Raw genomic sequence first — 72,089 nt, 5'->3', positions numbered from 1 at the left:
ACTACTTGCCTGAACGTTTTTCTGCAAACTTTATCAATGGAATTCTGGCCCCACATTCATCTTCAAACATCATGAAGCGTGACCAGACTCAAGTTAACATTTCAGCATTCCCTGTTTTGGATGGTATCGTTTGGGATAAAGTGGGTTTCAAAATTCACGGTCCTGCAGATAGTGCGAGGGGCAGATCAGAACATAATAATAAGGGGTATTGTTCTTTAACCTTGACCATCATGTGCAGACTAAACCTCAGAGCACAGCAAAGAACCTGCAAAGCAGACAGTTCTCATGTGTAAAAGGGGCACACACAAGTATTACAAAACAGATGCTTGCAGTGTCGTGCACAAAAGCAGGTTCATGGCAGCGAGGTTCATGCTAATTTAGCAATTGTCGATAATGGACCTGTAAGCCTTATTACAGACTTTTCCCCAAAATGTCTTATAAGTCCGAAGATAAACTTTCCTTGTACCGGACTAGCAATAGCTTGCAGTAAACCTTAATTTTTAACTTGGATCTGGTCTAGCGCAACCTGATAATCAGGACTAGCACTTTGAGGTGCAATTTTGACTAAAAACTTTAAAAATAATATCCCTGGTCTATTTGTTTGTTAAATTTAGTTTTTATGAAGTGTAGTTGGATTTTTAATGTGTAGTGTTTTCCACATTTTAAATGTTTTGGTGCTGATAAATGCTTCATATATGTCTCATAGGTTAAGCCCATCTGCCCTGTGCTACTGCTACCAAGGTTTGAGCTCAGGTTAAAAAGACTGAGAACTACCTGGGCCTGTGACATCATTTCTTGAGAAGCATTCAGATCTCTTGCAACTAATAATCAACTTTTTATGTTTTATTTTTTTATTTAAATTTTGTTCGGACATGTATATAATATAAGCAGATTAGTATGCGAAAACTGCACCGCATATTACAAAGTTGTGTCATTACATGAATTGCTATAACACCAGTAAGTTATGAAGGTCTAGTACATTGCTCTAGTGCGTCTGGTTCATTTTAAGAATATCTTCTTATATATTACATCACTTTACATGATTATGATGGCTGGATCATTGCAGCAGGAGGTGTGAGCTAAGCAGGCCTAGAGATTTTTGGGCACCTTAATCTGGGGGAAGGGAGGTGGCAGCCCCTAACCATACCACGTGCTACGGAATAGGTGACCTCTATATATGTAAGGGTAGTCTTTGCAATATGGTGGCTATTTAAGCAGCTATTGGGGCGATCTTGGGGAGGTTACAGCTCACACTGGGCTAGGGTCACCTGGGAGAGACTCGCTTTTCCCTCTAAGCCAGGTCATGAAAAGTTCCCATATGTCCTTCGGGTGGGAGGCCATTGGCATAAGATCCCAAAATTCTGCTAACTGCTCCTGACAGTAAGCTATGTCTTGCACCACACTTCACGAGCAGAAGCATCACAGCAGTTAGGCGGTGCTTCCCAGGTCAGATTTCCTCTACGTGGCCCAAGAGTGCTACTAATGGGGTACACTCCTGTGTCAGTCCAGTGACAGCATGTATGGTATCATATACCTCCTCCCAAAATCCAGATATAGATGGGAAGTCCAATGCAATATGTAGAAAGGTAGCGGCTCCTCGTCTGCATTACCTGTAACGCGAATCTGGGCGTAGCCCTAGTTTGTGTAACTGTAAGGGGGTGCAAAAACACCTGTTTATGAATTTAAAATGTATAAGCCTCAGCTTGTGGTTCGGGGATAAAAATCTCAGCTGTGATCAACAGAATGATCATTGTTTGTCTGTAGACAGATCTTCCAAGTCATTCTTCCACTGTGCCAGAGCCCTGGGGGCAGCCCATGGGGTATTTGTTTGCATGCGGTTATTTAACCTAGCGTTTAATCTACGAGGTGATGGTGTGGTTAAAAAGTATTCTAGTGGTTTCATGATAGCTGGAAAAGCTTTGAAAGTTGGGTGAATTGTTTTGCAAGTGGCACAAATGGTAATAAAGAAGTAGTTCCAGGATTGGTATTTGAGTGTCTCCTTGGCTTTGTGGCGGCTCTAGAAATATGTCTTGTGGGTAGTGGGTACAAGTCCCCTAATGTAGAGATGCACATTTTACTGGCACATGTTATTGAGCCCTTGTCATTAAGAAAGGGAAAGTGTGGGTGATACACAACTGGAGTGGAGGGTGAGTAGAGCAGTGGTGTCCCAGTCCACTTCTTCAAACCTTCCCAAGCCCAACAAAGGGTTTCCACTATGTTTATATTGTTAGCAGTTCTATTATAGGGGACAGCCACGTGCGGAGGGGTGGGGTCAGCCACATCTCTCTCAATAGCTGCAGGCGGATGAAACGGGATAGGATGTATCCAGAAATTGAGAAATTGGGCTTGTGCACATAACTCATAAAGTTCAAGATCAAGAGCCCCCGATAGCGGATGTGTCAACAGATCCCAGCTCACCCAAGGCTGTCTACCGGCCCAAACCAGGGTGATCATCATAGAACGCAGGATTTTAAAAAAAGCTTGAGTTAAAGATATAAGCATATTAACAAATAAAAATAGAAATTTAGGGAGAACTATCATTTTAGTTATGGAAATTCTGCCAGCTAGTGACAAAGGTAGAGCCGCCCAGAATTTCAATTTGCACTCCAGCCAGTCCAATAATTTGCCAAAGTTCATATGCCATATGTCTTTTAAGTCTCTACTCAGCCACACACCAAGGTACTTAACAGCCCCATCAGCCCATGTAAGTGGAAATTCTAAGTCAGTTTCTAATGGGGTTTCAGTTAGAGGTAAAATAGATGATTTTGAGCAATGAGTTTTTATGCCAGACATTCCCTCATACCGAAGGACTTCTCTCAGTACTGCGTTTAAGTTTTCATCTGGTTTACGAATATATAATGGTATATCGTCAGCACACATTGAGATTATAAGGCCTCTATCTGTGAATCCTCCTAATCCACGGCTGGAATGATGTTGATGAATTCTGCAGCTATGGTTCCATCGCTACTGCAAGAAATAGCAGCAAAAGCGAGCATCCCTGCCTAGTGCTGCGGGTTATGAAAAACCGTGCCGATATTAGACTATTTGCTCTGAGCCGGGCTGTAGGTTTAGTATAGAGCAAGCTAAGCAATTTAATACAATTAGGACTGAATCCCATCCTAGGTAGAATAGTAAACAAGAATCGCCACTCCAGGGAGTCAAATGCCTTGGTTGTGTCAAGAAACACTGCATTGGCCGCTAGTTGAGGGTCAATTTGGTGGACCTTGGCAAAGAATGCGTGCAAATTGTGAGCTGTTGACCTGCCCAGAATAAATCCAGATTGGTCTGGCCTGGCGATAAGTGGTAGAAGTGTCTGTAATCTGGTGGCAATTATTCTGGCCAGAATATTTGCATCAACATTCATTAAAGAAAGGGGTCTATATGAGTCACAAATATTTATTTTCTTGTATGGTTTTAATAGGGAAATGAACACTGCCTCAGACATAGTTGGCGGTTGGATTCCTTTCCGTCTAGCCCAGGTGCCTTTTTTCCAGGTAAGCTGCTAATGACTTGTGTAATGTCTTTGACTGAGAAGGGTACATCTAGATAAGCTCGGTGGGCTTCGCTGAGCCAGAGTAGTTCGATTGAGTGCAAATATTCACAGAGTTTGAGGTGAGGTGCATTTTGCGTGGCTGTGTATAATGAGGAATAAAATCTGTTTAGATACTCATAAGTGGCCCCTTGCCCTCTAATGAGGGATGAGTTTTCGTCCAGCAGCTCGGCTATAAAGTTAGGGGATGTATGTTGGGAAACATACTTTTCCACGCAACCCTTACAACACGTAATGGTTACATCATGGTTTTAACAACGCAAGTCATTACGTCGACTTGCACTGGAGGGCGCTCTAAACTAAGGAATAGTGTGAATTACTATTCCAATACCTTCCCTACTTTACGTAGACTGGAGTTAGAATAGTAATTCACACTTTTTCCTAAGACCAGCACCCTCCAACGCAAGTCGATGTAACGACTTGCGTTGTCAAAACCGCAATGTAAAATACTGTGATGTGTATGTGTGGTATCATCATACAGGATCACTGAAATAATATCGACTACAAAAATATAGACATTTAAAATATCAACTCCAAAATATCGACTACCACAATATCGAAGTCCTACCTACAAACAGGTACGTACAAAAATATTGAATCAAGAATATCGTTTAAAAATATGTACTTTGTAAAAATATCGAACTTATTAAAATTAGTGTAAATTAAAAAAATATTAACAATAAATAACTAAAATATACTTAAAAATACTTAAATAACCTTAAAATGATTCAATAATTAATTTAAGTTATTAAAAAAAGAATACAATTTTATTTGTTAAAACATATATATATAATAACATAATATTATTAATAAATATACAATATTATTACCGTAGCATAGCAAGAGTGTCAAAATTACTATTCCCACTCCAATGAGTGCAACAGTAGGGAAAGCGTTGGATAGCGTAGGGGTAAAAATTACTATTCCAACTCCAAAGGGTGCAACAGTAGAGAAGAGTTGGATAGCGTAGGGGGAAAAATTACTATTGCCACTCCAGAGGGTGCAACAGTAGGGAAAGCTTTGGCTAGCGTAGGGGTTACAATTACTATTCCGACTCCAAAGAGTTCAACAGTAGGTAAAGCGTTGGATAGCGCAGGGGTAAAAATTACTATTCCAACTCCAAAGAGTGCAACAGTAGGGAAAGCGTTGGATAGCGTAGGGGTAAAAATTCCTATTCCCACTCCAAAGAGTGCAACATTAGGGAAAACTTTGAATAGCGTAGGGGTTACAATTACTATTCCCACTCCAAGGAGTGCAACAGTAGGGAAAGCGTTGGATAGCGTAGGGGTAAAAATTACTATTCCCACTCCAGTGAGTGTAACACTAGGGAAAGCGTTGGATAGCGTAGAGGTAAAAATTACTATTCCCACTCCAGTGGGTGCAACAGTAGGCAAAGAGTTGGATAGCGTAGGGGTAAAAATTACTATTCCAACTCCAAAGAGTGCAACAGTAGGGAAAGCGTTGGATAGCGTAGGGGTAAAAATTACTAATCCCACTCCAAAGAGTGCAACAGTAGGGAAAGCGTTGGATAGCATAGGGGTTACAATTACTATTCCCACTCCAAAGAGTGCAACAGTAGGGAAAGCGTTGGATAGCGTAGGGGTAAAAATTACTATTCCCACTCCAGTGAGTACAACAGTAGGGAAAGCGTTGGATAGCGTAGAGGTAAAAATTACTATTCCCACTCAAGTGGGTGCAACAGTAGGGAAAGCGTTGAATAGGGTAGAGGTAAAAATTACTATTCCCACGCTAGTGAGTGCAACAGTAGGGAAAGCGTTGGATAGCGTAGGGGTAAAAATGACTATTCCCACTCCAAAGAGTGCAACAGTAGGGAAAGCGTTGGATAGCGTAGGGGTTAAAATTACTATTCCCACTCCAAAGAGTGCAACAGTAGGGAAAGCATTGGATAGCGTAGGGGTTAAAATGACTATTCCCACTCCAAAGAGTGCAACAGTAGGGAAAGTGTTGGATAGCGTAGGGGTAAAAATTACTATTCCCACTCCAGAGAGTGCAACAGTAGGGAAAGTAAATACTTCATATATTATTTAAAAAAATAGAAATTAATATCTATAAAAAAATAATTAAAAGTAATTACCAATTTAATATAATATAATAATTAATCAATTAAAATTACAAATTAAAAATTATCATTACAATTAGTTACCTATTAATACAAATTAACAATTAATTAATTAACAATTAACAATTAAATAACAGTCAATTCAAATTAAATACAATTAAATATATTTATTTATTTTATTAATTATAAATAAATTACTTCCCACCCTATTCCCCTATTAACCCACAACCCGGTACCCGGTAAAGAAAATAAATTAGTAAAATTAACATAATTAGCAATTAATCAATTAAATAAAGGTAATTGGCAATTAAAATTTAATTAATTACCCATAGAAAATTAATTAACAATTAATTCTAAATCAATAACTTTTAATTAATTTACATATTTAATTAATTATATTTAAATTACTTCCCACCCTATTTCCCTATAAACGCACAACCCGCTACAGAAAATAAATTAGTAAAATTCACAAAAGTAGTAAATAATCAATTAATTAAAATTAATTGCCAATTAAAATTTTATTAATTACCAAATTAAATTAAATAACTATTAATTAAAAATGAATACCAATAAATACATTTACATATTTAATTAATTAGAATTAAATTAATTCCCACCCTATTCCCCTATAAACCCACAACCCGCTACAGAATTAAATTATGCAAAAATTAAAAAAACAAAATTCATTAATTAAAATAAATTATAACATAAATACACACTTTTCACACATATATTAACATTAAAAAAACGATTAAAAATTCGATAATTTTAACAACCTATATTATATACTTCGATATTTTAACTTTCTATATTTTTAATATTCGATATTACATTACTTACCTTAAAAACGATATTTTTGATGTCTATATTCTGTCCATTCGATATTTTGTCCATTCTGTATTTTAAACTCAATATTATGTCCATTCAATATTTTTTACTCAATATTTTGACTGTTTACCATCATACATTCATGTTGCTTGAGTGAATTAGCAAGGGTTCTGCCTGGCCTGTGATCCATCTTCATAGCTAAGTGCTCTTGCATTTTTCCCCAAGAATCGGGTCTCCCTATCCGCCTCTTCTTCAAATTCCAAGATTTTACCCTGTATAGATGCTCAGTGCTTGGGTTCTCTAGATTGAAAACACAGTAGCTCAATGGACTTGATTTCCTGCTACAGTTTTGCTAGAGTGGAGCGAATAGATCTAAGCACCCCAGATTGCTTAGAGATGCAAGCCAATCTTATTACTGCCTTCAAGGATTCCCACAAGATTGGGGGAGAGACCACAGTCCCTTCATTTGTGGAAAAATACATTCTGATGTCAATTCTAATCTCTTCTCAGAATGCAGCGTCCAAGAGGGCATGTGGTGGAAGAGGCCAACTGGACGCGCGGGTGATGTTTGTGGTATCCTCCAGCACAACATTACCATGGCATGGTCAGACAGCATGCATGATAGATGTAGCACGTCTATGGTCCAAGATGCTACATCACATGTTACAAGCCAGTAGTCCAGTCTGGACAAAGCTCTGTGGTGTGAAGTGATAGAAGTGCCCTCTCTGGTGATTGGATACCTGTTTCGTCAGATATCAATAAGACTGTGCTCCAGAATATTATTATTTAGCTGCTGGGTTGCCTTGAAGTGTGAATTGCAAGGGGCTCCGACTATATCCTAGTCATTGTTAAGAGTACTGTTGAAATCCCCACCCCAGATGACTTTGTATCCACCTGTTGCCATTACCTTAGCCCATACAGTAAGAAAAAATTGTGGGTCATTAATATTTTGACCGTAAATGGCCACCAAGCGGACCTGTGTTGTCATGAGGGTGCCAGTTAAAATGATATAGCGCCTGTCAGGGTCTATCTGCATATGTGTGGTTGACCAGCTGAGGCCACGTCTAATCAGTATCGAGACCCCCTAGCATTGTTGGAGTATGGGGCCGAGTGTATCTCCCCCAGTATCTCTTTTTCAGTTTGGGGCCAGAATCGTGTTTCAAGTGTGTCTCTTGGAGGAAGCGCACGTCTATGTGGTGCCTGCTTAAGAATGCATGTAACAACGTGCTTTTCTAAAGTCATTGGGTCCTCTCATATTCCATGTGAGGAATTTAGTCTGAGTCATGTCTTAGTAGGAGAGTTGTGTAGTATGTTTCTTGCATGGAGAGTGCGCACTGCGGAGCATCGTAAAAAGAATAGGGAGATGGCATTACTGTTCTCTCCATTGTGTATGGATCAAAAATTAGTATGTCTATTGAAAAACCCAAGTTGCTATTTATCCTTTGCAAATACAGTGCAGTTAATTATCATGTGTCTGGATATGCTGTGAACTCCCTGTCCCACCCGCCACCCAGATCAACCTCCCAATTGGGTTGTGACTTATGACCTCCCACCCACCCCTGATGTACCCCTTTAACAAAACAAAAGCATAAGCACATGAGAGATCTCCCTGTGGGGCTTGGGACGCTGGCTATTATCTGCCATGTGGCAGGGAGGCTAGGCTTTGGAACATGAGATGGAATCTGGTAAATAAGAAGATTGTGCCTTTCGAACCCAGGGATTGGTGGGCTGCAGATGACCAGGGCTCAGAGCTCGTCCTCCATCAGCTACCTGCCGCTTCTAACACACTAAGGTACAGTGGCCCTTCATGCGTAGCGTTAGGGTGTTACTGGCCTCGTTGAGTTTGTTACGGGTGCTGTAATGTACTGTGGCCATTTTCTGCAGTCGATATGGCCGCAGCACCGCCCGACAAGTTCGGCTATTTCTAGGGTGGCCTCATAGTTGAGTTTCCACATGGACAGCACAGCCAATGTCAGTCGTGGTTAACATCGTTTTGTGCCGGCAGATTTCGAACCTTTATGGTGATATTGCAGGATTTGGAAGCATGGCCTGCAGAGCCCCTTCAGATTTCGGCCATTCTGGAGCATGACGTAGCCATGCCCCAAGTACTAATAATCAACTTTTTAACAATGGGACATTCATAATGATGGTCTAAGATGTAGTTTTCGACAATACAGCATATCATGTGCACACCTGCTTGAAGCACACCAATAAATTGACAACGCGGATTTCCATGTTCTGCTTTATGTTTTAAAACCTATTCTGTTGGTAGGTAGACATAATATTGAGTTTTTTATTTCAACTAGACATAATATCGAGTTTTTAAATTCGACTAGACATAATATCGACTAGACATAATATAGACTACAAAAATATTGACCAGAAAAATGTAATATCGACTAGAATAGCAATAATATCGATTCAAAAATACATAATGGACATAATATCGACTAGACAGAATATAGACAACAAAAAAATCTAATTTAAGGTAAGTTAATATTAATGTTTAATTTTTGTGTGATATAATTCTGTAGCGGGTTGTGGGTTTATAGGGGAATAGGTTGTGAAGTAATTTAATTATAATTAATTAAACATGTTATTTAATTAATTGGTATTTATTTAAAATTAATTGTTAATTAATTATTAATTGGTAATTATTAAAATATTATTGTGATTAATTTCAATTGATTAATTGATAAATATATTATTTTTAGTAATTTATTTTCTGTAGTGGGTTGTGGGTTTATAGGGGAATAGGGTGGGAAGTAATTTAAATATAATTAATTAAATATGTTATTTAATTAATTGGTATTTATTTAGAATTAATTATTAATTAATTAATAAATGGTAAATAATTAAAATATAATTACAATTAATTTTAATTGATTAACTGATATATATTATATTTTTTGCAATTTATTTTCTGTAGCGGGTTTTGGTGTTATAGGGGAATAGGGTGGGAAGTAATTTAATTATAATTCATAAAATATGTTATTTAAATAATTGTTATTTATTTAAAATTATTTGTTAATTAATTATTAATTGGTAAGTAATCAAAATATAATTGGTAATTAATTTTTATCGATTAATTGATAATTTAGCGGGTTGTGCGTTTATAGGGAAATAGGGTGGGAAGTAATTTAAATATAATTAATTAAATATGTAAATTAATTAAAAGTTATTGATTTAGAATTAATTGTTCAATAATTATTAATTGGTAATTAATTGCAATATAATAGGTAAATACATTTAAATGATTAATTGATAAATATGTTAATTTAATTAATTTAATTTTGTAGTGGGTTTTGTGTTTATAGAGGAATAGTTTTGGAATTAGTTTAATTGTAAGTAATTACATTGTTTTAAAAAATATATTGAGTTTATTTGGTAAAATAATTTTCAAATTTAAATTAATTGATTGTTATTAGGTAAATTATTAGTATTAGTAGGTAATTTATATTATTAAATAATTTGTATTTTGCAATTTAATAGATTATTTAATATAATTTACACAATTCTTAAATATTTAAAATATTTTGTAATAGATTTTACTATTTATGTTATTTATATTTATATAAGAAGTATTTACTTTCCCTACTGTTGCACTCACTGGAGTTGGAATAGTACATTTAACCCCTACGCTATCCAACGCTTACCCTACTGTTACATTCTCTGGAGTTGGAATAGTAAATTTTACCCCTACGCTATCCAATGCTTACCCTACTGTTACACTCACTGGAGTTGGAATAGTAATTTAAACCCTTACGCTATCCAACGCTTTCCCTACTGTTCCTCTCACTGGAGTGGGAATAGTAATTTTTACCCTTACGCTATCCAACTCTTTCACTACTGTTGCACTCTGTGGAGTTGGAATAGTAATTTTTACCCCTACGCTATCCAACGCTTTCCCTACTGTTGCACTTATTGGAGTTGGAATAGTAAATGTAACCCCTACGCTATCCAAAGCTTTCCCTACTGTTACACTCTCTGGAGTTGGAATAGTAATTTTTACCCTTAGGCTATCCAACGCTTACCCTACTTTTACACTCACTGGAGTTGGAATAGTAAATTTTACCCCTACGCTATCCAATGCTTACCCTACTGTTACACTCTTTGGAGTTGGAATAGTAAATTTTACCCCTACGCTACCCAACGCTTACCCTACTGTTACACTCACTGGAGTTGGAATAGTAATTTAAACCCCTACGCTATTCAACGCTTTCCCTACTGTTGCACTCACTGGAGTTGAAATAGTAATTTTAACCCCTACGCCATCCAACGCTTTCCCTACTGTTGCACTCACTGGAGTTGGAATAGTAATTTTAACCCCTACGCTATCCAATGCTTTACCTACTGTTACACTCTCTGGAGTAGGAATAGTATTTTAAACCCCTACGCTATCCAACGCTTTCCCTACTGTTACACTCTCTGGAGTTGGAATAGTAAATTTTACCCCTACGCTATCCAACGCTTACCCTACTATTACACTCTCTGGAGTTGAAATAGTAAATTTTACCCCTACGCTATCCACGCTTATCCTACTGTTACACTCATTGGAGTTGGAATAGTAATTTTTACCCTTACACTATCCAACGCTTTCCCTACTGTTGCACTCACTGGAGTTGTTAGAGTACATTTAAACCTCTCGCTATCCTATGGTAAAAATATTGTATATGTTTTGTTAATAATATGTAGATATATATATATAAGTATCAGAGAGAAAGTATTTCCAACGAAAAGACCAGAGGACACAGCGGGAATATCAGGTAACCATTTATTCATCGCAGTTTAGGCATGATGCATTTCGGCATATTCTTGTGCCTTCCTCAGATGCCTTTCTTGCCTTGGGTTGCCCTCCCTCCCTCTTATGAATGTCTCCCAATACTCCAAGTGGTTGGAGTTTAGCAAGCTCCGCCTTCATTACTAGAAGCTGCGGTCCGATGTCTACAGGACTCAACATCCCAGAATGCATTTCTAAGGAAGTCCAAAATGCGGAGAAATATAGCGCTTCAATGCGCACTGTTGTACCTTTTAAAAGAGGGAGGCTGATTTAACCAAGAGAGTCCCAATCAATAAGATGTCCATGGCTACCTCGTGTCCCCAACGCTTCAACCCCAAGAACAGTTCCAATCCGGACCACGACGATGCGATGCAGTGATCCAGCGTCTCCTTGCAGTCACGGACTGCACAAAGAGTGGCCACTTGTTTGTAATGTTCCCGAGGTGAGCCTGCCAGTTACAAATCCCTTGGTGATTTCTTTTTGCCACGATGCCTTCACTTACATATATATAAGTATTAATACATTTTTTTAAGTTACATTAATTATTTCTTAATTTTACGTTTATTTAAGTATTTTAAATATGTTTATATTAATTTAATTTACTGTTATATTACTTTTAAGTTACTTTTAACATACTTAACAAATTCGATATTTTGACATTCTATATTTTTTACACTCGATATTTTGGAGTCGATATTTTTGTATTTACCTGTTTGAAGATAGGAAGTCGATATTCTGTCAGTCGATATTTTATCGTCGATATTTTGACATCTCGATGTTTTTTCTGTCGATGTTCTGTCAGTGATCCATTCTGTTATATGATCTCACTCTGTATAGTAAATTTACTGTCTATATAGTATAAATGCAAGTTGTCTGTCTGACTAGACTTGTTTTTTTTATTTAGATCAAACACAGAACATCTTGAATCGCACATTTGTATACTTTGGAACCCACAGTTATTCTGTTTTCCACCAACCAAAAGGATGAAAACTATTGTTTTCCATAGGAACTTCATTCCAAAACAAAAAAAGGGGCGAATAGAAAAATAGAAAAACAGTTGCAAAGAAAAATCAGGGATCTAAACAAAACTGCAAGAGTGAAATAGAAACAGAAAGTATAGGGTGAAAGAAGAAAGAGACATAAGGTAGATTTAAAGCCAGACAACTTTTGTATTCACCAACCCCAGCATTTGCCTGTACCAACGGCAGGCTCCTAGTAAAAACATTGGACGTCTGCACATATTTGTTTACAAATTAAGCACTGATTATATGTGTATCTATGGATAGCATTTACTGATATTAGCCAAGGGTAAAGCTAAAGAACATCGCTGTTCTGTTTCAGTAAATGAGCATGATAGAACGATTCCCAAAATGGGACACAACATCTTTGCCAGAATATTTTAGACCCCTTTTACAGTGAAGCAAAATGTGCATCTCCTTCAAACGTGGGGAGTTACCTTAGAACTGCAAAGAATAGAGTCTGTCAAAACAGCAGCATTACTCAGGAAGTCAAAGAAATATTGACTGTTTTACTTTTAAAACTGTAGAAAAGATTGTTTATAGTAAAATGTACGATCTGTTAATATGTTATCATTTTCATGCACCAAGAAACAAAAGGGGGTTTGGGCTCCAATCAGTAAGGCTGATCCCTATTCAACCAAGAAACAACAAAAGCCAATACTGATACACAATTCCCACATTTGAACAGGCTCATTGAATTGAAACAATGTCACCAAAAACCTATTTTTCCGTATTAATTAATCAGTATTTATTCAAAAATCACTATTTAAGTATACCTCAAAAGCTACATGCTGATCAAGCTATTTTTGCATTTCATTGTGCTATTTCCAGTCCTATGTTTAAATTGTTATTTTGCTTAAGTGTGCCCCATCTGCATAACCTGACAGAATGCCCCCATATATCAAAAGGAATCCATGTTCTTCAAAAGGCCATATGGTAAAAGTATTTTCACATAGGAGCTTACATGTTCCGCTGAAAATCCTTTAACAATGTATTTTTCCAGCCTCCTGTGAGGAGACTTACTACTGCCAGAACCATTCTTGAATTTACAGCCTCCCCATGAAATTGGAGGCCCATGTACAAGCCTTTCTTTGTGTTGCTAAGATTAGCAATGAAGTGAATCAAAGTACTCATTGGCTTAACATATGATTAGGGATGGTTTGAGAGCAGCAGTTACGTCTTTATTTCCTGTCAACTCATGCTCTGATACCTGATTTTATTTATTTATTTTATTTATTTATTTCATTTATATAGCGCAACAGCTACCCAACAAAGGGTTTCCCGGGGCTGGTGATCCAGTGCTTTGATTGGTTCAGGTTCTAGATATTAAACAGCCAGGTTTTTAAGGCCTTCCTGAATTTCATATAGTTGGTTTCCTGCCGAAGTGTCACCGGGAGAGTGTTCCAAAGTGAGGGTCCGAGATAAGAGAAGGATTTTCCACCCATTCGTGACAGCCTAATTTTTGGAATCACAAAGTGGTTAGCTGTGGCTGAACGGAGGGTTCGAGATGGGCGGTAGGGATGTATTAGATTTTGAAGGTACTTGGGTGCATTGTTGGTGGAGATCCTATGCATAAAGCATAGAGATTTAAATTTCACCCGATTCTCGATGTTCAGCCAGTGCAGTTCGCGGTTGTACTTGGTGGTAGGTGTGGAGATGGGAATTTTCCACAGTAATCTTGCGGCGGCATTTTGCACTGTCTGTAGTCGACGGGTTGTGGCCTTGTTGGCCCCCAAGTATAGCACGTTGGCATAATCGAGTCTGGAGGTTATTAAAGCGTTGATGACAGTTTTTTGGGTATTTTTGGGCAGCATCCAACAAATTTTTTTCAACCATTTTAAAATAGCAAAACAAGTGGCTGACGTCTTCGCAGCTTGTTGATTGAGATTAAGCGATTCATCAATGATGACCCCGAGGTTGCGGGCTGATTTGACTGGGATCGGGGGGGTACCCATCTCGTCTGGCCAGTGTTGGGGTCCCCAGAGCTCTTTAGTCTTACCAAGTACAAGTAGCTCAGTCTTCTCGCCATTGAGTTTGAGAACATTTTTTCTCATCCACTCCGCGATGTTGGTTAATCCGAGTTTTAATGACGAGATGTTATTAGATTCGGTAGATGATAGAGAGAAGATAAGCTGAGAATCGTCAGCGTAGGAGAATATAAGTAATTCAGTCTCTTCTATCATTTTGGCCAGCGGGCTCATGTAAATATTAAAAAGTAGCGGGCTCAGTATGGAGCCCTGAGGTACTCCATGTTTAAGAGTCATAGTGTCTGAGCAAGCGGACTGGGAGAAGACTTAGAAGGTGCGCTGTCCTAGTAGGGATTTAATCCAATTACAGGCTGCGCCCCTGATACCTATGGAGTAAAGTGTTTGTTCAAGTACAGTATGTGACACAGTATCAAATGCTGCACTGAGGTCGAGTAACAGCAAAGCTACCGTTTCTCCACGGTCTAACATTAGACGGATGTTCTCGGTGACGCCTAACAAGGTCGTCTCTGTGGAAAAGCCTGTGCGGAATCCTGATTGGTGGAGGGGTAATAAATCATGAGTAGTAATAAAATCAGTAAGAACCCTTTGAACATGTTTTTCTAGTATTTTCGCGAAAGTAGGCAGCAGAGAAATTGGTCGGAAGTTGGATGGTAAATTAGGATCTGCTCCTACTTTTTTCAACAACGGATGAATCATCGCGTGTTTCCACTCGTTCGGTACGGTTTCTTCCTGTAAGGATTAATTAAGAAGCTGAGTGATTGTTTCCAACGCTCCGTTATTGAGTTTTTTCAGGACCGAACATGGTAGTGGATTATTGGGTGATCCTGATTTGATAGAATTTAATAGTTTGCGAACCAGGTCAAGTTCAAGCTTCGGCCAGTTGTTAAGAATAGCTGGAGGTGTCACTACATAGGGGGATGGGCAAGAGGACAAAGCTGTTTCCGCAGGGGTGATGGAATCTGAAGTATGAGTTTCAAGGCTGGTATCGGTGGAAGGCAAAATCACATGAGTCTTGGCCATGTCAATTGTGGCTTGTTCTATACCTTGATATATCTTATCCACTTTTTCAACAAAGAAGGCTGCAAGGGAGTCGCATTGTGATTTATTAAGGTCTGGGGGCGATTGTAAAGTGAGGGAACCAGCTAGTTCTCTCACTGTTTTAAAGAGTGTTTTGGACTGGCCCAGGGCTTCAGTAATTTTTGTGCAGGCATGTTCAGCTTTGGCTTTAGCACATAGCCTCTGGTAATTTAAAAGTTTATTTTTATAAGCGAGTTTGGCATCAGGACAGTAGGTTTTTCTCCATTGCCGTTCTGCAGTTTTGCAGCTGCTTTTTTCGTGTTTCAGAGTCTCAGTGAACCAAGGGGCAGGGGGGCGGTGGGAATTTTGTTCTAATTTAGTTTTAGGCAGGGAGGAATCAATAGCTTTTGTAAGCCAAGTTTGGACTGATGTTGAAAACTCTTGTACTGTTGATTTTGTACAGGGAAGATGGCCTTCAAGAAAGGAATTGAGGTTTTCCATGTCAAGCTTTTTCCATTTCCTGACTAGTTGCGTAGGTACTAATGTCTTAACTTTGTTAGAAAGTTTTAAAAGAAGGGAAAATTTAATCAAAAAGTGGTCTGACCAGGGCACCGGAAGGGCAGTGTGTGTGGATATGTCATTTAAGTTGGAAAAAATGGGGTCCAACAAATGACCGGCTCTATGTGTGGGGCCGGAATTCTTTAGGGTCAGATTAAGGGATGCTAAATCAGTTTTAAAATCATTAACTATTGAGCAATATTCTTTCTCCAAATGTAAATTCGTATCCCCCAGAATGGTGAAGCTAGCCATTTTCATAGCTAGAGGACCAATAAGTTCAACTAGGTTAGGTAGCCATTTAGAGGCGGCTCCAGGCGGCCTATAAATAAGTGCTCCAGAAAAAGTAAAATTAGTTGTAAGTGAGAGTTTAAAAATTGCGCCTTCGCAACCCTCACATGAGAGTTTATTGAATTCACAATTGTAACAATTTCGGAAAATAATTGCTATTCCTCCTCCTGGTTGCTTTTCACGATCTAGTCTAACAATAGCATATGTTTCAGGGAGTGCCATGGCTAAGTCAGGGCCAGAGCTATCTTGAAGCCACGTTTCCGTTAGGAAGACGGCGTCGGGAGCCTCATCCATGAGTAAGTTAAATATTTCTGTTTTATGCTTAGGTAATGAACGGCAGTTAATACTGAAAAATGAAAAAGATTTTGAATTTGTTTCTGCATTATTTGTGGATATTCTGACCTGCGAAGCTCTTATAGCTGCATGGTCGATGAAGAATTGGCAACATTGGCAAATAGCTTTCTCTAAATCAGGCTCTATAGTTCTGCATAAGGGATGTCTTGCGGGTCGTAGGGATAATAGAAATTCTGTTGCATATTTTATGCGTGAAGAGACAGTTATATCTGATAGCGCACTGATAGTAGAAGGAGGATCTGAGTATTCCTTGGTACCTGATGGAGATGGCGCCATGTTTCTAGGCACGTCCGAGGTGCGGACGGGCGCAGATGGGCAGGACTCTGGCGCGACTCCGGCGCTGGTCCGGCGCGTCCGCTGATCGCGTCCGCTGTGCGGAGGCATGAACTTCCGTTTATATACTGACCAATCGGGTGCCTTCAAAGACTACCCCACTCCAAGATGGCCGACGGAGTGAATCCTGACATCCAAAACAGCGTTCAGATCGGCTGGGGTGATTTAAAAACAGAGTCAGGTGATGTGGAAGCGAGTTTCTAGCCTGCGTGTGGCAGGGAGGGGAAAATAAATCACCCTAGCGCTTTTTTAATCAGCGCGAGGGATAACGAGTGCGAGCAAGATCAGCTTTGTTTTTCAAGCTAAACAGGGTGTATATAAAATACTGCTAAACGGTTGTTAAAAACGTGCAAGTTTAAGAATATAATCACACACTCAAAAGTAACAACCTCCCGGCTCAAGCCTCAAGAGGAATAATGATCACAAGGTATGAGCAACCAATGCGTTGCTTTCCCTTATATACTGACCAATCGGGTGCCTTCAAAGACTACTGTGAATTTGATGTGTAAACAATTGTGCGCCCTCATATTGTTATGTATTTTCTCCATCTTGCCTCATGGATTTCTGATGAATTGTCTTTAATTTCTCTCATTTCCCTTTGCTACGAATTGATGGAAAATAGGGTTTATTTCAGACAAGCAAAAGAATGTGTTAAAGCGATTTTAATAAATAAAGACTTATGCAATTAACATGTAGAAATAACATCTAGGCCTCAAAGTGAAAAGTCACATTTAAAACAAGCTTTTGAAATGCAATAGGTCTCGCATTTGCAAGAGTTTGAGCTATTTTTATTGTAAATGACATTGCCTTTTATTTATGTTTTGGTTTTTGAAACATAAATAAAAGCCATTGTCATTTACAATGCCAATAGGTCAAACTTGCGTAAATGAAAGACCTATTGCATTGCAAATGCTTGTTGTTACTGAAAAGCCCTTTCTATAGCACATACTGGCTCTTTTAATGTTACTCACAAAAACAAACAAGTACAGGTAAAGCACAAGGTGGTTTTGTGTTACCAAAAGCACAATTCTCCAGCACTGGAATTATAATCAACATAGTGGCAGAACTTAAATCCCAATGGCAGGAGTCAGGAGGCCTCACAGGGAACATATTAACCTGTAATAATGTGCTAGAATAAGTTCGAGGAATATAGTTAAAGACCAGTGTGCACACTGATGAGAGGCTTGTGAGTCTAGGACAGTGTCTCCTAGGAATGAGCAGTGCGGACCCTGAGTAACAGTCTCTTAATCCTGCAGTTTTGCTATCTGCACTAGTCCTGTTATCATCAGCGCTATTCTTATTGTTGTCATCAGCACTAGTCTTGTTGTCATCAGCACTAGTCTTGTCATCAGCACTAGTCTCATTTTTATCATCAGCGCTATTTTCACTGTTCTCGTTAGCACTAATCCCACTGCTATCATCACAGCTATAGTCATTGTTATCATTAGTGCTATTCTCATTGTTATCATCACCACTAGTCCCGTTGTTCTAATCAGGGCTACTCTCATTGTTGTCATGGGAACTAGTCCCATGGTTATCAGTGCTATTCTCATTGCTGTCATGAACAATAGTCCTATTTTTATCATCAGTTCTATTTTCTTTGTTAGCATTGGCACTAGTCCCATTGTTATTATCAGTGCTATTCTCATTTTTGGCATCAGCACTAGTCCCATTGTTATCATCAGTGCTATTCTAATTGTTGGCATCAGCACTAGTTCTATTTTTATCATCAGTGCTATTCTCATTGTTGGCATCGGCACTAGTCCCATTGGTATCATCAGCGCTATTCTCATTGTTGGCATGGGCAGTAGTCCCATGATTAACAGTGCTATTCTCATTGTTGGCATCGGCACTAGTCCCATTGGAATCATCGTCAGTGCTATTCTCATTGTTGGTATCGGCACTAGTCCCATTGTTATCATCAGCACTATGCTCAATGTTGGCATGGGCACTAGTCCCAAAGTTATCAGTGCTATTCTCATTGTTGGCATCAGCACAAGTCCCATTGTTATCATCTTTGCTATTCTCATTGTTGTCATGGGCACTAGACCCATGGTTGTCAGTGCTATTCTCATTGCTGTCATGAGCAATAGTCCCATTGTTATCATTAGTGCTATTCTCATTGTTGGCATCAGCACTAGTCCCACTGTTATCATCAGTGCTATTCTCATTGTTGGCATCGGCACTAGTCGCATTGTTATCATAAGTGCTATTCTCATTGTTGGCATTGGCACTAGTCCCATTGGTATCATCAGCGCTATTCTCATTGTTGTCATGGGCACTAGTCCCATGGTTATCAGTGCTATTCTCATTGAAAGCATTGGCACTGGTCCCATTGGTATCAACAGTGCTATTCTCATTGTTGTCATGGGCACTAGTCCCATTGTTATCATCAGAGTTATTTTCATTGTTATCATCACCACTAGTCCTGTTGTTATCATCAGGGCTATTCTCATTGTTGTCATGGGCACTAGTCCAATGGTTATCATTGCTATCCTCATTGCTGTCATGAGCAATAGTCCCATTGTTATCATCACCACTAGTCCTGTTGTTATCATCAGGGCTATTCTTATTGTTGTCACGGGCACTAGTCCCATGGTTATCAGTGCTATTCTCATTGCTGTCATGAGCGATAGTCCCATTGTCATCATTAGTTCTATTCTCTTTGTTAGCATCGGCACTAGTCCCATTGTTATCATTAGTGCTATTCTATTTGTTAGCATCAGCACTAGTCTCATTGTTATTATCAGTGCTATTCTCATTTTTGGCATCGGCACTAGTCCCAATGTTATCATCAGTGCTATTCTCATTGTTGGCATTGGCACTAGTCCCATTGTTATCATCAGTGCTATTCTCTTTGTTAGCATCGGCACTAGTCCCATTGTTATCATTAGTGCTATTCTATTTGTTAGCATCTGCACTAGTCTCATTGTTATTATCAGTGCTATTCTCATTTTTGGCATCAGCATTAGTCCCAATGTTATCATCAGTGCTATTCTCATAGTTGGCATCGGCACTAGTTCCATTTTTTATCATCAGTGCTATTCTCAGTGTTGGCATCAGCACTAGTTCCATTGTTATCATCAGTGCTATTCTCATTGTTGGCATCAGGAACTAGTCCCATTGGTATCATCAGCACTATTCTCATTGTGGTCATGGGCACTAGTCTCATGATTAACAGTGCCATTCTCATTGTTGGTATCGGCACTAGTCCTATTGGAATCATCATCAGTGCTATTTTCAGTATTGGTATCGGCACTTGTCTCATTGCTATCATCAGTGCTATTCTCATTGTTGGCATCAGCACTAGTTCCACTGTTATCATCAGTGCTATTCTCATTGTTGGCATTGGCACTAGTCCCATTGTTATCATCAGTGCTATTCTCATTGTTGTCATGGGCACTAGTCCCATTGGTATCATCAGCGCTATTCTCATTGTTGTCATGGGCACTAGTCCCATGGTTATCAGTGCTATTCTCATTGTTGACATTGGCACTGGTCCCATTGATATCATCAGTGCTATTCTCATTGTTGGCATCGGCACTAGTCCCATTAGTATCATCAGCGTTATTCTCATTGTTGTCATGGGCACTAGTCCCATGATTAACAGTGCTATTCTCATTGTTGGCATCAACACTACTCCCATTGGAATCTTCATCAGCGCTATTCTCATCGTTGGTATCGGCACTAGTCTCATTGCTATCATCAGCGCTATTCACATTGTTGGCATGGGCATTAGTCCCAAAGTTATCAGGGCTATTCTCATTGTTGGCATCGGCACTAGTCCCATTGGTATCATCAGCGTTATTCTCATTGTTGTCATGGGACTAGTCCCATGGTTATCAGTGCTATTCTCATGGTTGGCATTGGCCCCATTGGTATCATCAGTGCTATTCTCATTGTTGTCAAGGGCACTAGTCCCATTGTTATCATCAGAGCTATTTTCATTGTTATCATCACCACTAGTCCTGTTGTTATCATCAGGGCTATTCTTATTGTTGTCATGGGCACTAGTCCCATGGTTATCAGTGCTATTCTCATTGCTGTCATTAGCAATAGTCCCATTGTTATCATCAGTTCTATTCTCTTTGTTAGCATCGGCACTAGTCCCATTGTTATCATTAGTGCTATTCTATTTGTTAGCATCGGCACTAGTCTCATTGGTATTATCAGTGCTATTCTCATTTTTGGCATCAGCACTAGTCCCAATGTTATCATCAGTGCTATTCTCATAGTTGGCATCGGCACTAGTTCCATTTTTATCATCAGTGCTATTCTCAGTGTTGGCATCAGCACTAGTTCCATTGTTATCATCAGTGCTATTCTCATTGTTGGCATCGGGAACTAGTCCCATTGGTATCATCAGCGCTATTCTCATTGTGGTCATGGGCACTACTCCCATGATTAACAGTTCCATTCTCATTGTTGGTATCAGCACTAGTCTCATTGCTATCAACAGTGATATTCTCATTGTTCGCATAGGCACTAGTCCCAAAGTTATCAGTTATATTCTCATTGTTGGCATCGGCACTAGTCCCATTGTTATCATCAGTGCTATTCTCATTGTTGGCATCGGCACTAGTTCCACTGTTATCATCAGTGCTATTCTCATTGTTGGCATTAACACTAGTCCCATTGTTATCATCAGTTCTATTCTCTTTGTTAGCATCGGCACTAGTCCCATTGTTATCATTAGTGCTATTCTATTTGTTAGCATCTGCACTAGTCTCATTGCTATTATCTGTGCTATTCTCATTTTTGGCATCAGCACTAGACCCAATGTTATCATCAGTGCTATTCTCATAGTTGGCATCGGCACTAGTTCCATTTTTATCATCAGTGCTATTCTCAGTGTTGGCATCAGCACTAGTTCCATTGTTATCATCAACGCTATTCTCATTGTGGTCATGGGCACTAGTCCCATGATTAACAGTGCCATTCTCATTGTTGGTATCGGCACTAGTCCCATTGGAATCATCATCAGTGCTATTTTCAGTATTGGTATCGGCACTAGTCTCATTGCTATCATCAGCGATATTATCATTGTTCGCATGGGCACTTGTCCCAAAGTTATCAGTGCTATTCTCATTGTTGGCATCTGCACTAGTCCCATTGTTATCATCATTGCCATTCTCATTGTTGGCATCAGCACTAGTTCCACTGTTATCATCAGTGCTATTCTCATTGTTGGCATTGGCACTAGTCCCATTGTTATCATCAGTGCTATTCTCATTGTTGGCATCGGTACTAGTTCCACTGTTATCATCAGTGCTATTCTCATTGTTGGCATTAACACTAGTCCCATTGTTATCATCAGTTCTATTCTCTTTGTTAGCATCGGCACTACTCCCATTGTTATCATTAGTGCTATTCTATTTGTTAGCATCGGCACTAGTCTCATTGTTATTATCAGTGCTATTCTCATTTTTGGCATCAGCACTAGTCCCAATGTTATCATCAGTGCTATTCTCATAGTTGGCATCGGCACTAGTTCCATTTTTATCATCAGTGCTATTCTCAGTGTTGGCATCAGCACTAGTTCAATTGCTATCATCAGTGCTATTCTCATGGTTGGCATCAGGAACTAGTCCCATTGGTATCATCAGTGCTATTCTCATTGAGGTCATGGGCACTAGTCCCATGATTAACAGTGTCATTCTCATTGTTGGTATCGGCACTAGTCCCATTGGAATTATCATCAGTGCTAGTTTCAGTATTGGTATCGGCACTAGTCTCATTGCTATCATCAGCGATATTATCATTGTTCGCATGGGCACTAGTCCCAAAGTTATCAGTGCTATTCTCATTGTTGGCATCGGCACTAGTCCCATTGTTATCATCAGTGCTATTCTTATTGTTGGCATCGGCACTGGTCCCATTGGTATCAACAGTGCTATTTTCATTGTTGGCATGGGCACTAGTCCCATTGTTATCATCAGAGTTATTTTAATTGTTATCATCACCACTAGTCCCGTTGTTATCATCGGGGCTATTCTCATTGTTGTCATGGGCACTAGTCCAATGGTTATCATTGCTATTCTAATTGCAGTCATGAGCAATAGTCCCATTGATATCACCAGTTCTATTTTATTTTAGCATCAGCACTAGTCCCATTGTTATCATCAGTGCTATTCTCTTTGTTAGCATCGGCACTAGTCCACTTGTTATTATCAGTGCAATTCTCCTTTTTGGCATCGGCACTAGTTCCATTTTCATCATCAATCCTATTCTCATTGTTGGCATCAGAACTAGTTCCATCGTTATCATCAGTGCTATTCTCATTAATGGCATTGGCACTAGTCCCATTGTTATTATAAGTGCTAGTCTCATTGTTGGCATCGTCCCTAGTCCCATGGTTATCAGTACTATTGTCATTGTTCGCACCTGCACTAATCCCATTGGTATCATCAGCACTATTCACCTTGTTGTCATGTGCACTAGTCCCATCGGTATCATCAGCATAATTCTCATTGTTGTCATGGGTACTAGTCCTATTGGTTTCTTCAACGCTAGTTTCATTGTTGGCATCGGTACTAGTCCCATTGGTTTCATCAGCGCTATTCTCATTGTTGGCATGGGCACTAGTCCCATTGTTATCAGTGCTATTCTCATTGTTATTATGGGCACTAGTCCCATTGTTATTATCACTGCTATTCTCATTGTTGTCATGGAAACTAGTCCCATTGTTATCATCAGTGCTATTCTCATTGTTGGCATTGCCCCTAGTCCCATGGTTATCAGTGCTGTTCGCATTGTTCTCATCGGCACTAGTCCCATTGTTATGATCAGTGCTATTCTCATTGTTAGCATCGGCACTAGACCCATTGAGATCATCAGCACTATTCTCATTGTTGGCATCGGCACTAGTCCCATTGGTATCATAGGTGCTATTCTGATGGTTGGAATCAGCACTAGTCCCATTGTTATCATCAGTGCTGTTCTCATTGTTGTCAGGAGCACTAGTCCCATTGGTATCATCAGTGCTTTTTTAATTGTCATCAGCACTAGTCCCATTACTGTCATCAAGGCTACTCCTATTAACTTAGAAACGGTCTTGAAAACACTGAAATGTGGTGCCTGTTGCTGTTGTCTTCCTGCAGATTTTGAAAAGCCCTTGCTGTTGACTTTACTTAAAGAGCAGATCTGCCTTCTGAAGAATCGGACACAGTCTGGGTATTTGCTACAGGTGATTCTGGAAGGATGCCAGGCGCTGACCAAAGCAACCTCCACGGGTGACAATGTATATGCTACGAATGTTGTCTGCTGTTCAGCTTAACAATTTCACAGTCTGCCTACCACATAATAATAGGTAGAGTTTGATTTATAAACATCGCTATCCTGGGAGGTGTGAAAGTGGTGCAGAACAAAACACAGCTTCATTCATTTAACTCCTTCCCTGAGAAATGGATCCAAATAAAAAGAACAATCCCGCGAGTGGTGCATGCGCGCGTGCCTCTGTGAGCCATGTGGTGTCAATTATCGCGCCCGTGTCTGGGCACGATAATTGAAACCACATGACGGCCGGTGCACGTAATAGACACCAATGGGCCATGGGTGGAGCAATATAAACAAAGTATTGCTCAGATGGAAGGAATACACTCTACTTTTTAGGTATTTTTATTCATACATTCAATATAATTAATAAGTATAGTTTCTTATAAGAGTGGGCAATATTACCTCTCTTCTTATGGTGTTCATTTTGGTAGTGATATTGATATGGAATGTGCGTAATAACAGTGATTTGTGAACTGGCGCGGCGGCGCCCTGTAACAACGATCTATTGTTGGTGTAAAGAGAGAGCGGAGTGTTGTTGGGGCTAGCTGTTCTGAGCACCACCGCTACGAAGAAAGGCACTAGTGTCTAGCGCGTCAAGTGCCAAAGCGGAAGGTTGTGGGTTTTCTACACCTTGCCGTGTTTGGAGTTGTTGGTGAAGGAGCAGGCTTAGAGCGGAAGACGGTAGTAGGAAGCTACGTCTTGCCGTGTCTAATTCGGATTACATTGGTACTTTTAACGTGGAACGTTTTCACTGCCAAACACCTGACTTTTGTTTATGATTCATGGGTGGAGTTCACTCAGTTTAACACGTTTATATTTTGGGCACGGAACATTTACTAGGCAGGGTACGTACAACCACAGCAGAGAGATTTTGGTGCATGTGGTAATGTGAAATAAGAGTGTAACTGTTATTATTGTTCCATAGGGACTAGCTGTTCGATTATTCCTATTTCATAACACGGGGATGAGGAGGAGTACACTGCATTCTGAAAAGGTGAACCTTTTAGCCTACTTAGTGAGATTGAAATGAGAGTAGGTGTTCCCATGTGATCAGTGGTAACCTGTATACTTGTTTTCTTGTCTTTCAGCCATCCCTTCCCTGCTGTCCCCTTCCGTCCCCTCCTTGTTCTGTTCCTTTGTTTTCCCTCGCCCTATCCCTCGAACACACTGTGTTTTCAGCACCAGTGTGTTGGTGAGGTCGGGAGGTGGAGTTATATGTACAACGACCGAATCCTGCAGCGTGGAGCCTGACAGAATCACGAACCCACGAATTGCATTCTGCCTGGTTCGGTCGGGGTACATATGGCCACCTTGGATGATGTGTTGAGGGCTTTGGTTTTGGTCCAACAGGAATTGGCATCATCCAAAGCTGAGGCAGTTGCTCTTAAAGATAGGGTTGAGCAGCTATCTAAGAACCCTTTTTCAACTGGCCCTTCTCAGATTCAGGTTACGGTTCCTCCCCCTATTCCCTTGGCCACACCTGAACGTTATGGGGGGGATCCACGTAAGACGCAAGCATTTATGACCCAAATAATGCTCCATTTCTCGTGTAAACCAGCCTCTTTCCCTACGAATCACTCCCGGGTTGCATTTGCTATATCGTATCTGGTGGGGGATGCAGCCAATTGGGCGGTACCGCTGGTGAAGAGAGATGATGCCATGTTGTCTAACTGGACTGCATTCAGGGAAGAGTTTGAGAAAGTCTTTGACAGAAGGGCCACCAACTTTAGTGCTGATAAAGAGTTGCTGTCATTGCGTCAAGGAAGGAGTGATTTGATTACTTATCTAACAACTTTCAACCGGTTGATAGCAGAAACGGAACGGCCAGAGGGTAAAAGAATGTCCTTGTTTTATCAGGGTTTGAGAGACGAATTGAAGGATGCGGTTGCACACATAGATCCCCAGCCCACCACGTATATAGACATGGTAAATTTGGTACTCAGGCTGGATGATCGGTTGACTGAACGTAGTGGGGATAGGAGGAAATGGGACAGGGGGTATGTCCATAATGTGAACTTCCCTACAAGAGCTATCGGTACAGCGGACGCTGGAGCTGAACCAATGGAAATAGGAGCTATTAGACCCCCTTTGTCTAAATCTGAAAGGGAAAGTAGAAGAGTCCAAGGACTTTGCATGTATTGTGGAAAGAAAGGACACTATGTCCGTGAGTGCCCGTCCAAGCCAAAAACTCCCAATACTTGGAATAAGAAACAAAAGGTGGCCGTGTCCAATACGGCCAGAGAGTCTAACGAAGTGCTGGAATCTGTGCACAGAGAGGAAGAGGCACCAGACTGGAAACTCACATCATTATCTTCCTCTGGGATTGGGGAAACGGAGTCCCATCTGGTGTTGGCTATGACCTTAGAGTGAGAGCATAAAACCCATCAAGTAATGGTAATGTTGGATTCGGGGGCCACCGGTAACTTTATCGACAATGGATTGGTGTCTAGATTGTTGATACCTAGAGTACCCAGATGTAACCCCGAGGAGGTTTTGGCAGTAGATGGACAGCCTATTAAATCCGGTCTCATAACCGAAAAGACCGCAGAGGTTGAATTGTCTATCGAGGTGTCCGAAGGGAGACACGTGGAAAAGGTGGAGTTGAATATAATTGATGCTCAACAATATGAGATTATTCTGGGGATGCCCTGCTTCACCTACCATAACCCTTCCATTGACTGGAAATCACGCACAGTGCATTTTACATCAGGATTTTGCAAGGAACATTTGGTTCCTTATGTATCTTCCCCAGTAGCAGTACTAGCCTTACAGTTTATGGTGGCTACAGCCGCCGAGAAGGAGGTGGTTCTACCAGAACAATACGAATCCTTTCAGGATGTGTTTAGTGAAAGCAGAGCTGAGAAGTTGCCGCCTCATAGGCCATACGACTGTAGGATCGACTTGGTAGATGGGGCTGTGATTCCTACATGTCGTGTTTATGCCTTGTCTGTCCCTGAAACAGCCCATCTGAGGGAATACATCGATCATTACGAGAGTATAGGGTTTATTAGGCCGTCACGTTCACCTGCAGCCTCTCCCCTCTTTTTTATTGCAAAAGCCAATGGCGATTTAAGGGGCTGTGTTGACTACCGCGTCTTAAATAAGAACACCATTCGCAACAGATACCCTCTCCCCCTTATAACTGTTTTGATCGATCAAGTGAGGGAGGCAGTAATCTATACTCGCTTGGACTTGCAAGGAGCCTATCACTTGGTCAGGGTCCGTGAGGGGGATGAGTGGAAGACGGCATTTAAGACGCGGTATGGATTATATGAATATCTGGTCATGCCGTTTGGGCTATGTAATGCCCCTGCGGCTTTTCAGTTCCTGATCAATGACGTCCTGAAAGAATATATAGACTTGTTCGTCGTTGTGTACATCGATGATATCCTGGTGTACTCAATGGATGAAAGCAGTCATGTGGAACAGGTATGCAAGGTACTGGCTAAGTTGAGAGAACATAGTCTATTTGTGAAACTCAGTAAATGTGAGTTTGGAGTATACAGTGTAGAATTCCTAGGGGTGATGATCAGTCCTTCAGGGTTGCGAATGTCAGACCGTAAGGTGAAGGCAGTTCGGGACTGGCCAGTTCCGGGTAATGTGAGGGAGTTTTCTGGGCTTCGCGAATTACTATCGTCGCTTTATATCACATTTCTCGCTGCTGGCAGTGCCTATTACTAGACTTCTGAGGAAAGGCAAGCCATTTGAGTGGACCACAGAAGCAGGTGAGGCTTTTCAAACCCTAAAGACTTCCTTCACTACTGCCCCGGTATTATCCCATCCTAATCTAGAACATCATTTTGTGGTCGAGGCCGATGCTTTGGATGAGGCTGTGGGGGCAGTGTTGTCCCAAAGGAATGCAGGAACAGGGCAGTTACACCCGGTGGCCTTTCTGTCAAAGAAATTGAGTTCGGCTGAACTCAACTATACGATAGCAGAAAAAGAGTTGTTGTCCATCAAAAGGGCTTTTCAAGAGTGGAGGCAATATCTATGGGGGGCCCTCCATACCATCACAGTATATACTGACCATAGAAATCTGCAATTTATGTCATCAGCTAGACACTTAACCCAAAGGCAGATGAGATGGATGCTCTTTTTTGCGGAGTACAACTTCGTGGTCACCTTCCGTCCTGGGTCCGAAAATCGAAAAGCTGATGCCTTATCAAGGCAAACTATGCCAGCAGAAAGTGTGGAAGAGAAACAGGCCATCATTCCTACAGGGAAAGTCTTATGTGTTGTGAGAGCAGAGACCTTTTTGGATGAAGTGAGGAGTTATCAATATCCGGGGGGATGGATGTCATGGGCTCAGGGCATAGTAGATAGAAAGGTGAGAGACAGGTTGCCTTTCTTTCAGGATAAGTTGTTCTTGCCCTCAATACCTTTGCAGAAAAAGGCTTTTAGCTGGTGTCATGAGAGTGAGTTGGTGGGACATCCTGGTATACGTAAAACCATTGATACCATCCAAAGGCATTTCTGGTGGGCTACCCTGATTAAGGATGTCACCATGTGGGTGAATCGTTGTGATATCTGTGCTAGAGCTAAGGGAGTAACATCTAAGAAAGCGGGAAAACTTATCCCCATGCCTACACCCAGTCTACCTTGGCAGCATATCAGTCTGGATTTTGTGTCTGGTCTTCCGTTGGATAAGGGTTTTTCGGCGGTTTTGGTAGTCGTAGATAACCTTACCAAAATGGGACACTTCATCCCTTGTAAAAATCTTCCCAACGCCAGTCAGACAGCACAATTGTTAGCCAGCAACGTGGTTCAGTTGCATGGAATACCTAGGGTGATAGTGTCGGATCGGGGACCTCAGTTCATTGCCCGATTTTGGCGCATGTGGTGTCGGGCCCTGAATATTGAGTCCAATTTGTCTACCAGCTTTCACCCTCAAACAGACGGGCAGACAGAACGACTGAACCCGACCTTAAAGAAATACTTGAGGTGTTTCTCGAAAGAAGCTCATGAGTCCTGGGTGGATCTTTTGTGGATGGCGGAACTGGCTTATAATAATGCCTGGCACAGTTCTACGGGGATGTCACCCTTCAAGGCTAACTTTGGATTTGATGCAAAGACCTTGCCGGTTGACATACCCGATGATCTCCACGACCAACCTTCTGTTAAAGAAAGGGTCCTGATGTTGAGAAAGGTACACAAGGGGGTGCAGGTGCATCTGAAAAAAGCAAAGGAGGTGTACAAGAAGTGGGAAGATTGCCGTAGGATAGAGAGCCGTCAGTATGTGGTGGGTGATAAGGTATGGCTGTCCACGAAGAACATCAAGTTTAAGTTGCGCAGTGTGTTCCACCCTAGATACATAGGCCCTTATCCCATTGTGAAACAGGTGAATCCTGTAACATACAAACTGAGACTGCCAGGATCCTTGCGTATACACCCAGTGTTTCACGTACATTTGCTGAAGCCTGCGCTTACATCTCACAGAGCCGCCCCTCCTCCTGTGGTATGTGATGGGGGTATGGAATATGAGGTGAGGAGCATTAGGGACTCTAAGTGGTGCAGGGGTGTTCTTAAATACCTGGTGTCATGGAAGGGGTATACCGCTGAAGACGATTCTTGGGAGCTCAGTTCTGATGTGCATGCTCCTGCTGCAGTGCGTTCTTTCCACAGGAGGTTCCCTGCTAAGCCTGGCCCTAGGAGGCGCTAGGGACGGGGACATACTGTCAGGATTTACCATGGCGCCTGCCTAGATATAGGAACTACACGTCCCAGAAGTCCTGAAGGGGGCGTGGTCCTATAAAGGATGGGTGGGACCTTACAACATTGTTCGTGATTTTGTACTCGCAGGGTTTGCTTGGGTTTCCGTTGTTGGGAGCGGCTGCTCGTCTGCTCTTGGATCCGAGCGGAGAGAGGCCGGATACTGCTATTGAACTCCGTGAAGGCGGCGAGTGGGAAAACGAAACCGCGCCTTGGTGTTTGACTCGGGATGCCGAGTAGCGCGTTGTGAGGCGCATTGCAGTCATCGATTCTCCGAGGGATTTCTCAGCCAAGGTATTTTCGTGGCGAGAAGGAAAGGAGTGCGAACCAGGAAGGATACTCTTTGCAAGTGCTGTGAGTTACATACGCGCCGCGTGACTTTCAACGCGTAGCGTATGTTGAGAAGCATTGTCCTTTATTTTGCCTGCCAGTTTAAAGAACTTAGAGATTTATTCAGGCGCGGCGGCGCCCTGTAACAACAATCTATTGTTGGTGTAAAGAGAGAGCGGAGTGTTGTTGGGGCTAGCTGTTCTGAGCACCACCGCTACGAAGAAAGGCACTAGTGTCTAGCGCGTTAAGTGCCAAAGCGGAAGGTTGTGGGTTTTCTACACCTTGCCGTGTTTGGAGTTGTTGGTGAAGGAGCAGGCTTAGAGCGGAAGACGGTAGTAGGAAGCTACGTCTTGCCGTGTCTAATTCGGATTACATTGGTTCTTTTAACGTGGAACGTTTTCACTGCCAAACACCTGACTTTTGTTTATGATTCATGGGTGGAGTTCACTCAGTTTAACACGTTTATATTTTGGGCACGGAACATTTACTAGGCAGGGTACGTACAACAACAGCAGAGAGATTTTGGTGCATGTGGTAATGTGAAATAAGAGTGTAACTGTTATTATTGTTCCATAGGGACTAGCTGTTCGATTATTCCTATTTCATAACACGGGGAGGAGGAGGAGTACACTGCATTCTGAAAAGGTGAACCTTTTAGCCTACTTAGTGAGATTGAAATGAGAGTAGGTGTTCCCATGTGATCAGTGGTAACCTGTATACTTGTTTTCTTGTCTTTCAGCCATCCCTTCCCTGCTGTCCCCTTCCGTCCCCTCCTTGTTCTGTTCCTTTGTTTTCCCTCGCCCTATCCCTCGAACACACTGTGTTTTCAGCACCAGTGTGTTTGTGAGGTCGGGAGGTGGAGTTATATGTACAACGACCGAATCCTGCAGCGTGGAGCCTGACAGTGTCTCCCCGACCCGCTTCACTCACGCAACAGTCATTGGGCACGATTTAGGTGCTTGCTGCTCTGATACCTTGCTCTCAGCCTCTCAGTTGATTGATACAATTTTAAAAATATATGCTAGCTTTTAAATGTGAACTGTGAATTGCAGATTACGTGCAATCTTTATTTTACATATTTGCGCTGTGTTTTTAAACACTCTTTATTTCTGGACATTACCATTGTGCTCTAGAAACGTAAGGGGCGCTATTACTCACCCAGGACACCTGTGCTCGATGTTCCATCCTGCCCGCCCCGGTCCGACTCGGTAGTTAGTACCATTGAGCGGAGGGTGGGCCAGGGAGAGCCAGGTGTTTCTGGCCAACTGGAGCGGTTAGCTTTCTAGCTGACACACGGACGGGTTATTTAGCCCTCTCCTCACTAAGAGCGCGCAGCGGTCGCGCGCGGGCGAGCCTGACACAGCGCCTGAGACAAGCCAGAGAGAAGCCCGTCTGCGCCCATCCGCGACTGGACGAGGCCAGGGGCCATGCCCCCTACATCAGCTCTCATGGCAGACAACGCTAATATAGGGTAAGATACTCATCTCATGACCGCTTGAGATTGCGGACGCCATCTCATCAGGACTGTGTAGGAGGAGGAGGATTATCGCCTGAGGGTACTTTCTCCTGTTGTACTTTCCGTTTTCAAGCCCTACTTGATTATCCTATACGTAACCTGTCCGATGGCCCTGTCCTGAAGGGAACCCCACAATGTTCGCTGATAAGTAGAAATCTTTTGTGTAATATTAGGTCCTTATCCAAGCATTATAGCGAAGTATGGGACCTAATCTCCTCCATGCAACCTGAACTCTGTTACCTAACCGAAACATGGCTAAAACCTCATTCAGTCCCGGCAATCACCTTAGGGATCCCCGAGGGGTACAGAATAGTCAGGTTAGATCATCCAACTAAAATTGGGGGAGGTATAGCGATTGTATATAAACACAATCTCTCGATCACCATCCTAGAAGAAAATAGTACTCCTGAATGAGAGATTTTAGTGTTTAAAGTCGCTATTTCAAATAAAATTAGCTACAAAGGGGCATTAGTTTTTTGCCCTCCAGGACCTTATGCAAGTTTTAATATCTCATTGCTAGAGATTTTAGCTAGGCACATTGACATAGAGAGTGAATTCACACTTCTCGGAGATTTTAACGTTCACAGCGACCTGAAGGAAAGTGGAGATGGACACTCCCTATTGACTGACCTTTCCATGTTTGGACTCACTCAGGTGAACTGAGGCCCTACTCACCAGGCAGGACATACCTTAGACCTGATTTTCTCAAATAAAGCTAACACCATGGCATGTGCTCCTCCTAGACAAGTGAGCTGGACAGATCATTTTGTTATGGAATTCCATACTTCCCATTTTGGCAAAATTCCCGTCCGGCCACAAGCCCTGCCGAGTAGACGCAGGCAATGGCACAAGGTAACTCCGGAAGTTTTTCAGGAACAGTTTACTGAGCCCTCCATTAATTCTTCTGAGGACGTGGACAGGGTTTTAGCAAACTTTAACCAAGCTGTGCTTAAAGTGTTTGATAGTATTGCCCCCATGAAAACATTTAAACCCTGCCAAGCTCGGAAACAGGAAGTATGGTTCTCGGAGCATTTAAGAACACTTAAACAAACAGCCAGAAAGCTGGAGAAATGATGGAGAATGACCCACTGTGAGACAGATAAGACCTACTATTGGGCAGCTCTCACCACCTACCATAAAGAAATTCGATGCGCTCGAAAAACGCATATTTGAATCCCTACTTTCGGCCGCAGGGAATGCCCCTAGAATTCTTTATCAAACCCTCCAAACATTTTTGAAGCCGGCTGCATGTGAAACCCCGGAAGTAGCGTCCCAACAATTGTGCGATGAAGTTGCTCATTTTTTTACGAATAAGGTAAATAGGATACACGATGACATCACCAGAGTAAATTTGTCCTCCATAGAAGTAATGGCCACCTACCTGGATGAAGGAAAAAGATCATGACAAATGACTTTGGACACTTTTCCCCCCATCACTTTGGTGGAGGTAGAATGTTATCTAGGCCAGATTAAGAGTGGTAGTCCTCTAGCTATCATTCCGGCTAGGATCATGCCAGTAGTAGGGAACACTTTGAACCCACAGATTCAAAGCCTGGTTAATCTTTAATTAAAGGAAGGTCGGGTCCCAGGGGAATGGAAGAAAGCACTGGTGAGGCCTATTAGGAAAAATTATTCCACTCCTTGGACTGACATGTCTAATCTTAGGCCTATATCTCTACTTCCCCTGATGGGGAAGCTCATAGAGAAACATGTCAACAAAAGTGTATCCAACTACATTGAACAGACTGAAAGCCTAGACTGTTCTCAATTTGGCTTTAGACCAAACCATGGCACTGAGTCCGCCTTGTTGTCCGTGACTGATGACCTCCTCATGTACCAAGATAAGGGATATTCCGTCATCTTGGTGCTATTAGATCTGCCGGCAGCGTTCGACACGATATCTCATAAGATCTTAATCGAACGCTTGACCACGATCGGTATTGAGAGCACAGCTTTAGCCTGGTTAAAAAGTTTAATGTCCAACCGCTCCCAAGCTGTCAGCATGGGCCCATTTAGGTCGGCTGAGATTAAGATCACCAAGGGGGTGCCACAGGGCTCTTGCTTGAGCCCTACTCTTTTTAATATCTATGTGGCACCCCTGGCCGGAATTCTGAGAGAATTTGGGTTCATCCCCGTCTCCTACGCGGATGATACCCAGCTCTTGATTCCTTTTAAGAATCTCACCGACGAAGTGAGGATGGCTTTTTCCGAAGGCATGAAAGCTGTGGCTACATGGATGGCACGGAACTATCTCCAATGTAATGTCACCAAGACCGAAATCTTGCTTTTTGGGGAGGCAAAAACCCTGTGGACATCAGATTGGTGGCCATGTGAGCTTGGCCTAAAGCCTGAGCCGAAACTGGTTGTAAAAAACCTAGGGGTACGCCTTCATTGTGCACTCTCTTTTAAACAGCATGGAAACTGGGTGGTTGGCCAATGTTTTCATGTCATTGGACTTCTACGTAAAGTTTTCCCAATTTTACCTGACTCTACTAGAAAAACCTTGGTGCAGGCATTGATAATGGGCCGCCTGGATTATTGCAACAGACTGTTGTTATCAGCTAATGAAGGTGTGATTGCAAAACTTCAGGTGGTAGAAAATACTGCACCAAGGCTAGTATTGAATGCTCCACCTAGAACTCCATCTAAACCCCTTCTGAACAAATTACATTGGCTCTCAGTCCGTAATAGGATCTACTTTAAGATATTCTGCTTGATCCACAAGAGCCTATACGGAGGAGGCCCTCCCTATTGGAAAAATAAATTCATCCCATACAATCCGATCCGGGCCTTGAGGTCCAGCAATCAACTTTTACTGAGAGTGCCAACGGCAAAGAAGGTTAGACAAGGAGGTCATACTTTGTCGGTTGTCGGACCCACTTGGTGGAATAGGCTTCCCCTAGATCTCAGGCAATGCCCAGAACACTTAAAATTCAGGAAAAGGCTGAAAACATTCCTATTTCAGATATAGTCTGTGTTTCTTGAATGTCCAATGAATTAAACACCAAATTGTTGCACTGCTTTCTTCTCTTCTCTTTTTCCTTCTGTGCGCAGAGATACTCTATTAGAGTCGATTCTAGCGCATTATAAATCCATAAATAAATAAATAAATAAATATAGCTGCGAGGCAGGTTCACTCCCAGCAGACCAGCGACTCGCCACTATAGTGGTCATCCACAAGAGTGGGAAACCCAAACACTTATGTTCCTCCTATAGACTAATTTCCCTGCTTCATGCAGAAGCCAAGATCCTGGCTAAAATACTTGCTGGTCGTCTATTACATGTCCTTACTAAGCTTGTCCACCCTGACCAGTATGGCTTTATGCCAGTCAGAAACACCTCACTTAACCTGTGGAGATTGCACAGGGTATTATACGGGGCTGATACAATACAGGTGGACGCAGTGGTGGTGTCGCTTGATGTGGCCATGACATTCGACATGATGGAGTGGCTGTACATGTTTGCAGTATTGTGGAAACTAGGATTTGGCCCTAGCTTCCTGCAATGGATGCGCCTCCTATATGCTGAGCCTCTGGCCCACATAGTGGTCAACAACCAAATTTCCCCCACATTCACGTTTGGAAGGGGAACCAGGCAGGGTTGCCGCTCCCCCATTGCTCTTCGCACTCGTGCTAGAGCCCTTGGCAATGCTGATAAGGAAGGTCAATGTTAGTAGAGGGCTTAGATGGGCTGAAGAGTGGGAGGACTGAATTTCGTTGTATGCTGACAACATCCTACTATACAGGGCATCGCCGGTGGTCTCCCTGAACAGAGTGCTACATATTTTTATTATCTTCTTTAAGTTTTCAGGAAACAAGATTAAGTGGTTTAAGTCTGTTCTTTACGTTCTCCCCTTTCCAATGGTACCCTTCACTAGTGGATACTTGCTTGGAGATCACCAGGCGCCCCAGAAGTGTGATACCCAAGCAAGGAGGCACCCACTAGCCACCAGGGAGGGGAGTGCGCCCCCTTCCCCATTAACATTTGACACAGACAGTCTTTTTGCCCTCCATGGGGGGGAGGTGGAGAAGTAGCTTACACCCTAGATGCCAGGGATTCTGGATTCTTTTTGTATGGGCCGGGGTGAGGGCTGACTAGGATTTGGGCATGCCTATGCCCCCACCCTACCCCCCAAAGAAGGCAAAATAGTTTCTGCCCCCCCACGAGGCAGCTGGGAAAATAGCCCTCTAGACAACTGGGATTCTTTTTTATATATAAGTAGGGGCGGGGCCTGCCCAGAATGGGCATGACAGTGCACCCACCCCCCCAAAAAAGTTACATTCTTTCAATGAAATTTGAGGTTTGCAAGGCATTCTGGGTAACAGAACGTGGTAAGAGCCAGACAAGTCACCCCATCCTGGATTCCCCTGTGTGTCTAGTTTCAAAAAATGTATAGGTTTGCCAGGTTTCCATAGGTGCCGGCAGAGCTAGGGTTCAAAATCTACAGCTAGGCACTTTGAAAAAAAGGGGTAGTCTTCACTGTAAATATGTGGTGTGTCCATGTTGCGTTTTAAGCCATTTTGTGTCGCAGGCACTACACCTATCCACACAAGTGAGGTACCATTTTTTTAGAAGACTTTGTGAAATGCGAGGTGGGTAGAATTTTGTGGTTCCACGCAGGTTCCAGAACTTTCCAAAATGTGGTTTTCTTTTGATAAAGTTTCAGGTTTGCAAGGGGCAATGTGTAAATAGCTACTGTTTCTAAACTCTTTGGGGCATATGCATCAAAATTCGGTATTCCATGTCCTTAATAGCGAAAAATAAGGAATCGCTATTAAGGACATGCAAACCGCGATGCATCAATGAAATCGGTATTAATTACCGAATCGGTAAAATTCGGTATCATATAGCGAAAGTACGTTAGCGAGATCAGCAAATACCGAATTAGCAAATACCGATTCGGTATCAGTGAATCCGGTAATTGCGAATTCGGTAATAGCGAAATCGGTAAAAATACGCGACGCATCGGAAGCAGGCTGATGACATTACAACCAGGAAGTAGGACATCCATGCTCCATTCAGTGCCAGAGGAGCTCAGAGGAGGAGGCAGAGCACAGGAGCTGAGGAGCCAGACTGAACCAGCAGCAAGCAGGTCAAGATGGAGAAGGAGGCCCCCCAGCAGGGAAAGGACACACACAGAAAGAGAAAGCGCAAGTTCTCAGATAAGGAATTCGAAAACCTGATTGAGTGTGTAACCAGCAATAATGACAAACTTTTTGTGAAGCTGTCGCTGAAGGTGCCAGAGGCGGAAAAAAGAAAGATGTGGCTGCGCATCCAGGACAATGTCAATGCTTGCAGAGTCACCCACTGCAGCATTGACGATTTAAAAAAACGCTGGTATTACCTGCGTAAAAGGGCCAAGGAGAGGATCGCTCAGAGGGTCAAAGATGCTGCAGGCACAGGTGGGGGCACATCCAATGTGACACCGAACACAGCCCTGGAGGACCTAGTGGAGTCTACTATAGAACCGGAAGCTGTTGTGGGGGTCAAACAACTGGACACCTCTGGTGCTGCGGAAGGAGGACAAGGTAAGATACATGCAGTGTGTAGTCAATCCCTGCCCACTCCCCCATGCCAGACCCAGTGCACATGTAGCCGTGCCTAAAACACATACCCTCACCACAGTGTTGCACCATGGGAGTTGCAGTCAATACATGATTGAGTGCATGTCTGACCCCAGAGGTGAATGAAATGAAAACAGCAGCAAAGGGCCAAATGTCTGTCCAAAAATGTACTTTATATAGAGACAATAATGCAATATCCACATACAATAACTAAATATTAACTATGCATTGTTTCACACACAGATGCATCCCCCATGGAATCAGACGACAGTGGCCACCTCGTAATCTCTGAGACACCAGTGGTGACCGATGCGGAGTGCTCACAGGGACATGAAGCCATGTCCTCCCCTTCACCACCACCGCGGACACCACCTCCACCAACGCCATCCATGCGGACAAAGACACCACCACCACCACCGCCATCCATGCGGGCAAAGACACCACCACCACCACCGCCATCCATGCGGGCAAAGACACCACCACCACCACCACCAGTGCGGACAACTCCGCAGAGCCGCAGGGCAGATGTTCCCTCCCTGCACCAGATGGAGCCGGAGCAGATTACCGCAGCCCAAAATGTCCCACGCCAGGCTGTCATTACTCCAACTACCCAAACAGCAGCACGTCAGCGTGTCAGACAGAGGGCTGTGCCCCTGGGTAGGGCAGCAGCAAGACCAGTGGATCCGTCCGAAGGGTACGGAGTAGTCGAGACCCAGATGCTGCGTGTCCAGTGCCTGCAGGGGAGACACATGGGTGAAATGAAATCACTGTGACAAAACTGTGTAACAAATTAGGAAACATGACTGACGCTGTGCGTGAGCACACCACAGCCGTAGCTGCGGGCAACAATGAGATCAAGCTTTGCCTGCAGGAACTGACACGTGCTGTAGTCACAGGCCAACAAAGTGAGCGCCGGAGGCACAGGCAGATGATGCTCGCTGTAAATTCCACCAATAGGGCCATCACTAAACTGTGCAACAGCACAGCTGTGCTGTCCCGCAGGTCTGTGTCCCTGCAAGTGGACCTAGGGCATTATTGTGTAGATGTGGCAAGGGCCCTTGAGAGAGTGACCACTGCAGTGGAGCATCTGCAGTCTGGAACAGCCAGTGTCATCAGTGTGGGAGTGGATGAGGGGAGTGAGGCAGCCTCAGTGTGAGCAGCGTCTCCCTGCCGGAGACCAGCGGGAGGAGGCGCAGTGTGCGCAGCGCAACAGCCACTGACACCCATCGTGGAGATGCAGAGGAGTCACGGGACAGGAGACTGGGGGTACGTGGCAAACGCAAGTAGACATGTGGCAAAGTCTCACTATCCATGGTGACGTAACCATGGGCCAACTATAGTGCCACAAGCATCACCCGTGTTGACAAGGGACATAGTTTTAGTTTAACTTCTACTGCAGCTGCATCATGTTTGAGTTACATATTTCTGCACCAGTCAGGTGTTCATGACCATTAAACCCTTCCAAACCAGATCATGTTGTCAAGTCACTCACTTACCAGTCTCAGAAAGGATGGTGTGTGATGTATGTCTGCCTCCGTTGCCCTTCTGCTGTGTTGGGCACATGCGCCTGTTGGTGTTGGGGGGGGGTTGCTGTGCACGTAGTTCATCCTCTCCGTCCACCTCTATGGGTATCCCCCTGCGGGTGGCGATGTTGTGCAGGATGGCACAGACAGCTATGATCTGGCAGCAGGTCACTGGGTCGTACTGCAAATGCACCTCCAGTTGTGCAGTATTCGGAAGCGACTCTTGAGGATGCCAAATGTACGCTCCACCACATTCCTTGTGCTGATGTGTGCTCTGTTGTAGCGCTGCTCTTGCGGTGTTGCTGGGTTGAGGTAGGGAGTGAGTAGATACTCACGCAATGCGTAAGCGCTGTCACCTGCAGGATGGGGAGAGAATGGTCATCAGCATGAATGCAATGATACATGTGGGGATGGAGTGAATGATGATGCATCAATATGTACCTAGTAGGTGTCCCTCTCCAAATTCACCGTTGATCAGGCGCCTGTGGATGCCACAGTGACGGAATATGTAAGCGTCGTGTGTGCTCCCGGGGAATTGGGCTGCAAGGTCCGTATTGATGTGCTTAGCATTGCACACGACCTGCACATTAATAGAATGATATGACTTCCGGTTGCGGAATATGTATTCGGTGGCTGATGGAGGACAGATGGGGACATGTGTGCAGTCAACACACCCTATCACATGGGGGAATTGTGCCACCTGGTAGAACTCCCGTTTTGTGCGGGTCAGCTGCTGGGGGGTTGTGGGGAAGGTGATGTGGTGATTTATGAATGTCAGCATGGCCTTTAGGAACCGGTGGAAGAAGCGTGATAATGCGCTTTGCAACACGCCTCCAGTCTCAGCTATTACCCCCTGGAAGCTTCCAGACGCCAGCAGGTGCAGGCAGCATAGTACCTGGACATGGGCTGGTATGGCGTTGGTCCTATGGGTCTCGTGCTGCAGTAATGGTTCCAGATCTGCTACTGCTATTAGGCGCATGATCATGGCACGGTTGAGTGTGTACTTATCGTACACCTGTTCCTCGGTCTGCGCCAGCAAAGTGATGCGCACCCTGAAGACCCTGTCCTGGATCATCCTCCTGCGCTGAGCCTGGGCGTTGATCCTCCTCCTCCTAGCAAGCACGTAGAGGGCAGCCATTTTGGAAGACTTGTGGGGTTTCCCAGGGCATTTGTGAAGGGTTGCTGATTGTCAGCACCTGCAGTGATTTTACATTTTTTTTCTTCCTATCCTTCAAAAACCTTAACCTCCAGTTTAAGATTCCCCTTATTTTGCTCATGCTAAATAGAGATTTTTGCATTTTTCGGTATTAGCGATTTTTCATGCATTCCATTGCGATTCTTTATTAGTGATTCGGTATTTCCGAGGTCAGCTTTGGTGTTCGTTATTTCCTATTGTCTGATTTGCGATTCGGTAATTTACAGAGGGCATATTTTTAGCGATTCTTTATTTTTTACCGATTTGGGGTTGATGCATTGCATTTTCTGGTTTTGCGTTCAGTATCGGCCTGTTTTACCGATTCGGTATTTTAACGGGAGGTATTTTGCTTGATGCATCTGCCAGTATATTTTGTTCCCATTTTGGAAATACATAGGTGTCTTTCATACCAATTTTTCACAGTTTTTATTTTCCCAAACTAATTGCTATATACCCTGTTCACAATCAAAAAACATTGCAGGATGCTTTTCAGTCATTGGCTCTGGGTTCGGTGGTTTCTTGGTGAACCTACAAGTCTTATATATCCTCACAACCAAAGGGTCCAGCGGATGTAACAGTATATTGCTTTCAAAACTCTGTCATACTTAGAGGAATTTACAGGTAAAAACGATGGCACTAATGGCTGTTTTTTTCAACTCATTTTCTAATTTCTGTATAAAAAACTTGAAGGATCTACACTAATGACCACTTGCTGAAATCAGAATGTTGTCTTCTTTTCCAAAATGTGGAACTTTCCAGGATACATTATTGCTTTCATACCCATTTCTACCATTAACTGGAAGGAGGTTGAGCAAAAATAGGTTATGACCCAGGAAGATGCCAAAACTGTTTAAAAAATGCTGGTTTTCGGACAAAAGTCTGTCAGTGCCTGAAAGCTGGGAAGATGGTGATTTCAGCACCACAAACCCTTTGTTGATACCATTTGCAGGGAAAAAAACAGACGCTTTCTTATGCAGCACTTTTTTACCATTTCCCCCCAAAAAACAAAATGTTGCTGTATTTTGGCTGATTTTTGGGTCTCCTCTGGGGGAATCATCAAACCCTTTGGACCTTCGAAATCCACATGATAATGGAAGAAAGGGACGCAAATGTGGCGTGGATACCTTATGTGGTTAAAACGTTACAGGTGCCTAAGCGCGAACTACCCCAAATGGCCATGAAAATGCATAACACGGGGGGGGGGGCTTAGCAGCGAAGGGGTTAACCTCTGCCCAAAATAATTTGACAAAAAGACAAATGTGATATCCTTATTCTGCCTTCCCTAACTATTCACAACATGATGTATTTGAAGTATTACTTGGTACAGAGATCTTTGTGTATCTAGTACATTTCCGGGTACAATGGCTCTTTAATAACTCTGGTGGTTAATGCACTTGCTGGAAATATCTGTGGTCATTCTTCTAATCAAAGGTTCGACTGAATATAACATTGCATGTAGGATCAGATCAATGTGCCTGCTGGAAAGCATAGCATGAAACATGCAGATCACAGATTTGTTTTTATGTAGGGAGCTCAGATTGTAACAGTTTTTGCTGCAGAGATCATTGTTTTACCCGCAGGTCACAAGTTAAAATCTTTGCCATATAGCTTAGTGACTCGATCATCCTGCTTCAAGGATATTCGTGCAAACTACAACTTCTGAGTATTTTATTCTTCTAAGTTTGCTAAAAAAGAGGTTATTTAGGTTAATATTGAGGACTTATTGGCAATTACTATATATATTGTTAGACATTCTTACAATGCATGCATATTTTTTGCATATAGAGTTTAGAAAAGTAAAAAACATAGCCCGCCCATTGCCCCTCCCTTAAATCCACACTCAATCCACTACTTATTTTTGATGAGTACCTGCACTTATTTTTTTCCATTTAAAGCACTGAATGTAGTGTTTGTGCCAATCCCGCTCTAAGCGCTTACAATTTCTTTTTGCCCAAGAGAATCATTGGGGCGAGGGGAATCAGAAAGGTAGTGGACCAGAGTGTAAAACAGTTGATACATCTCCAGAAATGTTTTTAGAAACTTTCAGACAAACCAAAACTGTATGGAGCACTATCCATCTCTCTCAGATACCCTCTAGTTAGGGGAATGAATACCTGTGAGGGGCACCACATTGACTGCGTGCCAACTGACGTTAAACTTGATACTTGTATGCAGGATTGCTCAAAACACGAGGATGATTTATTTTGTAGCTAGGTTATTTCAAGTTACGTTTTATATAGAGTATTCTAATGCCTGTATTTTAGTCACTGTTTTGTGATATCGACTGTATCGCATTCACATTAGACTTTCATGAAGCGATCTCACGTTTATAAACTGACATCAGAAGCCATCAGGGAAGCTTTTGACTTTCTTATGTGTTGCTGACTTTATTCCTCCCAAGAGACAGGATCTTAATGGAAGAAAACAAGAAATGCTAAGTATGTTAACAGTGAAAACAATGCTCTTTGTTTAGCAGGTGTCAAACTAGACAAGTAAGAGTAAAAATGCATCATTAAGAAAAGAGAACATGATGAAAAAGAGAGTATTAGGAGTGCATTTCGAATTAAAATATAGCTTAAGGCAGACTGTTCACTCCCACATCTTTACATGCTCTTCTGTACCTTTTTCGTTGCTGTGATTTTTTTTATTCACAACCCAGAAAAAAGAAAAACCAGGCATTAGTAATCAAGCATGGGGACACATGACATGTCTTTAATGATAGTAAGACACATACAGCTACTGTGTAACAGCACATCTACCATCCTTCAAGAATTTGTTTTGATTTTTGTAGTCACACGGTGGGTGCGTTCGGCAGCAGCAGTAGGTTAAGTTCCTTTACATTCATATAGTCAACATCTGTTTAGAAGCATTTGACGGCAGAGCTTCATGAATTAAAGTTGTTTTAATTGATGCGTTTCCTTCTGTTTCCCGTCTCATCTTTCTTTTGTTGATAAGTAACTTGTCCTTAGATTGTACTTAGATCTGTATCCTGCTTAATTCAATTATTTTTTATTTTTTGGGCTTGAAAACGAGTTGATCAAAATACACACTTCATGAATATTCATACTTAAAACAAACGAGACACACATAAGGGCATGTACGCCTCAGTAAAATAAACAGCAAGGAATAACCAGGCCACTGAAACTATGCGATTCGATGTCTGCGGTGTTTTCCGCCCAAGTATGGATTTGCTGCATTGGGAGCATAATCAATCATCAAAACAAATGTATCTATCTCCAACAGATCATAAATTACTAAAAACATGGCAACATGTGTTACTGGGCAGCGAAAGGCCCTTCTTAACCTCTTCCGTGCTTTTGACGGAACCACTCCGTGACGAGCCACGGACGCGCTGTGCAGGTGACGGAGTGGTTCCATCACAGCGCGGCCGCCCCGCCCACGCTGCAGGAATTCCGCGCCTGTGCCGACATTCTATTGAGCGGGTGGGGCCATGACGGAGCCACTCCGTCACCAGCACCGTGCTTCAAAAATACAATCTCGCGTGTGCGGCATTGACTTACCATGATTCTGCATTCGCTGATGAGTTTTCCTCCCTGTTCGCATGCGCTGCGAGACTTTGGTAGGTGGCCGAGCATCGCCACGATCGCGAACACGTCATTGCGACCCGAAACAGGAAATTGCAAACGCGAACATGTCATTGCGACTGGAAACAGGAAATTGCAAACGCGAACCCGTCATTGCGAACCGAAACAGGAAAAAGGCATCGCGAGCAGGCTGGTTAAGTGGAAACAACATGTTCGCGACTGTTGCAACTGCATGCACAAGTTCTCGTTCCCGAACTGGTAAAAAAATCTCGCTAACTCGGAAAAATGTTTTTTTGCAAGCTCTCGGAATTTGGCGGATTTTTGCGAATCACGATTACAAATTTGCGCAAATTTGCATATCGCAAATTCTCAAATTCCGCCCATGCTTAGTGGGCATGTTTCGATTCAAGCTTGAGGTTCTACGAGCTTCTCATGATTTTGTGGCGGCTGGATATTGTGATGGATTAGATTAAATAGTTCTTTATCACACCTTGACTGAAAGATGTTAACGGTGCCTTATAAGAGACATGGAAACAAGAAAAAAACATTACATGGAGACCAGAATGGTTTTAAAGTTTGATAAAAGATTAGAAAAGTGAAGCTATCCCAAAACAGCTAGTGGCAAGTATACTAAGCATTTTTACAAAAGCAAGAATCTTCTTATCATTCCCCCTCGAGTTCCTCGATCTACATGCCAGTTAAAATTAGGATGAACACTTGTTACATAGATTTAAACAGTGATTGAACACTTGGTTTTTTGAACAGGTCTATGATTAAAACTCTGAGTGCTGTGAAGTAGTTCAGTTATCTAGCACAACTTTATAAATGCTTATAACATAACATAACAAACACCCCAATTCAGGGAAAAAACATTTTCTATAGAGGTGGGTGGAACTTGCAGAGTTTCACTTTGTGGAATTTCACAAAGTTCCCAAAAATCTCTGCGAGAATCAATCCATGGAGTTATGCGAGCAGGCAGAATTTGGCACATCATCTTGCTTGTGATTTTTTAGCACCAGGATCTTCTTCCATCCTGCGCAATCAGCACAAACAGCACCACACGGTGCATCAGAGGGCACTGCTTCTTTCTGCTGCTTGAGTAGATTTTCTACACTAGAAGCAGCCACGACTGCCTGCATTGAGGAATCTCTCTCCAGTAGGGATTGTAGAACCCTTAAAATCATGCTAGGGGAAGCAAATTCTTGCTTACCAACTGACTGCTGTCAAGCTGCATGTGAGAAAACCTCAACCATGTAGCAGTTGGCCCAGTTTATCTGTAACTCCGTATTAGTGGGCAAACTCCACCAGCGGTTTGGAACATTTACCCACCCCTCATTTTCTTATGTGCAAATCCCATTTTAGGAGTCCGTAAAAAGGTAAAGACTCCTAAAATGGTGCCAAGAATCCATACTGTATTGGTATGTAAAAGGGGCATGTTTTGTGACTGAAATCCAGTCGTAAAACAATAAAAAATGACAGACTACCTAGATAGGGTGGTAGACATTCACAAAGCAGAAGTGGTCCTCTTGAGGCTCCTTGCACCTTTCGAATTAGTAGGCAGTAAATAGTACAGGAGACTACTACCAATTCGCAACAAACTTTGGGAAAAAGTAGACGTTGAAAAAATACTTCTCTGTTCCCTTCAAGGAAAGTTTATCATAGAAAATCAAAGCAATTATAAGGAGAAAAGTCTTGCAGATGTTGGAGAGTATTTGCACCAGGCGACGTTGGTGTCCCACAACAAAAACAATTTGGTCCGATATCACTTTCAGCACACCGTAGATAGCTTATGGAGAACAATGACTTTGGCATCATTCTTTAAAATAATTATATTGGACCGAATTGTTTTTATTACAGGATGCCAACGGCACCTGGTGCAAATATTCCACAACTTATCTTGCTTAGAATTAGTTTGATTTTCACCCTAGGGGGTCTTGAATCTTCACATGAAACATCTTGTCCTGATGATGGTCCTGTAGATTTATCTCAGAAAATCCCGAAACGTTGTTGCTCTAACCTGTTCTTCTTTCAGTCTTTGTTACCATCAAATCTAGTAGATTTTGTTCCTATGTCTAGGACAATCTCCAAATACTTACTATTGGGAATGAGCTACTGTGCATTGATAACTAGCAACATCTAGCTGTCAAGGATCTCTTTTCTGTTATGTTATCAATGCTGGTAAAGTATCGTTTCATTTTGAAACCCTAAAGAAACCACCTTTCTATGAGCAAAATATAGTAATTTAAGAGATCCACCAGGTTGGATTGATTTATTTTTCCTTTTAAATAATATAGACTATTGTGCTCCAAATTGGTTTCCTGATGTCATGATTAGACGTCTAGTAAGTAATTTGAGATTCTAACCTACATATCTTTTACCCAATCCCACAAGGGTATATTGGGTCACCTATTTCTATATAAATAAAACTTCCTAAAAGTGGCATTTTCAGAATTGTAACTTAAAATCCAACGTTACCATAAAGAAGGTATTAAATTGCAATTCTTTAGACACAAAAACTAGATATTTCTACCTGGTCCCAATTGAAAGCTATCACTTATTAAATATAACAAGTTAACCCAATCTTATCCTGTGGGAGAGGTAGGCCTTGCAGTACTGATTTTTTGGGGGGGAGTTTTCAACTACCTGGACAAGTAAACGTTAAAAGCACATGTACCATCTTTTAAATATACTGCATCCAGCTGTATGGGCTATTTAGGACCTTCCCTAGGAGTGACATATGTATTAAAAGCAAAGTTTAGGCCTGATAAAAGGTTTATTTTGCCAGGTCGTAATGGCAGTGTAAAACTGCACACACAGGCTGCAATGGAGGGCATGAGACATGTATAAAAGGCTATCCAAATGGGTGGCACAAAGCATGCTGCAGGCTCACTAGTAGCATGTAAATGACAGGGCCTTGGTACATGTATTATCAGTTTACTCTGGACTTACAAGTAAATTAAATGTGCCCATTGGGTTTAAGCCAGTTTTGCTATGTTTAAAGGAGAGAAGAGAAGCACTTTAACCCTGGTTAGCAGTGTAAAGTGGCAGAGTCCTAAGGCCATCAAAACGAGGTCAGCAAACATGGAGGAGTAAGGTGAACATTTAGGGGGAAGACCACCCTAAGGCTGACATGTCTAACAGCTTCCACCTAATCATTCCCTGTGGGCAGTACTAACAGATGATGATATTAACAGATGTTTGAAGTCAAATGGTATCTAACATCTTTTTCTGTCACTATCTTATGTATCTACATTAGTCCACAACCCATTGTGTTGATCATATGGATTTTTCCCGTTAATATGATATATAATCCACACCACCCAAAGAGATTATTTCTTAATGCAATTTACAATTTTTTGAAAGCAAATTAGAAACATGTTGTCAAATATTGTAGAAAACTTCAACCCATATAATAAATCTGTGGATACATTGGTCGTAAGTGTAGGTACATTCACAGGTGTTATCCTTTTAATGACATCAGTATATACCCTAATTAGGCAGCTGTTTTTGCTAAAGTGGTTGGATATGTATTGCCCTTGAATGAAGGAAGCAATGTTTTAACTTGCCTGGGGCGGTCCCCAAGGTTTTGTAACCTCTGGACAATGTATAAATGTATTTCGTCTGCTAAGATAATTATGCATTATTAATACGAAGACCATCCTTACCTAAAATTAATGTGTAGGCTGGTTCATTATATAGAATGTATTTAACATAACATTTTACTTTGCCCAGGGGTTTTTAAATAGGAAAACCAGTATTGGCAGCTAGGGAGGACCCTATATCCACGTGCCTCTACTTATATGGCTTTGCAATTTAACTTTAATGAGGCCAATTCGGAATTGCTTAGAGTGGGGGTGGACAGAATTACTCAGACCAGAATCACTGATTCCAGCTGGGAATTCCTTCCGTACTACATCAAACTATTCTGAGGTTTCAGATTGAAAAAAGGGGAGTAATATGTAGGCCTCTGACCTACCACACTAATTTCAGCATTTTTTTCCTGATCTAGGCTATGTCGCTATGCATAGTTCACAACAACAGAGTGGCAGGGAGAGATAAGGAACCGCTCTTAGTCCCCGGTTAAGTTTATGCAAACAAGAAAAGAGTGTTCTATAGTACACAAAGAACCACACATGGAGAAAAGAAAAATACAACTGGCGTCACTCAGGTCAGTTAAGAAAGCCCTCACTCACCAACCTGGTTGATGACATGCTTCATCATCGGGCCCCACCGAAGAGGCCGAATGCTACGAGACTACGCTAAACTCGTAGCACTGTATGCCCATTGTGCACACTCCTAGGGTTTATTTGTAAGAATGTGCTTGAGTTCCAATCTACCAATGAACATGCATTGTCATGTGAATTATCCCCCTGAGACTATGCTATACCTATAGCTCTGTACTCTACTTTACACACCCACAGTGTGTATTTGGCAGTTATATTTTGGCGCCCAGACAACAAACTTAGTTTATTTTTTTTATATCTCCGCTCAGGCGCTTCGTGTTCACTGTCCATGTTTCCAGTGACTGATAAAGCTTAATTCATATTGTACACACACGATCGAGCATTTTGGAAGACAGCGCTCTAGTCGCAAGCCCTTCCGCCCTCGTGATCCATCCGCCCTTGTGATCCCCTGCATGCGATTGGACAAAGGACTAGACTCCGCCCAACTCCACAATCGGCCACGCCCATTCAGGAAGTGAGCCGCATTGCACTCGTAGTCATTTATACAACCTCTACGTCCCGGCACATCATCGTCGGGGTCCGGTCGAGGGTGCTGCAGGTTCCGAGAGGGTGCCTGGCGTCAAGGGCGTGAGTTACTTTCCAACTCTAGTATGTTTACCTTGATGTTGTCCTCTCTTTTTGTCTGGTCATTAAGTTAAATATAGAGGGGGTCCCATATTTTATGCAATCTGGCTACTTTAATCAGCAGCAAGGATGGCCAGTACCCCCGCACATGGGAGGAGGTAACCATCCATTCCCCTTCCAACAAACCTTTCCATTCATGGGCTGGAACCCAGCCTTCATGCCACCACCAAATTTCAAAAACCAATATCAGCAACCTTTTTTAGAGAGGGGCCGGAGAGGAAGAGGGAAGAGGGAACAACCAGGTTTCATGGGAAGTAGACGATCCTGTGGGCCATCACACACGCAGCAAAACCCCACAACCAGGGACCAGCCGACAAACAGCCTCATAACTAATCTATCAAACAAGATCTTGACACCGACGGAGACCAAGGTCCTTGAAAAAGGCCTCGGGTTCGTCCCTTCCGCACGCCCAGACAAATTCAAGCTTCATTGTGAGCTTGCAAGCTTCTTTCGCAAACTCAAGTTGAAATCATTCTTTGAAGGTAAAGAAGATCCCAAGGAGGCAGCCCGTAAAGGAGATACAGGCTTAAGGCTGAACTCCACTTTCACCCCGCCACCTCACACTGTCCCGGCAGCTATCATTGCCTCTGAGCAGGCTGTATTCCAGGATCTGTAAACATGCCAGGAACCAACCACATTTGGCAATTTCACTACCGCCGATTACCAAGCCCTTCAAAATCTTCAGAATGACCAGAATATCACTATCAAACCAGCGGACAAAGGCGGGGGGATAGTGATACAAAACACGACGGACTATGAGAAAGCATGCCGTGATCTCTTGGATGAAAGAAAGAATTACATCCCTCTCACCAGAGACCCCACAGCTGATCTAAAGACAAGGGTCACCAATTTAGTTAGTAGAGAGGAAGAAAACGGACAACTATCCAAGAATGAGGCCGACTTTTTAAGTACCAGCAACGGTATCATCCCTTACTTCTACACACTTCCTAAGACTCACAAAAATAGGCTGCCACCACCCGGACGACCAATCGTCTCCGGCATAGGTTCTCTACTAGAACCACTGTCACGCTTTTGTGATCAATACTTGAAACCTCTTGTGCAGAACATTCCAACTTACCTTAAAGATACGAAAAGCCTATTACAGCTACTACAAGAGATCACTTTGTGGAGAATACAGTGACACTTGTAACTCTAGATATCGAGAGCCTGAATACTAGCATCCCCCAGGATGATACCATCAAAGTCCTGGGGACGGCTCTCGTTTCCACTGATTGGAGCTATCAAACACCCAAGGCATTTATCATTGAATGTGCCACCATAGCCATCAAAGAGAACTTCTTCTCATACAAAGGACAGCTCTTCTAACAATGCACGGGTACATCCATGGGGAGTTCTTTTGCTCCAAGTGTGGCGGGACTGTACTTCGCAGACTTTGAAGTAAAACACATTCTACCAGCGAATGGACCCTTCATCTCCTCCATACAACTGTGGAGAAGATACATTGATAATGTTTTTATATTGTGGAAGGGCAGTGACAAACAGCTAGAGGATTTCCTGACTTGGATTAATACCCTGGATAAAAACCTGAATTTTACCAATACTACGAGTAAGACGGAATTTGTATTCCTAGATGTGACCATCAGTGTCACTGGCACCAATCTCTCAACCAAAACCCACTACAAACCTACGGCTAAAAATAACTTGCTAGAATTCACGAGCTTTCACCCGCGCCCACTTAAAGAGAACTTACCTTATGGGCGGTACTTGACAATCAGACGGAACTGCAGTGATGTAAAGGACTTCAAGGAACAGTCAGCCGGCCTAACTGAGAAATTACAATCAAGAGGGTACCCTCTGTCAACTCTCAACAAGGGCTACAAGAGAGCACGCAACCAGCCACATGAGGCTCTCCTGGAGGACAAGATCATCCAATCCTAAGAAATTCCCCTCACATGCGTGACAACATATAGTAGCCTCTCCAACATCATGAAGAAATCTGTAAATAAAAACTGGAAAATCATTAAGCATGGGCGAATTTTGCGAATCTCGCGTTCGCGAATTTTGCGGATTTGCGAACTCGCAATCCGCAAAATCCGCGAATTCCCGCGAATTTGCGGATTTTTTTTTTTTTTGTGTTTGCGCGTGATTCTGCCAGTTCGCGAGGGTTTTTACAATTTCGCAATTTGCGAACTCACCTGTCGGGTCGCAAGTTTTGCGAACTTGTTGTTTCTACGTGTCCAGCCTGTTTGGGACACTCTTCTTCATCACTGCCACTCTCTGTCACCACTGCCACTCTCTGACTACTCATGCCACCCTCTGGCCCACCCATGCCACCCTCTGTTTCATCACCACACCCTCTGGTTGTCCAGTGTACATTATTTTCGGCAAAGCAAAGCACACCTTCCCTGCCTCAAGTGACCTGAATTAATTTGGGGCTGATTAATGTGTCACAGAATATTTTTTTAGCTGGCACCTGCTTCCTTAGTGCTTCCTGATTAGTGATCTTTTGCACTTGCTAAGTGCTTTCATTGTTGCAAAATTAGTTACAACACCTGCCCTGCCCCAACTGACAATAATGAATTAGGGGCTGATTAATGGATTTTAACTTCCAGCTTGGCTCCTGCTTGTCTCCCTTAGCTGTAATTCAGGACCTTAGTGGCATATGTGTAACTATTCTGAGGTTCAGAGCAGGGTCACATAATAGTTGCAACTGGCAACTGAACTCTGGAGGGGCCCCTCAGGAAGCACTACAGGAAATGGCTACTAATGATGAGCCTGAACTTTTGAACCTGGTAAGTAGTTTCAGTTTTGCTAAGATCGTATTTCTGCAATTTAGCACTTACTCGCGGGGTGCGAAGTTGTACTGGCAAGCCGCGAACTCACGCGAACAGTGCGAGCAAGCCATAAAATCCGCTGCTCGCGGATTTGCGGATTTTGCGGGAGATTCGCGGATCTCGCGGATTGCGAATTTACCGAAAATCCGCAAAATCCGCGAGCAAAACGGATTTTCCGCCCATGCTTAAAAATCATATCAAGCCTGAAAAAAACCTGGGACAAACCATTGTTTTCGTTCAATAAGAGACGAAGTGTAAATGATGCACTTGTCCACACACATCCAAAGGAAAAGACACCACTTGAAGCACGCTCTGTCACTGATTCATGGGGTTTACCAAGAGTAACAGGGCATTTGCTCTGTTCAGATTGCACCGTTTGTCACCTTATATCCACCTCCAAGTCACTGACACTTGAACATGGAAAGGTATGGACACAAAAGGCGCACACTAACTGCAACTCTCTTAATGTTATATACCTTATCACCTGCCCTTGTAACCTCCGCTATGTAGGTATGACTATTTGAAAGATCAAGCAGAGAATCTGCGAGCACAGGAGAAACATCAGATGTCGCAAGGTCACCACCAAGATGAGCAGACACTTCCTGGACAGCAATCACACCACCAACGACCTACAGTGGACTGTGATAGAACAGGTCACTGCTGGCAATAATATCGCCAACCGGCTACTTGAGAAAGAACAAAGATGGGTCTACCGACTGGGACCCACCTCAGGGGACTCAACAATGAGATCCTGTGGAACTCTGTGCTCAAGTAATTTTACCCGAGCACGGTCATCAAGTCTTTGATACCAGTACCACCTTGGTACCGATTGCTGAAGTCCACTTGTATTTCCCACCAATGCTTAGTAGTAGCACGTAACCACTCTTATGAATCATGCTCTTATTTATGGGGCTAGGTAACCCCTTTATCAGCAATGGACATACCATGTCATGCCCACTTAGTCAAGCGTACAATTAACATTATCCCTTTAAGACTACGCTAAACTCGTAGAACTGTATGCCCATTGTGCACACTCCCAGGGTTTATTTGTAAGAATGTGCTCGAGTTCCAATCTACCAATGAACATGCATTGTCATGTGAATTATCCCCTGAGACTATGCTATACCTATAGCTCTGTACTCTACTTTACACACCCACAGTGTGTATTTGGCAGTTATCTTTTGGCGCCCAGACAACAACCTTAGTTTATTTTTTTTATATCTCAGCTCAGGCACTTCGTGTTCACTGTCCATGTTTCCAGTGACTGATCAAGCTTAATTTATATTGTACACACACGATTGAGCCTTTCGGAAGACAGCGCTCTAGTCGCGAGCCCTTCCGCCCTCATGATTCATCCGGCCCTCGTGATGCCCTGCATGCAATTGGACAATGGACTAGACTCCGCCCATCTCCACAATTGGCCATGCCCATTCAGGAAGTGAGCCGCGTTGCACTCGTAGTCATTTAAACAACCTCTCCGTCCCCGCACATCATCGTCGGGGTCCGGTCGAGGGTGCTGCAGGTTCCAAGAGGGTGCCTGGCGTCAAGGGCAAGAGTTACTTTCCAGCGCTTAGGCGAATCTTCGTTCGCAGCGTCACTTTTAAGATAAGTACCATCTAGCCTATTTCTTAACTCGATTATGTCGTTTTCATTTTTCAACCAAAATAAAGGGTGTGCCAAATACGCTACCACCCCCCTCCCGTGACCCATGGGGATGATCGCATTTACCATACAAGTGCGACATTTTAAATATTACTTTTTTCAAAAACGACTATATTTGATGCAGGTTCACAGACCTTTGGTCCATTGATCCTGACCAGGAACACGCGTTTCCCTTTTAAACATGGCTACCAGTTCACCTGTAGCCCACCACACTCCCTAAAACTAATATATGTTCCCCCAGGGACAGAGGTTGGTGATAACTTGGAGCACTACCAGCATACCTATAAGAACAAGACCGATTATTAATTATTTGTCCTGTCTTATATGTTTGTCTATGTCCCTTTTTCTTCCACAGGTGCAGTAACCTTAAATCTGTAAGCCTCCTATACCAGGAGTAACCGGGAAGGAGCAAGCTCTTTTCCATTGCACTTTTTTTCACTTTTCACATTCACATTCCTAGGTCAGGGTGAGCCTTAGGGTGCTCATACCACCAGGGTTTAGTCCACTTTTATGTCTTGACGAATGCCTGGTAAACTTACACCGTTTTAAGGCAGAAACATGTTGACTGATAGTAGAAGTTTCTAGAATTAACCAAACAATTAATTTTGGACTATTTTCCAACACTATATATTAATTATGTCCCAGTGATCAAGTAATAAATACATTTTTGAAACACTTAAGACATTTTTATCATTCACCACCACTAATTAGTTTCACTTCACGCCTGTACTCACAAAAAAACCAGCTCCGCAGTAGACCTGGCGTCGCAGCACACAGGAGAGACACTCGGCCTCTTAAGTGGGGCCCGATAATGAAGCATGTCATCAACCAGGTTGGTGAGTGAGGGCTTTCTTAACTGACCTGAGTTAGGCCAGTTGTATTTTTCTTTGCTCCATGTGTGGTTCTTTGTGTACCATAGAACACTATTTTCTTGTTTGCATAAACTTAACCGGGGACTAAGAGTGGTTCCTTATCGCTCCCTGCCTCTCTTTTTGTTGTCGTGTACTAGCAGCGCAGAGCTGTGGGAGTTCTTTTTACTGAGCTTGGTGAAGGTCCTCCGCCACTTTAGCTCTTTTATCATATTTCAGTCTCTACTTACTGTGCACACCATGGCTAACCTGGGACTGACATATACAGAGTCAGAAATAGCAGACATCTTGTCAGCCTCCTCATTATTTGCGGATCCCGCAATCTCACAAGTAATAGCTCACACATCCGAATGGGAAAAACTTACAGAGTTGAAACGTGACCGAATCCGAACAATCCTCCACGGCACGATTCTTAAACAATAACTCCTCAATACACTGTTCCTAAAGGCCTTCTTGTTACGAATGCTAGGCGCATCTTCGTGAATGATGCCACCTTTCGTAAGGAATGGGCCATGATCACGTGGCATTGTACCCGCGATTGGCTAGCACTGATAATAAAAACAGCATTGAGACTCCCTGATGCCCTAATGATTGAAATTCAAGAGACAGAGTCTCATTTCAAAGCTACGGTCACTGGTTATAAGAAAAAGCTAGATGAAATTAACAAAGAACCAAACGCATACAAGGAGAACCTCATGCAATCTAAGGTCACTAAGTTTCAGAAGGATCTGAAGAAATTTGAATTTGAAAAAGTCTACCCCTACTCAGCTGCCAATTATACTCCACCCACTAGGAACCGGAGTAACTCTGACTACTCAGGTGAGGACTCATCGAATAGTAGCGGCTCCAGTAATGGTTCCTTTAAACAAGGGAGAAGAAGAGGCAACAGAGGTAACCGAGGCAACAGAGGAAGGCCTGGCTACTTTATTCATCAGCAAGGATGGCCAGACCCCCGCATATGGGAGGAGGTAACCATCAATTCCCCTTCCAACAACCCTTTCAATTCATGGGCTGGAGCCCAGCCTTCATGCCACCACCAAATTTCCAAAACCAATAACAGCCACCTTTTTTAGAGGGGGCCCGGAGAGGAAGAGGGAAGAGGAGAGGGAACAACCAGGTTTCATGGGAAGAAGACGATCCTGTGGGCCATCACACACGCAGCAAAACCCCACAACCAGGGACCAGCCAACAAACAGCCTCATAACTAATCTATCAAACAAGATCTTGACACCAACGGAGACCAAGGTCCTAGAAAAAGGCCTTGGGTTCGTCCCTACTGCACGCCCAGACAAATTCAAGCTTCATTGTGAGCTTGCAAACTTCTTTCGCAAACTCAAGTTGAAATCCTTCTTTGAAGGTAAAGAAGATCCCAACGAAGCAGCCCTTAAAGGGGATACAGGCTTAAGGCTGAACTCCACTTTCACCCCGCCTCCTCACACTGTCCCGGCAGCTATCATTGCCTTTGAGCAGGCTGTATTCCAGGATCTGGTAACATGCCAGGAACCAACCACATTTGGCAATTTCACTACCGCCGAATACCAAGCCCTTCAAAATCTCCAGAATGACCAGGATATCACTATCAAACCAGCGGACAAAGGCGGGGGGATAGTGATACAAAACACGACGGACTATGAGAAAGCATGCCGTGATCTCTAGGATGAAAGAAAGAATTACATCCCTCTCACCAGAGACCCCACAGCTATTCTAAAGACAAGGATCACCAATTTAGTCAGTAGAGCGGAAGAAAATGGACAACTATCCAAGAATGAGGCCGACGTTTTAAGTACCAGCAACGGTATCATCCCTTACTTCTACACACTTCCTAAGACTCACAAAAATTGGCTGCCACCACCCGGACGACCAATCGTCTCGGTCATAGGTTCTCTACTAGAACCACTGTCACACTTTTGTGATCAATACTTGAGACCTATTGTGCAGAACACTCCAACTTACCTCAAAGATACGAAAAGCTTATTACAGCTCCTACAAGAGATCACTTTTGTGGAGAATACAGTGACACTTGTAACTCTAGATATCGAGAGACTGTATAATAGCATCCCCCAGGATGATACCATCAAAGTCCTGGGAGCGGCTCTCGATTCCACTGATTGGAGCTATCAAACACCCAAGGCATTTATCATTGAATGTGCCACCATAGCCCTCAAAGAGAACTTCTTCTCATACAAAGGACAGCTCTTCTTACAATGCACGGGTACATCAATGGGGAGTACTTTTGCTCCAGGTGTGGCGGGACTGTACGTCGCAGACTTTGAAGCAAAACACATTCTACCAGCGAATGGACCCTTCACCTCCTCCATACAACTGTGGAGAAGATACATCAATGATGTTTTTATATTGTGGAAGGGCAGTGACAAACAGCTAGAGGATTTCCTGACTTGGATTAATACCCTGGATAAAAACCTGAATTTTACCAATACTACGAGTAAGACAGAAATTGTATTCCTAGATGTGACCATCAGTGTCACTGGCACCAATCTCTCAACCAAAACCCACTACAAACCTACGGCTAAAAATAACTTGCTAGAATTCACGAGCTTTCAACCGCGCCCACTTAAAGAGAACTTACCTTATGGGCAGTACCTGAGAATCAGACGGAACTGCAGTGATGTAAAGGACTTCAAGGAACAGTCAGCCAGCCTAACTGAGAAATAACAATCAAGAGGGTACCCTCTGTCAACTCTCAACAAGGGCTACAAGAGAGCACGCAACCAGCGACGTGAGGCTCTCCTGAAAGACAAGATCATCCAATCCAAAGAAATTCCCCTCACATGCGTGACAACATATAGTAGCCTCTCCAACATCATGAAGAAATCTATAAATAAAAACTGGAAAATCATATCAAGCCTGAAAAAAACCTGTGACAAACCATTGTTTTCGTATAAGAAGGGACGTAGTCTAAAGGATGCACTCGTCCACACACGTCCAAAGGAAAAGACACCACTTGAAGCACGCTCTGTCACTGATTCATGGGGTTTACCAAGAGTAACAGGGCATTTTCCCTGTTCAGATTGCAGCGTTTGTCACCTTACATCCACCTCCAAGTCACTGACACTTGAACATGAAAAGGTATGGACACAAAAGGCGCACACTAACTGCAACTCTCTTAAAGTTATATACCTTATCACCTGCCCTTGTGACCTCCGCCATGTAGGCATGACTACTCGAAAGATCAAGCAGAGAATCTGCGAGCACAGGAGCAACATCAGATGTCACAAGAACACCACCAAGATGAGCAAACACTTCCTGGACAGCAATCACTCCACCGAAGACCTACGGTGGACTGTGATAGAAAAGGTCACTGCTGCCAATAATATCGCCAACCAGCTATTTGAGAAAGAACAAAGATGGGTCTACCGACTGGGACCCACCTCACGGGACTCAACGATGAGATCCCGTGAAACTCTGTGCTTAAGTAATTTTACCCGAGCATGGTCATCAAGTCTTTGATACCAGTACCACCTTGGTACCGATTGCTGAAGTCCACTAGTATTTGCCACCAATGCTGAGTAGTTGCACGTGACCACTCTTATGAATCATGCTCTTATTTATGGGGCTAGTTAACCCCTTTATCACCAATGGACATACCATGTCATGCCCACTTAGTCAAGCGTACTATTAACATTATCCCTTTAAGACTACGCTAAACTCGTAGCACTGTATGCCCATTGTGCACATTCATAGGGTTTATTTGTAAGAATGTGCTCGAGTTCCATTCTACCAATGAACATGCATTGTCATGTGAATTATCCCCCTGACACTATGCTATACCTATAGCTCTGTACTCTACTTTACACACCCCCAGTGTGTATTTGGCAGTTATCTTTTGGCGCCCAAACAAGAACCTTCGTTTAATTTTTTATATCTCAGCTCAGGCGCTTCGTGTTCATGTCCATGTTTCCAGTGACTGATAAAGTTTAATTCATATTGTACACACACTATCGAGCATTTCGGAAGACAGCGCTCTAGTCGCGAGCCCTTCCGCCCTCGTGATCCATCCGGCCCTTGTGATCCCCTGCATGCGATTGGACAACAAACTAGACTCCGCCCATCTCCACAATCGGCCACGCCCATTCAGGAAGTGAGCCGCGTTGCACTCATAGTCATTTATACAACCTCTCCGTCCCCGCACATCATCGTCGGGGTCCGGTCGAGGGTGCTGCAGGTTCCGAGAGAGTGCCTGGCGTCAAGGGCGTGAGTTACTTTCCAGCGCTTAGGCAAATCTTCGTTCGCAGTGTCACTTTTAAGATAAGTACCATCTAGCCTATTTCTTAACTCGATTATGTCGTTTTCATTTTTCAACCAAAATAAAGGGTGTGCCAAATACGCTAACCCCCTTCCGTGACCCATGGTGATAATCGCATTTACCATACAAGTGAGACATTTTAAATATTACTTTTTTCAAAAATGACTATATTTGATGCAGGTCACAGACCTTTGGTCCATTGATCCTGACCAGGAACACGCGTTTCTCTTTTAAACATGGCTACCAGTTCACCTGTAGCCCACCACACTCCCTAAAACTAATATATGTTCCCCCAGGGACAGAGGTTGGTGATAACTATAGTGTCAACTTGCAACCCACTGTCCTCCCACTACAATTGGAGCACTACCAGCATACTTACAAGAACAAGACCGATTATTAATTGTTTGTCCTGTCTTATATGTTTGTCTATGTCCCTTTTTCTTCCACAGGTGCAGTAACATTAAATCGGTAAGCCTCCTAAACCAGGAGTAACCGGGAAGGAGCAAGCTCTTTTCCATTGCACTTTTTTTCACTTTTCACATTTGCGTCCCTAGGTCAGGGTGAGCCTTAGGGTGCTCATACCGCCAGGGTTTAGTCCACTTTTATGTCCAGAAACATGTTGACTGATAGTAGAAGTTTCTGGAATGAACCAAACAATTAATTTTGGACTATTTTCCAACACTATATTTTACTTATGTCCCAGTGATCAAGTAATAAAACATTTTTTGAAACACTTAAGACATTTTTATCATTCACCACCACTAATTAGTTTCACTTCACGCCTGTACTCACAATAAAACCTGCTCCGCATTAGACCTGGCGTCGCAGGACACTGGAGAGGCACTCGGCCTCTTCAGTGGGGCCGGATGATCAAGCATGTCATCTACCAGGTTGGTGAGTGAGGGCTTTCTAAACTGACCTGAGTGAGGCCAGTTGTATTTTTCTTTACTCCATGTGTGGTTCTTTGTGTGCTATGCATAGTTCCTCATCATGAATCCACACGATATGTGCCCATGAAAATACGGAGGGAGACATATAGTACTGATTTTTAGGCAACAGAGCTTGGTATTACTGGGCTGTATTAGCCATAGAATGACTACTTTCTCCAGCTTGTGGTCAAACTAAAGTACCTGTAATGTGTTCTGTTTAAAGCACTATCCATATTATTAAAATGTGTCTTAAAGCAATTCCTTGCCAAAGCAGCCAGGAAGATGCATCTGTCTACCTGAGAAAATATCTATTCAACTGTATAACTTTGAGTGGAACTTCAACTTGTGGTTCTGCATCTGTTTTTGTAGTAGACAAAGGCATCTAGAGACCAATGCCTACTGTGCCTGATGTACTTTTAGTGGCATACTATCCCCAGCTTGATAACAAATGTGTTAGAGGTTTGCAATCATAAATCTATTTAACCATAAAGTAACTTTGCCTTAAGGTAATAGGTCAGGGTGTTGTTTAGGATTACTGGTCATTGGTTAATATCCCAACTAGGCAGAATAACATATTCACTCACAACAAGTGTCATTATTGAAATCATATTGTTTTGAATAATTCAGAATTTCCACAGTTTTAAAAGGAAGATTTTATTGAAGATACAGAGACTAATATTGTGCACTATCTCCTTTATTGCCGAGTACACAGCAGCAACATAGAATGTAGAATTAGAATAGAACATCTCTAAACATTCTAAAACACTTAGAACATGCATATAACCACAGAACTCACAGCAATCGTCCTTCCTTCTTTGCTACGAATAACTTAAAGTTCACACTCAAGGAAAAATCTGTAAACTGCAACAGCCATGAATCCAAATACGTTTTTCAATGCATGATGTTCCTCCTCTGAAACCATCTTCTTAGCTTAACAAAAATCCAAAACATCTTTAGGGCTGGTCATTACCTTCGGGAGGATATTTTTAGCCTAGTGTCTTTAAGAAATACCTGATTTTCTACCCATTAAAACTACGGAAAATCAGAATTTTATGGCAAGGTACGGAGGCAAATGTTTTGCATGTTGAGAGCTTATCCAATACTCTCTGTGAAGGATTTTCCAAAGGTTTAAAGTAAAACATTTTTTTGCGTAAAATCACTTGAACAATCTGCTGCCCTCATGATGCTATTAAAACATATTTAATTTCTAAAACTCGCTTCATCACTATTTAAACTGCTTCCTGACAGAAAAGCATTACTTGCCATAGCCTCCTCTTGTGGAACGTGCTCCAAATGCACTCACATCAACACCATCTTGCTAAAGTAGGTGCAGGCAGTGCCTTGAATGGTTTCCTAAAAGAAATTAGCAACTGAGAAAATCCCCACTTTCTCAAACCCACAGTCCCTTTCGCATACTCCCTGAAACATCACACTATACACAAAGTATTAAGTTCCACCATTCTAGGATAAAATACCATCCTGGGCATAGGTTTTGTTCAATTCTGTATGTCATTAGAACCACACATTCTCTGGCTGAAAAGTCCTCAAGATCTTCTCCAAAGCTCTCATATCTGAAACCCTGCTAAAAGAAACTAAACAGACTAAAACTGCCAGCCATTTTCTATGATCGCAACTTCAATGGCATAAACTAATTTCCTCGTCATCTTCTAACTTCCTTTAATACCTTGGACACATGCCATAAATAAGCATACTTGGCCTTAGGTGGATTCTCTAAACGAACACTGTTACAAATCCTTTTCACTAAAGCATGCTCTCCTACTGGAATCTCATTCACCAACTCATGGCCATCTGAAACTGCTGATCTGCTCAGATTCACTAAACTATAAGCCAAACCTGTGCTAAACACCTCTATCAAATAATTTACAACTTCAACTGCATCTGCTGTTACGAGATCCAAAGTTCTTGCAACACACAAACTACACCATGTTCTCCATAACTTTGTTGTCCCTGAAGCCCATGATTCCTTAATAAGCTCTGTCCCCTCCTCTGATAATCCAAGAACTTGCCACACTCTCCTTAAACCGTCCAACCTATTAACACCAACTGTCCATCTCTGACAACTCATGGCACTCTCCTTGGGCACCCACCAGCATCTGTGGAAAACATGGTAACAAGATTGGATTGTCTATCAACAGGTGTCTCACATCCGGAAACTACCCTTGTGATTGCCAAAACCGGACTTTCATAAGAACCCTCCGAATCAATGAGAATGGGGAAAGGTGAACAACCTCCCATTTCCCAATTCTATAGAAAAGCATCCACTGTTTTTGCTTCTGGGTCAGGTCTCCAGCTGAAGTAGCTCTGTAATTGTGCATTCAACCTGTCTGCAAACAGATCCATCTCTAACAGACCCCATCTCCTGTCAAGCTTCAAAAACACTTCCCTGTTAAACCTTCAAATGCTGGCTTCCTTCGAATTTCGTGAACCCCAATCCGCGTCTACATTCAACATCCCGTGAATATGCTGTGCCTTAATCATAATCTCCCAATCTAAACACACGGTCCAAACTTGCTTTGCCATTTCTGCAAATGCCCTGGACCGAGGGCCCCATCTTGTTGACATACCAAACAGCTGACACATTGCCCATTTTCAACAGTAACCAACACTTTACCTGGTCCTTCATAAATCTCACTAAAACTGACCTTGCTAACAGTTCAAGAAAATGGATGTTCATCTCCCACTCCATGAATGATAAGCACTCACAGAGCAGCATCTGGCCTAACATCCAGACAGACTTACATCTGACTCAATTACTAACTCTGCGACTTCCACAAAAATTGCCCTGCCACTCCATTCTTCCATGTTTAACGACCATCAATTCTCCTCCTGCATTGGAAACCCATCCTTCTCTGTATTGCGGGGTGCAGGAAAAATTGCTTGAATAGTCGCCAACAGGAGCCCTAACAACCGTGCTATCTGTCACAAAGAAATCCATTCCACTTGCTTCACTCTTCAACTCCTTGCAAATTTTACTTACCTTCTCTGTAGGTAACTTCAACACAGCCTCCAATGTCGGTATTCAAAAACCAAACAAAATCATCTACTGCGCTGGTTTCAAACAAGACTTTGCTCTGTTTACTCTAAATTCTAAGTCTTCCAACACACACACACTGCCAACTTAGTCTGCTCCAAATCCAGCTGTCTCTCCTCTGCCATAGTCAACACTTTGTCCAGATACACTATCAGAATTACACCCCTTGATCTGAACCATTCCATTACTGGTCTCATGACTTTTGTAAAACACCATGACACTGACGTTAGCCCAAATGGTAGACTCTTGAACCTCTATCTCACACCCTTCCACCAGAACCGAAGGTAATCTCAGTGTCCCCCATACACTGGAACTGTCAGATACACATCTTTAGAATCCAACCTTGCCATCCAAGCTCCTTTCCTTAACAAATATCTCTAAATGTGTATCCCTTCCATCTTGAACTAACATACCCAATTGTGAAAATCGCTTATAAAAAAATGACAAAATAGTCCCGAACTTTGCCAAAGTACTACGTTGTCCACTTATACACGGTGCCATCTAGCATAGCACGCTGCTTCCTGGATGCTCGCTTACAACAAAGGACTTAAAACTTTTATCAGACAGTCACACAGTGTAATGGTCACGCAACAACCTGCTGACAGAGGTTGGCGACAATTGGGTGCACCATCTCATGGTCCGATGCGGTTCTTCACTTGTTCACACAGCCTTGCGACAAAGCTATGCACACACACCACTCTGCTTGAAGAGAAGGAAACTAACAGAACAAGTCACTCATGAGCGGTGTCTGCCGCGTAAGGGACTGGTGGTGAGCATCACGGCTTGGAACCCTGAGGGAGGCGGTATAATAGCAGGCGTGGGTAGGGGCTTCATGGAGAATAGACGGTGGAGAGAATTCCGGATGGAGTGGAAGCAACAGTATCAGTAAAAGAGGGGAAGAGAAGGGGCAGAGAAAGCCTGATGTGACGAGGGGAGGGCACACGAGCCAGGCGGGGGAAGGGGAAGAGAGGAAAGCAGAAGGAGGTGGGACCAGAGGAGAGACATTGTTGGGTGAAGGAGAGATGGGACTGGTTGCAAAACGGTCTGAGATGGAAGAGAAGAGACACAGCACGTAGGGGAAGAGTGGAGTGGATAGGAAGAGGAGCGCGCAAACAGGGAGATGACAGGAGTGGTGACAGAGAGAACACAGTGATGAAAGTAGGTGGGGTAAAGAGCAAATTAAGAGGGAGGAGGGAGCAGGTAAAATGAGGGTGCGAAACGGCAGTCAGTGGTGAAGCTGGAGAAAACAAACTCTCAGCATTGCGTGTCGTGGGTGCGGGGTAGCGGATTCCATTAAAGTCTGATGGGGGGGGGAGTGGATTCCTTTGAAGTCTGATGCCGAGGCTCAGACATATGGTGTGCGATGTGGCTGGGGATGTGCACGCGCCTGGCTCACATGAACTGGACCTAATCCGCAGTTTGGGTAGACTTTTGAAAGCCTTTCTATAATCTCAAAAAACAAGCATTGCTAAAGCAATGCTGTAGTCGAGACCTAAAAATGCACTTGTGTATGGGTCGGAGATCCTTTGGAGGGCACCTATTAGAACAGGCAGTGAGAACTTCAATTTATGATACAGTGGGCCACTGGTAGTTTTTGGAGAGGGTGAGAAGAGGAAGGAATGCCATTGGACATATACTGCTCTTGCCCAAATATTGTGATATACTGAAAAGAGGTTCTGGCAGGCGTTCAGGAGATATGATTAGTGGAGCAGGAGAAAGTTTAGAGCTGAAGAAACATTACTAATCATATGTTTATCTGTGTGTTAACATTAAAATGTGTGTGTTAACATGTGGCAGTATAGCCACATAAAGAAGAGGCATTCCATATCTTCATAGTGTAATCATTAGCCTCTGCTGTATGAACTTTTTTTTAAAAACTGTTTTTATTAAACAAAAAAGGTCCTGGTCGGCGCTTACAGTTAATCATTGGTCGCAGCAGTATCACAAATTTTCAAGACAAGCAGTTACATAGCCTATAATGGTACATGAGGCAGGATAAGAGACTACGATAGCGGTTCATCTTGGGTGGGGACAATTGGGGGTTTACAAATATTGCCACAATAGACATTCCACTTAGTCCAGACTGCTATCCATTTTTGGAGGCAGCCACGTGCTACATTTACTGTCTTCTCACTTACCATACATCAGTCCATATCCGCCTTCCAGGCACTCAGCATTAATGGTGCCGCCGCTCTCAAAAGACGGGCAATATTACGTTTGGCTAGCATCTGACCAAGAGTAGCCCAGAGTTTGCCCTTGGTGTTAAGATCCATGGGCTCCCAGACATTTAGGAGGCATCTCTATCCAAATTCCCACTCCCCAGACTGCGCTCATACATTCATGCCCTTTTCCCTAGTAGTCTTGAATTAGCGCGCACTCCCAAATAATATGCATAAAGGAGCCTTCAAATCCACATTGTCTTTTACACAACCCTTCTTCAACCCTACCCATCAACTGCAGCTGAGGGCCGGAGATATAAATTTGGTGTAACATTTTTAACTGAACAAGCCTCAGTTTGGATGAGATAGCGACCTCCCTAGGAGAGAGGACAGTGCTTCCTGCCATTCTTCGTCACCCAACTCAAGGCCATCCCGCACCCATTTCTCCCTCAGTTATATTAAGGGGTCCGGAGTGTTATGAATGAGCTTTTTGTTCGTGAGGGAGATGGCTTTGTCGGGCAAGTACCCATCCAGCAGTCTATCCCGCAAAAGGAGATTTGTACATATCTAAAATATTCTGAGTTTGCTAGCTCATGTGTCTGTTGGAGTGAGGCGAATATGACCACCCCGTTCATTCCCCACAGATCCCCGATGCGGGAGAGCCCAATTAGGTCCCATTTGTCAAAGCCCTTAGTCTTCCCAAGTGTACCCAGGCACTCGTAATCCCACAGTGAAGTGGCGAGTGTGAGCTTTTTGGCATATCCTAAGCTATGGTTGACTGTGTGCCAGAGCTGCCCTGGGTGTTGTGTAGGTCCTGTTAGTAAATATTTGTTGGTCCCGTGTAAGAAAGTGGCTCTATACTGAAGGAATCGAGATTTTACAAGTCCGGGCTATACTTACCAATAGCCCATATCTAGCATAAAGAATAATAAGGCAGTCGGCAATGGAGAAGGTCAAATAGTTTATTCAATCAAATACAAGCCCTTTCAGGGGAGCCTCGGTCTACACGACCCATGGAGGTGCGCAGAGGAGACTAACGAAACACCAGTGATACAAAGCATATATACGTTTTCACACATTCAGGTTAACACCCTACAAGGAAAAACACAAGTTGTCAGTAAGCCAGCAGGAAGACCCATATAAGGCACAATTGATTGCTAGTAGCTAAGCCGGAGCTATTCCGGGGGCATGTCGGTGAGGTGCCCTTCTTGTCTATCTAAAGTCCGGGGAGTACAGCAACGGGTTCTGCTAGAATGCAAGCATCCCACAAGAGGGGCAGGTGCGACCTTGAGTTTCCCTGAGCTACACACTAAAGATCAGAGAAGCAGGCTGAGTGATTCAACATGGTTTCGTACCAAGAGCTAACCCATGTGACTTCTGAGAAACAGTACATGAACACGGGGAAACGAAACAAAATGGCCCTAGTTATATCAATAGGTCTAAATGGGCCTACATGAATCTATCATAAAGCTTACATATATATAGTATAATACTATGCGGTTATTCATACGCATATACAGTTATATGGTACATAGTGGGCCAATCATGTATTTATATAATTTTATAACCCAACAATATATACTGGACCAAAGTAAGGTACAGTGTGTATAGAGTCCACAGCCCCCAGAGGTTTGGCAGAGGATGAAGTTAGATATAACCTTACTCTAGAAAGTGGTAGCTTGGTCGAGCAGTAAGGCAGTATCAGAGGACAGTGTAAAACATTTGTTGTACACACTCATTCAGCAAATTGTCTCACACACTCAAGAACTGAACTCTATCCCAATTGTTTTGTATGAAAATATATAGTTGGTTTATCTTAGAACCAACAAGGTATTAAAATATACTTTCTCAGAATGCGTTATTTTAGTTAAATACTTTTCAAATAGGCAATAGACTTTTTGATTACAATAGAGAGTTGTTGCAATAGGCAACACCATTTCAAACACAATGCAACATAAAGCTCAATGGGAATTTCTAGATAAATGCAATTAGTTACTTTATGGATTACTTTTCTAACCACAGGACTGGATCCTAGATTCAGTCTTGGGACATCTCCTGTAAACAGTTAAGAAAAAGCGTTTTGGTTATAGTAGTGATTTTTAAGGAATATTATTGTATTTTAAAAGTTGACACGAAAACTTTTCCCCTGGAATCACCAAAGTTATCCTATGGGAGGAAATTCACTTAGCAGGTAAGTAGGGTTATTGTTACTTTTTCTAACTCAGGGTTGGATCCTGGATCCAGCCACAGTGCATCTTATGTAAACAATTGAAAGAATGAGTTTAAGTTTTAAGGAGTATTTGAAGTTTTTGGAAATCGACACTTAGAAACTTTTCTGGTGAAAACCATACAATGGATTCCTATGGAAGGAAATTCAAGTTACTGGTAAGTATGGTTAAAATGACTTTTCAGGGTCAGTGTTGGGCTAAAAGATGTAGCACTGAGTTCTCTCCTGATAACAGGTCAGGTAATTGGAATTTGTTGTTTGCTTGATTTTAGATAAATATTTAAGAGTTTCAAAACTCCACACTTCGAAGAATTTTCAAGTGAAACATGTCAATGTTATCCTATGGAAGAAAAGTGAGTTATCAGCTTTTGGGTAAGTAGTAGACTGGCTGAGTTAAGCTTCTGGGCATAGATTCAGGGGTCTCCCAGGGTCAGGTAGGTACAGTTGGTACACACTCAAAGGCACAGGGGCAGCCAGATGCAGAGGTAGTTAGGCCCAATGTTATCCTATGGGAGGCAAGGGGCCTTTTGTTGGTGGCTGCTGGCAAGGAGGCCACGTGGCAGAGGGAGCTGGGCTCCTGGTCACTTGCTCAGGGCAAATGGGGAAGTAGATTAGGATAATGGTTGCACTGCAGGGCCACTCGGGAGGCTGGGTGCAGGGTTCTGTTGAGCCGCCGGGCGCTCAATGTTATTCAATAGAAGACTTGGAATATGAACAAAGGCTGCAGGCTCGAGGACGGAGATTCTTCTGGAACAACCGACACTTCGAGAGGTAAATTTAGATCTTGAAGGATAGGTAGGCACCCAGGAGTTGGGCACAGGGGGCCATGGGGTGCCGGGTGCAGTGGTGTCTTTTAACTTTAGGAAATCTTACTCTCTGCTGGTCGTGGTTGGAAGGGTCCCTTGCTGTGAGGCTGCAGGCGTTGTGTGGGTCATCGAGGAGGGTACTTGGGCACTGGATTCCAGGTCACAATCGCCAGAGGGACGTCCTCAGGGTTTTTTTCCACTCAGGCACAGGCTGGGCTCGGCGGGTGCAGAATGTGCTGGATTCGCAGTTCCTGGCTAGCACCAGGGGTATTGCTGTTTGAACAGAACCACTGCTCATGGGAGTCCCAGTCAAGGCAGGCAGGTCCTCCGGGTTTTCAAGGTTGCTGTCCACAGGAGACGCTGGGATTTAGCAGGTTCAAGGATCGGCCTGTAGGGCTGGGGCCAAGTCAGTTGGTGTTGTCCTCTTGTGAGCAGCTGCACAGCAGGTCTTCTTCTTCTTGATCTTCTTTCATGTTTTCAAATCGGGACCTGAGGAAGGAAGGTTCAGGGTGCCCCTGAATGCTAAATTTAGGGGCGTTACAGGTAGAGAAAGGACAGGGACCAATAGGTCCCTGTACTGGGGTGAGCACACCCCCTATCCTGCTCCTCTCCTGTGGGAGTTCTGATTGGGTAGGGCTCCCCATCTTCAAGATGGGGGTAACCAGGAGTTGTCCTTCACCTCGCCTCTCCCACCTGAGAGGTGGAGTTGGCACAGGCTGGCACACCCCCTTTCCTCACTTAGGGTTTCTCACCAGTCTTCTCTCCAGAGTTGGGGTCAGAACTGGTGGGGGCCAGTTGTTGAGTACAGCAAGTGGCCTGCAGAAGCTCACAAAGGTGGCATGCCTTTGAAGCTTCCCCTGCCCATCCTGGTGGAGGAGACCTAGCTCCTCGCCAAGGAATTGCATTGTTGCAGGCCCAGGAAAGCGAATGGCTCTCTACCCAGGGGTCCAGCAATATGTCAGCTGTTTGAACTGGGGTGGCAGAGTGGGCTAAAGAATGGTGATGGATTAAACCCAGATCCTTTGACTGGGTGTGAGTGTTTGATTGATTCAGATGCTCCGTCCATCACCACCCCCTTTTGTACCGCTTTTGGCCGCCATAAGAGTGGCAGGGTATGCTCAGACGTGAGTCCTTTGCTCACTTTGCCACTGGATTCAAGCAAGCCGGGATGAAGACGGCTGGAATGCCAGAAACCGGTCCTCGGAAGCTTGTTTCCGGTCCAGGGAAGACATGGCTTGGCAGTTCAAGCTGGACTGTTCCCAGGAGGCACAGGGTCAGACTGATTTGCATATAGCCATGTCTGAACTGGGGTGGCAGAGTGGGCTAAAGAACGGTGATGGATTAAACCCAGATCCTTTGACTGGGTGTGAGTGTTTGATTGATTCAGATGCTCCGTCCATCACACCCCCTTTTGTACCGCTTTTGGCCGTCATAAGTGTGTCAGGGTATGCTCAGACGTGAGTCCCTTGCTCACTTTGCCACTGGATTCAAGCAAGCCGGGCTGAAGACGGCTGGAATGCCAGAAACCGGTCCTCGGAAGCTTGTTTCCGGTCCACGGAAGACATGGCTTGGCAGTTCGGGCTGGACTGTTCCCATGAGGCACAGGGTCAGACTTATTTTCATATAGCCATGACTGAACTGGGGTGGCAGAGTGGGCTAAAGAACGGTGATGGATTAAACCCAGATCTTTTGACTGGGTGTGAGTGTTTGATTGATTCGGATGCTCCGTCCATCACCACCCACTTTTGTACCTCTTTTGGCCGCCATAAGTGTGGCAGGGTATGCTCAGACGTGAGTCCCTTGCTCACTTTGCAACTGGATTCAAGCAAGCCGGTCTGAAGATGGCTGGAATGCCAGAAACCGGTCCTCGGAAGCTTGTTTCCGGTCCAGGGAAGACATGGCTTGGCAGTTCGGGCTGGACTGTTCCCATGAGGCACAGGGTCAGACTGATTTGCATATAGCCATGTCTGAACTGGGTGGCAGAGTGGGCTAAAGAACGGTGATGGATTAAACCCAGATCCTTTGACTGGGTGTGAGTGTTTGATTGATTCAGATGCACCGTCCATCACACCCCCTTTTGTACCGCTTTTGGCCGCCATAAGTGTGGCAGGGTATGCTCAGACGTGAGTCCCTTGCTCACTTTGCAACTGGATTCAAGCAAGCCGGGCTGAAGACGGCTGGAATGCCAGAAACTGTTCCTTGGAAGCTTGTTTCCAGTCCAGGGAAGACATGGCTTGGCAGTTCGGGCTGGACTGTTCCCATGAGGCACAGGGTCAGACTGATTTGCATATAGCAATGCCTGAACTGGGGTGGCAGAGTGGGCTAAAGAACGGTGATGGATTAAACCCAGATCCTTTGACTGGGTGTGAGTGTTTGATTGATTCAGATGCTCCGTCCATCACCACCCCCTTTTGTACCGCTTTTGGCAGCCATAAGTGTGGCAGGGTATGCTCAGACGTGAGTCCCTTGCTCACTTTTCCACTGGATTCAAGCAAGCCGGGCTGAAGACGGCTGGAATGCCAGTAACCGGTCCTCGGAAGCTTGTTTCAGGTCCACGGAAGACATGGCTTGGCAGTTCGGGCTGGACTGTTCCCATGAGGCACAGGGTCAGACTGATTTGCAAATAGCCATGTCTGAACTGGGGTGGCAGAGTGGGCTAAAGAACGGTGATGGATTAAACCCAGATCCTTTGACTGGGTGTGAGTGTTTTATTGATTCAGATGCTCCGTCCATCACCACCCCCTTTTGTACCGCTTTTGGCCGCCATAAGTGTGGCAGGGTATGCTCAGATGTGAGTCCCTTGCTCACTTTGCCACTGGATTCAAGCAAGCCGGGCTGAAGACGGCTGGAATGCCAGAAACCGGTCCTCGGAAGCTTGTTTCCGGTCCAGGGAAGACATGGCTTGGCAGTTCGGGCTGGACTGTTCCCATGAGGCACAGGGTCAGACTTATTTGCATATAGCCATGTCTAAACTGGGATGGCAGAGTGGGCTAAAGAACGGTGATGGATTAAACCCAGATCCTTTGACTGGCTGTGAGTGTTTGATTGATTCAGATGCTCCGTCCATCACCACCCCCTTTTGTACCGCGTTTGGCAGCCTAGGCAGCCTCTCAGACCAGACGTGGATTGTAGGTTAGGTTCAGGGGGCAACTCTAAGTTGCCCTCTGTTGTGCATTTGGCATTAAATCCCACACTGGCATCAGTGGGTATTTAATGTGCTGAGAAGTTTGATACCAAACTTCTCAGTCGTCAGTGTAGCCATCATAGTGCTGGGGAGTTCATAATGACAACCTCCCGGCACCATATAGTCTTTAATGGCACAGTGCCCAGGAATTGCCCTGGGTACTCTAGGGTCACTGTTCTCGTGCACCTGTATACACACCATTGACATAGGGCACCCAGCTAGAGTGGTGACTGATGTATGCCAGGGTAGTGTGGTTGTGGGCATGGCACAAAGGGATGTGTGCCATGTCGACTCTTTGTTTAGTTCTGTACTGGGACACTCCGCCTGCAAAGGGAGTGTGTGTGTGTCAGGGTAAAGGGCCCCTAAGGGTGACACAATAAGTGCAATAAGGTCTTCTCTGGTCTCAATGCCCTGGGTACCTAGGGTACCATTTACCAGTGACTGACATGTGGACAGAGATGCCAATAGGGTTTTAGTTTCCCTTAGTTTCAACACAGTTTTAGGGAAGGAACACAGGCCCTGGCACATGATAGGAGCCCAGGGCACACTCAGTCAAAGCACATCATCAATTCAGCAAAAAGTGGGGGAATACCAGGCAAGAAAGATGGCACTTTCTCACAGCCTGGAATAGAGCACCCTAGTAAAGCTGCCACCTGGGAGTATTCATTTGTCCATCCTGTAACCCGGGTCGTCCCCACTGCCTTAGGTGCAATGGTTTATGGCTGAAAGATGTGCCACCCAGTAATACTTTTTAATGTTGGGGAGTCCTATGCCTCCGTCATACCAACCAATCATTAGCTTGTGAAGCACAATGCCCGGTTTACCATCCCACAGTAGATCTCTTTGGGTACTTTTGATGTCTTTAAAGAACCTGGGTGGAACTAGGTCTGGGAAGTTCTGGAGGGCATAGAGGAAACGCAGCAATGCCATAATTTAATAAAAAGCGCTGCTCGGTCCAGTAAAGACAGTGGAGGCATCTTCCAGGTAGTGGCGTCTTGCTTAAACCTCTGTAAAGGGGGAGGAGATTACGCTCACAGTGGTGTCTAACGTCGGTTGTGATGAAAATACCCAGGTAAATCTGTCTGTGGCTGTCAGGATGGGGCAGTCCCTCGGCATGGGGAGGATCTCAGTGTAGAACATATAACAGCGACTTGCTCCAGTTGATTCTATAGCCAGAGTTTCTTCCAAAATTTGTGAAGATATCTAGGACCAACCGTAGCGACTTCTGGGGAGAAGCCTGATATAGGAGGATGTCGTCCCTCAGCCCACCTAAGTCCCCTGATGGAAGGGTTCTGTCATATCCAGGTCGCTATTGGCTCAAGGGACAGGGTGAAGAGTAGAGGCGACATGGGGCATCCCTGCCGCATCCCTTTACTGAGAGTGAACACCTCTGAGACTTTATTGTTTACTACAACTGGGGCCAATGGTTCTGCGTAGAGGAGCCACACCCATCCAATAAAATTGGGGCTGAAACCCAGTTTCTTGAGGACTGCCATCAGATACGCCCATTCGAGGGTATCGAACGCCATAGTGTTGCCTAGAGAGACCCCTACTATGTCTTCCTGAATGGTGGATTGCCACCCCAGTACCCCGTGTAATCTTCGCAGATTGAGAGCAGTGTTACGGTGTGGCATGAAGCCTGACTTGTCGGTGTTGACCAGTTTGTCTATTACCTTTTTTAGCCGGTTAGCCAATAGTTTGGCCAGGAAATTGGGCTCCACATTTAGCAGGGCGATAGGTCAGTAGGAGGAGCATTCATCCTTCGGCTTCCCTTCCTTGTGCATGGTAACCAGCGTGGCAATACGTTGGTCACACAGGAGTA

Source organism: Lissotriton vulgaris, chromosome 3_1, assembly GCF_964263255.1.
Source record: "Lissotriton vulgaris chromosome 3_1, aLisVul1.2, whole genome shotgun sequence".
Taxonomy (NCBI): Eukaryota; Metazoa; Chordata; class Amphibia; order Caudata; family Salamandridae; genus Lissotriton; species Lissotriton vulgaris.
Note: the sequence above shows the minus strand (reverse complement) of the source record.